The 72089-nt window shown below is 39.3% G+C and overlaps 1 protein-coding gene across 1 annotated transcript; it reads right to left on the bottom strand.

Moving 5' to 3' along the window:
* Nucleotides 1-30592: 30592 nt before the first annotated feature.
* On the bottom strand, nt 30593-52226 carry LOC139445606 (transcription factor GATA-3-like). Its single transcript, XM_071226768.1, has 6 exons — nt 52029-52226; nt 51467-51739; nt 48497-48991; nt 44959-45104; nt 39218-39343; nt 30593-32650 (listed from the first exon to the last, which is right to left on the bottom strand). The coding sequence occupies exons 2-6, from the start codon at nt 51666-51668 to the stop codon at nt 32246-32248; spliced, it is 1374 nt and encodes a 457-aa protein (XP_071082869.1). The 5' UTR covers nt 51669-51739; nt 52029-52226; the 3' UTR covers nt 30593-32245.
* Nucleotides 52227-72089: the final 19863 nt, after the last annotated feature.

The following is a 72089-nucleotide window of genomic DNA, read 5'->3' as shown; positions in this document are numbered from 1 at the left end:
ACTAGCTTGCTTCAGATCCGGATACAAACATATGTTGACGATGTTACCCGCTGCCACTGACATTTCAGTGTATTTCTTACCGGAAGGAAAATGTAAGTTATATTGACATGCACTCTACAATTTTAACAAGTTTAATGATTCAAACAATCACAATTTCTTGCGTCCAACAGGGCACGCAGTGTAAAATATTTGCGTCCATTCACAGTGTGTAATTGTATACGATGCTATATTTTGCGTCCGTTAAGACCATGCTCTGGGTTTAACATTATATCGGCAATATGTGTTACTTGTATTCTAAAACAAAACGTCTTCAGTGACGTTTATCAAATACATTACTAATTGTGTTGATATCGCATGCAGCTGATAAACCAATTATTAAATCGGGATAATTGTAGGATTACAACCCACTACCAACGGACACTTGAAGTTCATGGGCAATATTCAACACATCCCATGTACCAACCGTGCTTCGCATGTAACTATGAACTGAGTTTTCAAATGGGTTGTTCAGGAATGAAAATTGCTTTTGTTGGAAAATTACTGTCAAAATGTGTCACATTTTGGAGACACGGATCTGAATGCCCGTAAAGATATGTTTGTGGTATTCGTAGTTTAGTCATGTATTTCATAGATTTTATTTAATTAACACAACATTCTTATACAAAACACAGACCAAACTGTATAGACTACGCAATGCACTCTCGTACACCACATAGTTCTTTCTACAAACAGGATGAAAATGTCAATCAAATACACACGAGGAATCTGCATCCTCAACCAGCAACAACTACAGGAATGTCTGTTCTACAAACTGCATACCAAAATACATTTGCTGATATTCTTTTATTTTGAATGCCTGATTTGTATAGAACACTGTCATTTCAAAACAGGGTACTTTATGTTAACACGGAAATTACAGGCCAGGTTCCATGGTAACTTCAATTAAACCAATTTCAAAGACGAGCTGCCAACTGTTGACTGGAGCAGCTAATGGTGTTTTCTAGCACCGCGGGTACGAGACAAGACGGAGTGACCAGGAGACACACAGCCTAGTATTGTATAAACATTGTCTCCATGTTCCCCGCTGCTGCCTAAACAGGTCTGTAAGAGACCTTGCTCCTGATAATGACAGACAAGCATTATTACGGCTGAAGGTTCTGATCCGATTCCCCTCCTCCCGTCTTCCATGCTATGCCAAGAGATCGGGTTCCTTCGCGTCGCCACAGTGTCTGCAGAGCGATTGGGGAGGGGGTGCCGACCAATCTTACCAAGACGCCGTTTCAGCTCGGGTTTATGGTCCTGAAAACGTTTCAGAAGTGACAGTGTTTCCTCACGTATGTATTTACGAGAACGCAGCGAGACTGCATGAGCACGAGAATCTCGCCCGCACATATTGCACGTGGGTTGTTATGCCCCCTCTGCCGCAATCAAAACACTGTCAATCCTTCATGCGTTCCTAGCACCTGCTCTTTGGCCGCTGCCATGGCCGTAAATTTGGTAACAAACACGCCAGGCCTTTGGAATTATAAACGGACAGAGGCAATTCCAGCTTAAATTCTGCGGTAAAAGTCACTAGTGGCCGTCCAATTAGAGTCGGTGCCTATTTCAGGACCGTGATGGCATTCGGTATTTGTATACACCCGAGCGATTAGTAGGGGCCGTGAGACTACATTATGACAATCCCGTAAACTATAGAATGGCAGCTTCTAAAGGTCTTTGGAAGTGATCCTGGGAAGGGTTCTTTTGGCCAAAGTACACTTACTAATTATCCTAGGTCAAGGCGGTTTAATGGAGAAATAGCCACGATGACTTGATAAGGTTATGGTCGTTACGAGGATCGTCAGTGACTTGACCTTCTAAGATGAAAAGAAGATTTGTCTATTCTTGAGGGAAGTCAACATCATCTGAAGCAGAAAACAATAAAACATAACATTTGGGCAGTAGGTCCATTTGGGTAAATTATATCTCAACCAGATGAAGCTGTTCCGCCAGGACTTGATGTCTTTATAGAACTGTCTTTCTCTCTCGTTTGTATGTATTATATACGTTTCATTTTCTTACGTTTAAGATTTGAGCAAAAAAATCCACATCACGATATTCATAACAGCACAATTATTACTTATAATGATTTTCTTGATCACAAGCGTACGCCTTTTTTAATGAAAAATACTACACAGCTTTTGATAGGAATATTCCCATTATTCTATACTACTCAAAGTACGTTAAGGACCACCCGATTCTTCAATATTGCTAAAGTTAATCTGCCGTGTACGATATTTCCTGCAGTTAGTGTGTCATTTAATAACGCATTAAAAATAGAAGAGAATCGGATGGCCTTAACCTCTTTTGAGTAGTATATAAGAAGTCAAAATGATTACTCAATTGTGTCGCTTCATATATATATATATATATATATATATATATATATATATATAGCGACTTTGCTTGTCGTTAAAGGCGACTAACGGGATCGGGTGGTCAGGCTCGGTTGATACATGTCATCGATCCCAATTGCGTGGATCGATGATCATGATGTCAATCACTGGATTGTCTGGTCCAGGCTCGATTATTTACAGACCGCCGTCATATAGCTGGAATATTGCAGAGTGCGGCGTTAAACAACCAACCAACCTTGTCCACGAAACACTTCTAATTCGAGAATGCTACTGGTAAAGTACGCGATCCTTACAATAATTCAAATAAAGGTATCTTAAGACTCAAACTAACGGTGAATAATGAGACCTTATAGATGACACCATTGCAGTCTAATTGATGCTTCAGTGCACCTTGCATTATGTGAACAATCAAAACACGTAGCCATTGATAATTACGAAATTCGTTATCGAGCGTCATCGGGTCTTCCACCCGAGTCTGTGCAGCCATGTCTGTGACACTTGCGGTTGTGTATACGTCAATAAGTGAATGTGTGGTTGCTAATAGATATAAAACAGCCTGAGGTTCGCGTAATTGTTTGCAGAGAACATCCTGTCCCTGCTAATGATATGTTTTATTAATCAAAACTTGACTGTGGACATAGTACTGTCAGTTCAGGCCTAACGATGTAAACTTTTAGATGTCATGCCTTAAGCAAAATGGGGCCTATTTTTTTACCTTGTACTGTGTTTCGGGGGAAGGCTGAAATTCTCTTAATTGTTAATTATTTTTAAACATAATCCCATCCGAGGAACACGCACTACTACCAACGGTACAATGATGCCTGGATCCCATTGGTGTACAAGCGTCCCATTGGTGGAGTAAAATGTCCTCCACGGCAGATATGACGTCACGACCATTTGCATAATGCTTGCAGGCTCTTTTCTTCAAATTGGGAAGAGATAGAAATCTGACGATAGTAACTTTGGCGAATATGGAGGATGACAAATGAGTTCAAAGTCACACTCATGCATTGCAGCCATGGCGGTAATAGGCCTGTGCACGGGTGCATTGTCCTGTTGGAACATCACACCTTTTGTAAGTTACCCGTGAAGGTTAGAATCGATCTTAATTCAACAACCCATAGGCCCGTGAAGATCCGGGATAGAATAGGTCTTCAGCAGCCCATGTTTGCCGTAAAAGGCGACTATGCTTGTCGTAAGAGGCGACTAACGGGATCGGGTGGTCAGGCTCGCTGACTTGATTAATGCATGTCACCGATCCCAACTGCGTGGATCGATGATCATGATGTAAATCACTGGATTGTCTGGTCCAGACTCGATTATGTACAGACCACCGTCATATAGCTGGAATATTGCTGAGTGCGGGGGGTTAAACCACAATCCAACCAACCAAATCAACAACCCATACTCGATGTTAGAGGCGACAATCGGGAGGTCAGCCTCGCTGACTTGGTTGATACATGTCATCGTATTCCAATTACGTAGATCGATGCTCATTATGTCAGTCACATATGATTATTTGTAGATTAGAATATTTATAGCTGAGTGCGGTTTTCTGGAACAATATTTTTTTAAAAACACACAAAATTTAGTGTGTATTCCACTCAGTTGCCTGAGCAGATTAGCATATCATTGGCCATTTATTGGTCTGATATTTCGGGCCGTAGTCCACCAGAAGGATTTCTTTGGAATCCTCCAGAACGAAGCCATCACCATGCCGACTGATGGGGCAGCATTCTTCGGAGGATGGGACTGTTGCTTTGACTGCTGTTTAGTATGGCTGACTTTAGTGAACCCAGGACTGTTTCAAAACAACGTAAATTCTCACGAGAGATAATGGACGTGGAGTCCGAAGCGTTGGAACACCACTTGCTGAAACCTTAGTCTTGCCCTGTTCATTCCCCAAAATGAACGAGACGTGTAGTGAATCGTCGACCAACTTCATCTCATCACGTATTGTGTCAACATTTTCCTTGGTAGGGACAGTTAACAGTTGACAGTTAGCATCGGCCGCGTGGATGATCCCTCTCTGGTGGAGATACTTGATGACAACGCTGAGGCCATTTTTTTTCTTTTTAATCAACAGAAAATACCTAGTCAATTTGATGACTGCAAGTATATGTGACTAGTTGTGTGTGTTTGGCTCAAATGCATCCTGTAAACATGGAAAGTTGTTTATGTGCAAGCTGTTAAAGGTCTTCAATACATCATTCGTAGTTAGGTGCATAAACTTTCAGCGCCCCTCGTTTATGTGGACTAATGACAGTAGATGCCCTATCTGGAACCTCAGGGGACCAACCTTCAAGACTGGAGACATCTTGTTATTCGAAATACAAAAACAAACATGTAACCAATATTTTTTTCAATTGTTTATTCTTACCGTTCTCTCCGTTTTCACAGCACATAACCTCTGACCACCATTTTACATGTCACGTGATGCTATACATTTATCGAAAAGAGGAATTCACAGAAAAACGGAAAACGTCACTGATCGTAGATTCTTTTGAACACTTGCAAATTCTCTCCTATGTACAAAATTTGAAAATCCAGTGCCAAATTTTAAATGCTCGCGTCTGGAATTCGGGACGGGTAATGGATTTCCACAGTTTCGCTTCCATGCTATGGATTTAGAAGTTTGAGGTTGGGGAGTCCACTTCACCACTGATGGTTTTTTATTTGGTTTGTTGTTTAACGCCGCATTCGGCAATATTACAGTTATATAACGGCGGTCTCTAAATTATCGAGTCTGAATTGGGATCGATGACGTGTATCAACCAAGTCAGCGAGCCTGACCACCCGATCCCGTTAGTCGCCTCTTACGACAAGCACAGTCGCCTCACTGATGGTTCGTGATATAACAGACTTCTAACTTAAAAGGGGTAAGGTATATTTATACTTCTCAAAAGAAGTTGAGGACCACCCGATTCTTTCATATTACTTAATCAATGTCATGCCATAGTCCTTAACTTCATTTGAATAGTATTCATATCTTCAAACGTGTCTCGTTTACAGAGAATCAGGGCTAGCTTACTAACATTGTACCCGTGACACGGCTAGTTCCTGATCTATGGCGAATCACTTTGCATGTGCAGAGGTACATCCTTTGATCGCTGAGTCGAATCCGGTTTGTACGTAACATAGCTGCTTTCATTGAAGTGGGAAAGACGTTTGTTTGTTGAACGCCGCTCTCAGCAATATACCAGCTATAGGACGGCGGTCTGTAAATAATCTAGTCTGGACCAGACAATCCAGTGATTGACATCATGAGCATCGATCCACGCAATCCAATTCAGCGAGCCTGACCACCCTATCCCTATAGTCGCCTTTAAGCATAATCGCCTTTTACGGCAAGCATGGGTAGCGGAAGACCTATTCTTCCCCGGATCTTCACGGGCCTGGGAAAGACGTCTATGGCCTTGGCTACAAGTGAAATACGGTCAAAGCGTTGTTATCCCAACTTCAATTTGTTAACAAAGCCAAAGTTGTTATTTATACCTGCCATAACAAACAATGTATACGCAACGTAAATACTACTATATAGAAATGGTATGTGCACCTTAAAACGTTCTGTAAACATAATTACGGAAAATCGCTGTCGCGTCTACAAACCCCCGTCGTTACCTCTTTCGATAAACACACATTTAGTTCACTTATATTTATCTTGGAGTATATATGTTTACTCACCGTGTAGCGTGCTCGGAATTGTCAAACCGTTATGCACATCGAACCGGTGTAAACGTTCATTATTTAGTTCCCTCCCTAGGCGAGTGTCTCCCTAACTCTCAATAACAATAATTGATGATGGCCGATCGGCGTACTAAAGAATAGACGGAAATAAATCTGTGAGAGTGCATATTAATTAATAATGCGGTCATGGCGGAGAAAGCGTCGGGTCGTTATTCTCTTCTGCGGCCTCGTCGTACGTTGCGGTGAATGCGGAGTCGGTTACGTGTGTGAGAGACCCGTATTCTACGACTATTTGAACACGCCGTACTTAACCAACACATTCCAAGCGTGACGGAATCGCGGAGTGAGTAATTGGCTTCTGGGTTTGGATGAATTTATTTCGGTGATAAAATATGTACGACTTGCCGTGACGGCGAGCCATAAGCTAGGAAATGCCAGCTTCCTTTTCGGCTAAGAGAAGGGATTTTAACACTTCGGGTCTGTAATAATCGCCTTCGAGCTCATCATGTCATCCAATTATTGTAAATTGTGTCCTATACTTGCCATGATCTCGTGGTCCCACGCTGTACGATATATTCACGGAAGCGATCGTGACTGTAATATACCCAGCATGGGATGAATTAGTTCCTAATCGTCAGTTCGTATATAATTCTGTCGCTCTGAAGGAATTAATCAAGACGTACGGGAATGGGTCCATCCTCGCACATGAGGGGAAAAGGATCTGGTAGTGAAATGTGGGCGATATTTGGCGTATTTACATTTGCCGTGTGCTCGAGTGAGTGAGTGAGTTTGGGTTAACGCCGCTTTCGAGTAAGGTTTACGTTGAAGACAAGTCCATCGCGACGCAAGGTCGTAGGTATTTTCCACTTTTATAAAGACCACGTTGAACCTCGTTGTGTCGAACTCGAAAATTCGAGTTATCCGGGGTTCGAGACATCAGGGGAATTGTATGTTTTATTTGAATACTTGAAACTCCGAAATGAGTTCGACACAACCGGGAATTCGACATATCCAAGTTGGAGGTTCGACTGTGTGGGAAACATCACCGAAGTGTCATAGAAACAGAACAGTGAATGTTGAAGCAGTATTTCATGTACCGAGTGAGTGAGTGAGTGTGTTTAACGTTACATCGGCATTACCTCAGCCAAATTGTGACTATGTTAAAACAAAGGATCTACACGATGTTGTGTGTGTTTGTTTGTTTGTTTGTTTGTTGTTTAACGCCGCACCCAGCAAGATGTTGTGAGCATACGTCTTCAGATTCTTTCATTTCAATATGTTTGCAATACAGAAAACGTGACTTAATAAAAGAAAACACAACTCTCGGCGAGCAAACCGCTTTGATTCAGCATCGTTCACTGAGGCTCCAGTGAGAGATAGTTTTGAAAGCCAAACAGTAACATTTTTCCATGGTCACAAATTGAGAGGCGGTCGGGTAGCCTAGTGGTTAAAGCGTTCGCTCACGCCGAAGACCCGGGTTCGATTCCCGACATGGGTACAGTGTGTGAAGCCCATTTCTGGTGTTCCCCGCCGTGATATTGCTGGAATATTGCTAAAAGCGGCGTAAAACCATACTCACTCACTCACTCATAAATTGAACGCTAGAGGGCACTGTTTATCCGGCTATGAAACAATGCTGCTGCTGAAAACCTTAGAGCACGCAACATTAACCATGTACATTCTTTGCTGCAAATTATTCATTCTAGAGGCAATAATTGTAATATGCTAATATTTATTTTAGTTGTGAATATGAAGAATGGTTGGAATAGAAACAAGCGAGTGAGAACAGTATTTGAACATATTTTCAGCTTGCCTTTGCATGTGTTTCTAAAGGGTGCCACAGGTGGAGCAGGATACGCTTATCTTATTTGCTGTTTAATTCATAAACAGGTTTTTGTCGGAGTCGTACACAGGACTCTTGGATTAAGAAGAGATTTCTTAGGATTATGGAAAGAGCATAGTAGATTTTAGTTACATCAAACATAAAGGACCTGCATAGCTTTGAGCTTAAATTTCACACGAAGCGGACATGCGTTGAAAAAAATCAAGAACATTCCAAATGGGGTTCAACGTCGCGTCCAAGATTATTGCACTTATGCCTGCACCTGTGTGTGGGTGCTTGTACTAGTCCGGACTGATGCCGATTTTATAGTGCTAGCCCACTGAGATACCATGCCGCAGATTAACATGAATACCCCACTCAGACACAGTATACTGACTCCGAGCCGACCAGTCCTTGTTTTAGCCCCTTAATGCCGAGCGCCAGACAGGGTAACAACAAGTACCATGTTTTAACGTCTTTTGGTACGACTCGACCGGGGATCGAACCCCGGACCTTCCGTTCTCCGGGCGGACGCTCAACCACTAGACCACGGAGGCGGTTTTGTAATAAGGTAATGTTTAGAAACTTGGGTAAACAACAAACATAATAAGTCTATGAACTTGTTTTGTTTCTGGCGTATAATTTGACGATAAAATAATTTGTAAAATATGTTTAAAAACTAACTTTGATAATTAATAATTTAACCGTGACATGAATAATCAAACATGTCGCTTGTTAGTTAGAAAAAGTTCTTGATATAATCATGCAGATAGACATCTGGTGGTTGACTGAATGGGCCTGGTCGTATATGACGCTTTGCTCACCACCCCATCATTAAGCACGATTTTATAACCAGCTAACGCAAGTAACAGTACATCTTACATGTGTTCATGTCAAAATTGTACACAGCCAGCGGTGAAGGAAACAAAGTGTATACTTGCTTAATATTAAAAAGTGAGTGAGTTGGGTTTAACGCCGCTTTTAACAGTATTCCAGTTATATCACGGCGTGTCAGCTTAATGTGGGAGGAAAGCCCGAAGTGATGCAGGTCTCAGACGTTTACCACTTCGGTGCAACCCACGAGCACGGGTATGGTGCTGACAAACCTAGAAACATAATCGGGGCGAACCGGGATTCGAACCAACAATCATAGGTTTCTGGCGTGCCCAAAGGACGCAACTCTGCACCGCGATTAGCGGCGCCTTAGACGACTGGGCCACCCGTGCCCCCAATGTTAATAAGTGTCTACATCAAATGGCACATATTAAAGTCGAGCACTCAAGGTTCCGTTTCATAAATCGATCTTACTTCTACGACAGTCGTAAGTGTATGGAGTTACAATAGGCTTTGTGCTAAGATCGCTTTGTGTAAGGGGGCCCAGTTCCTAGTCTGTCCCCCAGACCCTATAGATTCAATTAAGAAATGAACCCTTGTGTCAAGTATGATTTGGCATCAAGCATTTTTTCTTGGCTCCATTTGTATTGTGTTTTATTTTTTGTAGATACATATTTATTTTTTAAACTCTATTTCTAGGACTAAATGTCTACTCACATCCACAAAGTAATCTTAGCGCTAAGGCTATCGTAAGTCTACATGTACATTAAAGAATAAGAATTACGATAGTTGAAGTGCTAAGATTTGGGACCAGGTTTGATACATGTAGTTATATTGATCTGGACATTGCGCTGTGATCAAAATGTGCTAAACATATTTTATCGACCCAAACAATATACATTTTATAACAGTTTCATAGTGATAATAATAAAAGCGACAAAACCATGTTCATATAAAGAAATCTCCTGTCCGTATCCTGCTCCACGGCTTGCACCCATCACAAATACTAGCAAAGGCAAGTCAATTGTTCATATGAGAAAATGTTTCTGTCTTATCATTAACACAGTGGCTACAATTTGGATCGACCACAGTAGGACGCGTCTTGCCTTTGTAGAGGTTGAGTGAGTGAGTAAATATGGTTTTACGCCGCTTTTAGCAATATTCCAGCAAATATCACGGCGGGGGACACCACTAATGGGCTTCACACATTGTACCCATGTCGGGAATCGAACCCGGGTCTACGGCGTGACGAGAGAACGCTTTAACCACGAGTCAATCGGACCGCCCCTCGAAGACGATTAAACACAACATCTCTACGCTGCCGTGTGCTTTCTGAAGCGCATTTGGCATACTGATATTAGAACCTTCAGCCATCCCAAATTGAAACAGGTGGATTTTATAATACCAATAAGGAAGACAGGTTTTTGCTAATTTTGTATAATTCATGTCGAGGATGAATTCCATTTGATTTTAGAAAGTCATGAATTGGTCATTTTAGCACGAAATATCTTCCATCATATTATGGTAAATATTGAAAACTTCATTTCACTTTCGTCATTCCCTCTTCTCTTAAGTTTTTGTGTTGTTTAACGCCGCACTCAACAACATTTCAGCTATATGATAGCGGTCTGTAAATAATCGTGTCTGGACCAGAAAATCCAGTGATTGACATCATGAGCATCGATCCACGCAACTGGAATCGATGACATGCATTAACCAAGTCAGCGAGCCTGACCACCCGATCCCGTTAGTTGCCTCTTACGACAAGCAAAGTCACCATACACGGCAAGCATGGGTTGCTGAAGATCTTCACGGGTCTCTTCTCTTTGGAGTAGCTAAGTATATTAAATGTGGATTTCGTATCCTCCACTCATTATTGTCTAATTAAAGTCACTGTCACTGTCTGTGAAGACATTCTCCCACAACATTTACTCTCAGTTATAACATATCATGTCATATGATCCACGTACTTTAAACTCAGGTATATCTATGTGTGTTCCACCTCCCTGAGGCAAGGAAATAAAATTGCTATAACTGTCCCGTTTCCATCCTTGCTGAACTAGGTTGGAAATTAGGAGCAATATTTTGACTGAACTAAATATTCTATGCATAGTGCCATCAAAATGGCGTAACGATGTACACATCCGGTTCGTAAACTACCGTGCAGATTTCTCTGGATTGAAGGATTTGTAAAGCTTGTGAACAGTCAACTAGGCGTCGACAGATATTTTCCAAATCGTTTCATGTTTTTATTCAGAGTGCTCTGGTAGTTTGGTGCACTTCGCGAAATAAGACCCGTTTTATTACAATATAGATCTTGATTATTGATCAGATCGTCGTGACTGGGCGCCGCCATTTTGTTTGAAACAAAGTAATATGATAGGTGGAATCTGATTGGTCAGTAAGAGGGACATAAAAGGGACGTAACTCGTAAGAGCCATTTGAGGCACGAAATTCCAGCCTAGTCCAGTTATAGTCAGTGAACTCCATTGCTATGGGGAGATGTGTGTGTCCTTGTTAATGCAGACTTGGGCGAAACATCTGTGTCGTTAAGATGTGCGTAGATTGCTATCCATGTCACAGCTAATGTATTTTTAATTGAGAAATGTATCAACTTATGTATTTCACGTTCAGTGCCCTCTCTTGAACCTACCATGTCATATCCAATTGTTTCTACGGCTGACATTGAGGCAGTTAAAATGTAAACTGGTTCCATTGCTGGTCCGTGAAGCAAGCTTTGCGCTTTTAGCCCCTACTCGTTCTCGTTTTGGTAGAGAGGAGCCCAGTCAGGTGATGAGCAACTACCATCCTTTTGTCCTACGTAGCGTACCGCTAGAAAATGATTATCGCAAACCCGGCTGACTATCTCTTAAAAATTTTAAGAGTGAGTGAGTATATTTAGCAATATTCCAGCAATATCACGGCCGGAATAACTTTAAGAACAGCATCCTATGATCTGTGCCACATACAGGTTGATATCAACATGATGTGTATGTTTTGTTTGTTTGTTTGTTGTTTAACGCCGCTCTCAGCAATATTCCATCTATACGGCTGTAAATAATTGAGTCTGGACCAGACAATCCAGTAATGGACAGCAAGAGCAACGATCTATTGGGGGGATACGATGACATGCATCAGCCAAGTCAGCGAGCTGACCACTCGATCCCGTTAGTCGCTTCTTACAAGCATAGTCGCCTTTTACGTTAAGCATGGGTTAGTGAAGACCAATTCTAACCCTTCACCGGTTGGTATGATGTTATGTTTTTAATAGGCAACGTGGTCAAAGGGACAAACGATCTAAATCAACGGGGACACGTATGGCCATGATATCTGTGACGCCGCAATTCGCTGAGTTGCGTCCCTTGGGTACGCCAGAAACCTATGATCATGGGTTCGAATCCCGGTTCGCCTGATTATGTTTCTAAGTGCCAACCTCACCCTTAAAGGACCTGGTTTTATTAACCATATGCGAAGTTTTTTAAATGTTTTCATTGTCCCCTCCCGAACAAGTTAAGAAACAAAAAATGATAATGAAATAAAATGCAAACGTTTGGTATTGCTGCACCATCGCCATGCATAGCCTCATTCACGCACCGCCCAACTGCCAACATGTCGCTTGTTATTCAGCATATATTATATCGTGTTCATCATATTCCCCCATTAAAATCGTTATCACAAGTGTTTCATATTTCAGTCACTGATGATATCTACAGCAGTAATGCAGACTGATGGCTTATATGATATTGATAATTACACGATACAAGTACATAGGGTTTAATCGTTAAAAGGGCATATTTTTTTATCATACGATTTTTTAAATACTTCATATTTGAAGTCGTCGTGATTGTTGATATAATAAAGACGATAGAAATAATATGAATAATGAATACGTTTTGTACATATTATCATCCAGATATGATTTTGAAATAAAATGAAATAGATTTCTGAATAAAGTTCTTTTGAACATATTTTAAACAACGACAACGATGCCGACGTGGGGCTGAAACAGCATCCTTCAGCGTTCCGATGACCGCCGTGTGATGAAGACGGTCAGGCGAGCCTTCTCAGCCTCCCCTCGCAACATGTCGCCTCCAGCCTGGCAAAAAAAGTTTTTCTTTAAGATAAAACGTATTACAACCAGCTAACGACAATACTACGAATTCTTTACGCTAAGAGGAGAAACAGTAATTTCTTGGGAATGCAGATATCAATCGCATTTTATTGCAAAAAAACTATGACCTAACCCCATTTATCAGCAATATATTTGACCAGGACAGTTATATGAAGTTTTGGAACACATTTTGGAACAATGTTTTCAGACTTTTATGGTAGCGTATTCGTGTCCGTCCCGTTATGTCCCCATAATGAATACACTTCACTGTCTAGGCTTCCGAAGTACTCCCATCAACAAAAAATATGTATATTTCCTGATAAAATTCTTGTCACAAGTTGCGTTATCTTGCCCGGAGCGCTAGTTTGCTAGCCCCCCGGGACTTGCAGTACTTGTGCTATGCGTTATCTGCAAAATATCATCATACATTTAATCATACTGATAGTCCAATATTGCACAATCGTCTGGCATAAACTTGCGGCATCTCGTGCAAAGATAAACCCCTCGGACACCGCTGGGGAGCACAAGCCTTTCTTTAAACGTTGAGCAACTGTCTGATCTCTTCCAGGGCCAAGGTTGAAGCAGGGTTGTCGGGAACGGAACGTTTATGAGTTACGCTTCTTGGCGCTGCGACTTTGTCTGCTGCAGGAGACGTGCTCACACCGTATCTTCGTTACATTAATTCGCGGTGGTACAAGATTTAGCCGTGAAGAAAGATCCTGAGTCTTTGGCTGAATTGTTATAGTTTTTCGGTTTTCAGTGTTGCGAGTGTTTACATTTGAAATGCATTGTGAAACCTGAAATGTATTAATTCCGGTTCCTGGAGCTGACTTTTGTATCATTTACGAATGGGTTTGGTTCTGCTTGTTTATCATTGATACACGATGTCAGAGAACTGCACCTGTATCATAGCAACGGTTGTGTTTGGGATTATAACCGCGCAGTGTAATAATTATGTTACAATTTTCTGTGATAATTGATTAAAAATAACCTTTTTTTATCATTATAAGAAAAAGAAGATATATTGTATATAAACACCCACATGGATGTGTGTGTGTGTGTGGGGGGGGGGGGGGGGGGGGGGGCGGAGGGCTGGGTACAAAGCTTTCTATTTCAGGGAATGCCTTTTGACCTTTGCTGGTCGGATGGGATGTTCACAATCGACCTAGCTTTGTCGGATGCTGTCAGTGAGTGAGTATGCTTTTATGCCGCTTTTAGCAATATTTAATCAATATCACGACGGGGGACACCAGAAATGAGCTCTGCACAATGTACCCATGTGGGGAATCGAACCCGGGTCTTCGGCGTGACGAGCGAACGCCTTAACCACAAGGCTACCCCACTGCCCCCTTACGTCAGTGAAGCACAAGCTGACAACGTCTGGGACGCAGATAACACTTGCAATGACCAATCGACCAATACAACAAACGCATAAGCTCAACATACTATAGTGTGTAGTGTGTCCTTGTACAAGATCAGCGACGGAAATCGGCAAGTATAGACCCTGTTGGGTTTGGTGATACCTACCATTGTTTTGTCGTCCGACTGGATTAACAAGTTGCCATTAACAGCAATAATACCGATTTGTTAACGCACAGTGTTGAACTTCTTGGAGAGGCAATTTCAAATAGAGTGCTGAATTTTACATCGTGAATAAACTCAGATATGACACAACTTCGAGATAAACGGATTCGATAAAGCGAGTGTCATATGTACAAACAAGCATAGTGTTGTAATAGATTTATAACATTGTCTCGAAGTATTATAGCCTATCGGCTATCCATCGAAATATCCGTTGTTCGATATAAGATATGTGCCACTATTCTACCATAGTGACTATAGGATTTAACTATGCAATAAAGCTACATCGCCTGCAACTAAATATATAATTAGATTTACAGTAGATTCATTGAATGCAATGCATTCATAATAGGTATAAGGTCAATATTAAAAAAAACGTTAAATATTAACATGTTTAAACAAAACACTTCGCTTAGTTCGAGCTACATATTAAGATCACTCCACTGAAAGTGTTTTTTTATACGACTCTCTGAAAACGGTTAAAAGGAAGTCCTTCAACTAACTGCAACTTACATATCGACATTGCTCCCATCATCCATAACATTGGTTATTTCGAAGGCATCCTTTTGTCTCGCGAAAAGGGTAAGCATGTTCCATGGCTTTTGGTTCGACCGACCCCGTCAGCACACAAACCAGTATCACGTTAACATACGTCTTCAACGCTGACCATTCATTCCGAATGTTTAATCCGTTACTCCTAACTGATTTACCTACGAACAGCTTAGCTTCAGATTCAAACAAGTCCACACTTAAGTTTAAGGTTAACGCTGTCGGCATGCGCTGCCGCAAGACAGAAGACCAGTCTAACGTTAGACGTGAAAACGTTAAACTATGCTCGAACCTGTCAGGCGGCGAAGCGAAGACATGCAATTTGAACTGATTCAGCGTCCAAATCCTTCATTTATTAGGCATGGTCTTATCAAGATATGAACGTAAACTGGTAAGTCTGTTCGTGTGTGCACCAACGGTAGTGTGGCTGATACTGGTAGACGATCTCGGCCGATCGTGACCACGTGCCTAATCCATAATGTATCAGAAGAGTTCAACGAATGACTGGTTCCTGCTGTCGAATACGCTTCGTGTATGGCTTATCTATAGACAGGAACTCAGTTTGCAATGGCCCGAGGATTCACCCTACAGTTTACTTGTACCAACGTGGTATGCACAACAAACGGTGCGTGTGTTAGTATTCTGGAGCCCAGATGCCCGAAAATGCAGCCCTCCCAAAGGAATACTACAATACACATACCATCACTATCTCATCAGAATCTTGGGCCATGTACACAAGTTATGCAATGTTTGGAAAGTCTGATAATGAACAGAGTTCGGAATTTTGATTCTCTTTGTACAAACAATCCGAAGCATCACTTTGATTTATTGGCGTTAAAACGTTCACATTCATATTTAATAGTATTTGCATTATGTAAAATGTACGTGCAAGTAAGGACGACGTTCAGACTAAAGAACTGGTGTCGAATTTTCTTCCGCGGAGGATATGTTTAAAGAAATAACAATCGTAAGCCTAATAAACATTTTCCTTCTAAACAAACTTACATTGCAAGACATTAATTAGGCATGTACGCACGGGGGTTGTTTTTGAAAAGGGACGGAACACCCAATTAGCATGAACACACAACAGGAAACGAATTTACGTATTCTTTGGTAATTCGCATGGTTGTAACCTGCAGCGTTTGGAAACGTAAAGACGGATTTTTTTTTTTAAAAATATGTGTTTAAATAAAAGGAACTGGGGGAAAGAGAAAAAACAAATTACTTATTAATGTTTTCTTGTTTGCAAGTTAACTGGCCAACCACAGTCCGATCTTGTAATTTCCTTATCAGGGTGGATTACGTTAAAGCGATAAGCTTCAAGTGGACAGATGTACCATCCTGATTAAAGCACAGACTCCTTCTAAAATCATCATTCTCAGTTTCTAATCCACCCTTTGTATACATAATCCCTACATACCCGTCAGCTCCTCCCCACCCCACCCTCCCCCACCACATAATCACCCCAGTCCATTCTCTATGAACATGCAGACCCCTAACCCCTCTCTCCTCTCCCCCAAATGATGATATCTCAGACGCCAGTGAAACGCCAGAGTTGGATCCGAATCATTTCCGGCTTATATGAACCGTGCAGGCATGACACAATATGATGCAACATCTAATTACAGCTTCTTATGTCTTGCGAAGCCCAAGACGCCAGTGTTGAGACAAGTAATACCACGATGACAGTAATCTCCCCCATTTTACTCTCGCCATGGTCATGGTATGTGGATACGGCAACGCAGTCTACAACCGAAATCTTGAGGTTTAATTAATATGGCGTGCATCAGTTGGTACTTTTGAAGATGATGAATAACTTTTCTCACCGGGTTTGTAGTCATGATTGATCGCAGTTGTCCTTTATTTTTTATAAAAATGATAAAAACACATCTTTCGTAAAAATTATAATGATAATCACGTTTGAGCATATCATGAACGAGTGTTTGCAAAGAACGAAAATGTTCTGAATCCAATGGACAAAACAATCTATTCTGAAGCTAACTGGATATATTTTGAAGTGTATCTTTCTGTGCTATGTTTACCAAAGAACATGTCCAATCACACATACATTATGTGTCAATGTAAACCCTGCCTGGCTTGAATTACTTGATGGTTCCTCAAAAGAATGCCACACCACAGCTGTATTTGACTTGGAAAACAACTTTATGTTCCTCTTTGCGAAAATAAACCCATATGTTTGTATACGTAGAAATAACCTATAAACAAAACACGTGGGTGTTCCCAACTGGACATGCATTTAACTCGAAGCCAACTGTCTGACCCCTGCTAAAAAAACAAAACCTCAGTCTTTTGAAAAAAATGATTGCTCTTTTTCTTCGGTCCATAACAAGGTAATGGCAACAGTTGACATTTTGAGATGAACTTAATAAATACCTTCACCCACCTGGAGATATTCCTGGTGATATCACAACGACCTAGTGTTCCTTTCCGAAGACTTATGATTTATGGCGCGGGGCTCTACAATGTCTCAAGATCATTCTGTTTGTCAAGCCCCCAGATTTAGTTTCATTGCCAGAATGATTGGAAGGGAAATGTTGCCTTTAGAATGCAGTTGGAGGAGAGGTGATAAATTAAATGTGAAACGTGAGCTTCTCAGGATGTCATAAAATGGGGTCTTGTCGTTTGAAGTCAAATTCTAAATTTCAAATTTGAGTTCAGGGTCCGCGAGGATTCAACAGGCAACATGCTGAAACCTCTGTTATAATTGGTAATGTAATTTTAACTATAGTTACATGAGAAACGATAGTAAAAAAATAAGTTTAAATATATCGTAGTGCAGTCGTTGAAACTTTTCAGCGTATTCTGATGACCAGTTGGTATCAGCACGTACTAGAAGATCTCTAATTTTCAACATGTGCCAACGAAAAGCTTGCTTTTGTGTTAAACAATGCTCCATTCGTAGAAAGAACTAAAGTTGGACCAGGACAGGGGACTGGATGGTCCACAGGATCTGCAAAATTTAAGAATTGGTGAAAAACAATTTAGAATGTTATGACAGATGTGTTCATATGAAACAGGGCTAAGTTGGGGTCACTTCAACAATGGCAAGTTTTTAACTTATTACAACACTAAATGCTTGGATAAAATATGTCAATAAGGCTGATTTTAGAAGTATTCACGAAACGTTTTGTTTATGTTTGAACATGAGCAAGTCTTTGACCCAAGCTTATTTACATAGGAGATAGGGAGAGGCATTCAGATAAGCAAAATTTGCTTGTTTGCCAATCCCTCCACTTTATGGAAATAAATATGTTTATGTCTCATAGGAGATACATAAAACATTACAAACATATGGGTAAAACATCTTCTTGGGTCAAGGACTTGCTGAGATCGTCTTCGAGAGATTACTTAGAGTGTCATTTGAAGATCTAAAATATGTCTTTTTCAATCATTTTACGCATATCTATGTACTTTGCCATGTCAGAAGTTCATAACGTGCACGTGTAAGAAGGACATATGGCCATTTGAACATGCTTTATCATTTACACGGCAAAGATTTTCGCAATTTTAAAATTTCGCGTGCACAAAAATAATGATTTCGGTCTAACACCATGATCCACATAAAACAATGATATCGGTCTATCACCATGATCCACATGAACAACGACATCAATCTAACACCATGATCCACATGAACAACGACATCAATCTAACACCATGATCTACATGAAACAATGATATCGGTCTAACACCATGATCCACATAAAACAATGATATCGGTCTAACACCATGATCCACATTAAACAATAAAAATCGACCTAACACCATGATCTACATGAAACAACGACATCAATCTAACACCACGATCTACATGAAACAACGACATCAATCTAACACCATGATCTACATGAAACAACGACATCGATCTAACACCATGATTAACATGAAACAACGACATCAATCTAACACCATGATCTACATAAAACAACGACATCGGCCTAACACCATGATCCACGTGAACAACGACATCAATCTAACACCACGATCTACATGAAACAACGACATCAATCTAACACCATGATCTACATGAAACAACGACACAGGTCTAACACCATGATCCACATAAAACAACGACATCGATCTAACACCATGATGCACATAAAACAACGACATCGGTCTAACACCATGATCCACATGAACAACGACATCAATCTAACACCATGATCTACATGAAACAATGATATCGGTCTAACACCATGATCTACATGAAACAACGACATCAATCTAACACCATGATCCACGTGAACAACGACATCAATCTAACACCATGATCTACATGAAACAACGACATCAATCTAACACCATGATCTACATGAAACAACGACATCGATCTAACACCATGATCCACGTGAACAACGACATCAATCTAACACCATGATCTACATGAAACAACGACATCAATCTAACACCATGATCTACATGAAACAACGACATCGATCTAACACCATGATCTACATGAAACAACGACATCAATCTAACACCATGATCAACATATAACAACGACATCGGCCTAACACCATGATCCACATGAACAACGACATCAATCTAACACCATGATCTACATGAAACAAAGACATCAATCTTACACCATGATCTACATGAAACAACAACATCAACCTAACACCATGATCTACATGAAACAACGACATCAATCTAACACCATGATCTACATGAAACAACGACATCAATCTAACACCATGATCTACATGAAACAACGACATCAATCTAACACCATGATCAACATAAAACAACGACATCGGTCCAATACCATTATGCACATAAAACAATGACATCGGTCTAATACCATTATGCACATAAAACAATGACATCGGTCTAACACCTTGATCAACATAAAACAACGACATCGATCTAACATTATCATCCACTTAAAACAACGACATCGGTCTAACACCATGATCTACATGAAACAAAGACAAAGGTCTAACACCATGATCCACAGAAAACAGCGACATCGATCTAACACTATCATAATTCACATAAAACAACGACAATCGGTCTAACACCATGATCTACATGAAACAACGACATCAATCTAACACAATGATCAACATAAAACAACGACATAGGTCTAACACCAAGATCCACAAAACAAATGACATCGATCTAACACCATGATCCGCATGAACCAACGACAACAGCCTTACACCATTTCCCTTTGATTCTCTTTGTTGCAATGTACATCTAGCATACAGGATAAACCACTACATTGTTTCCTCCCCATGACTAATATGGTACATATGTTCAATATTTAATCCCTGCTATCTAAATGGCTGCAAAGAGTTGATGCATAACAAGCTGTTCTTTAACACTGGCGTTGGCGTGTTGTGTGCCGCATGTTTCTCTAGTTAGGGCCTGAACCTAAATTGAGGTTAAAATGCCCCCCAAATAAACCAAAAACAGAAAGTCATCATATCGCGATCACAACATTTTCAAAAATAGAATCATAAGAATAAATTCCCATATTATTGGACATATCTTAAGAAGAAACAAAATGAAGTGTCTCTAAGAGGAAAACAGCTCTATTCATTAGACTATTAAGCTCGGCTCTTTACTTTTGAGCAATAAATATATTATAAGAATTATAATATTATTGGTAATTCCAACACGCAAATATACACAATGTTTAAGAAGGTATGACATTATATCAAATGTAAATCATTAACGAGGGCAAATAGTTTTTTTAAATATAACTAAAATTATAATTCAATCACCGTGAAGTACTAATTTTTCAAAATTGATATAGAAAAATGTAGGCCCAATAGAATTACTTAATATGTAATTCGTCCGAGACGAAACACGAGATAGATATATGTTTAAATGAGGTTTTAACTATTAGAAATCAGGTGCATACTTGTATTCATTTTGGTGTCGAGTATCTAAAGTGAATAGTTATATATTGCTCAGTTAATAATATATATATTACACAGGCTGAAAACATGTAATGTGATGTAATTTGGATTTCAGTTTTCAAGTTCCAAGTACATGCGTTTTGTGGTCAGAGCATACAATCTCATTGTACGGTATTGTAAGTGTCAAAGTGATATATCAATTGGTCTAATAGTTTCTGTATAATTGGCATAATTATCAACCCAGTAGGCAGTGAAAGTCCCTTAATTAAAGTCCCACTGATGCACTAGATGGATGTTTACATGTTAAATGATCGTGCAGACAGTCTAGACCAGCATCTTAATGGCGTCACGGCGTGACAAACATCTTTGTTACATGTTTTCTCGCCCATGGTGAAACTGTTCAACATCTAGTTGTGTTGTATAGCAGTGTAGCTCTGACCTAATCACGCTTGTTTATAGACTCTCCGTTACCCACCTTCTCTCAGTGTATCGAGCCCCGCAGGCTCTATTTATTGAGTGATGACAAAATCAAGTAGTGTTTACGAACCGTAAATATGCGTGAAATACTTACTACAGTGCGTAGCAATTCACCACAGGGGATGGGAGCTGCGTGGCATGCCTTACCCGGGGGGGGTGGGGGAGACCGGCTCCATCGTGACCCACCCCCAGGCGAGCCACGCTCTCTACTCCCCGGGGGGAATGTGATCACCGAGCCACCCGTTAACCCGCCTCGTTGGCGAACAGTGCCGTATGTTTATATTGGGGACAAAAGGTGTTTCGCTTAAGGCCGAAATCAAAACGATCCCCAAATCTATGTGCGATCTCAATCTCTATCTTCATCATATCGTAAATGTCAACAGGTTTGGCTTGATGGCCGCAAAGACAATGTGAAATGCGTTCCAGTGTCAAATCAACGCCACAGATGGTTGTTGATTGCGTTTTACAGACATATTACTAATTATCATTTCTTTTTGTCGAAATTTGGCGCTTTTAACTATGTTCTCGCTTCCATCGGGTGAAAACTACAGGTATTATCAAAACCAATCACGTGCCGATAAGGTCATGGGTTGGTATTTCACGTAATACCCTATTGAAATATATCACAATGGGACATGTGTCAGGAAATCCCGTCAATGTGAGTTGTGTGAATAGTACCTTTAGGAGAGTAAAACCCAAACTCTTTATGATCTATTCCAAAACCTCATTAAAACAAACAAATACATATGGCGGAACCTTGATAATGTAGACAGTTTTTTTCTCTTTTTCGAAATCGTTCGGATTAAATCGTTTCTGACTTTTGCCACGCGGGGAATTATTTATGTTTCTGACTGTACGAGTAGAAACAAGGCCAAATATGCTGCTCTGTATTCTCAGTGAAACTTTGGTTGTGTATGCGTACGTTTAATGTAATAGTTATTACTTTGAGATCAAAAAAGCTTTCTTTCCATGTGTAAGTTGTTACTGGTATAAGCGAATATGAATGCTGATACCGTTTACTGTTATCTAATTGTGTATTCGCTTGTCTTTGTATTTTGTTTATGGCAACAAAAAAACATTTTTAAACTATGACATAGAGGAACACCATTAGGATCAATGAAGATTCAAAGCGAACAATTTCAATAAAATTCATTAAATGTTCCGTTCCATGAAATTGACATGATGTTTTGCTGAGATAAAGAAGTTAATGTGAATGTACCAACAGAGTAGAAACATGCGTTTTACATGTTGCGTCATATCTCTTTTCAGAACGATGAATATTAACAAATGTCATTAAAGGATAACTTTTAATACTTCAATGAAGTATTGAAATTAATAACAAAATAAATTCTAACCGTGTCTCTCCTCTATAATTAGGACATAATTATGTAGATAGAAATCATATGGGTCATCAGCTTTAGCTGCAGGATGTAATTTATTCTGAAACAACATGAACAAAATTATGTCGGCTTTGAGTTTCGCTGTTTGTTTTTTAAAATATTTGTTTAAAGTGCTTTTTGAGCTGATGTCAAAATGAAAAATGACAAAACCTTTCAAGTTCAGATTTTTTTTCGGCTTCAACATGGATAGTTATTATAAGGAAAATTAATATGTAAATGACATGTATAAATATGCGTCGAGCGATGTGCAACTGATACGCTGCAAATAGTTTGTCCTATTTCACAACGTGTGTACAATTAAAAATCAAAAACTAAAATAGTTAGTACAAAATAGTAGTATGTCTCATCATAACGATACAGCAGGTATATAATCGGTTTTAAAAGAAAGGGCGTTCTGTTCACGCAAGTTCCGTACCAGCCTACACCCCTTCCCCACCCCCGCTCTTCCTTTCGACCCCCTTGCACCACCCATCCCAAAGCTGCGCAAGGCTCTGTTTCAAATCTATTCTGTTGGCGCAAGTCTACACGATAAATACTTAATTCGTTTGATGAAAATCAATGGAGACTCTTCCGTTTCTTTGCGAATATCGCAATACAAATGCTGATTGAATAATCATTTTCAGGTCATATTGAGGTTTATAAAAATCAATGCAACGACAAGACACATGGCCGAGCATGTCCAGGATAATTACAAAGCAGAGCCGTGCAAGGCTGCGCTGAAATATCATCACATGTGGAAGGGTTTGTTTAATAAAAACAGAAAAGCAGGCGGCATAATTAATTCATAGAGTTCAATGCAGTGTTCTTTTTTCAAAATTAGTGCAAATGCAGGTTTTCGGTTACACAAGGTCAATCTGTTTATAGGCCATTCTTAACCGTTTTCCTGAATTTGTAGGGGTGGGGGATATGTGTCGCTTTTTGAATTTAATGACAATTTGATGTGTCATTTTAGTAAATTAGCCCTTTCAGTGAACACATAACATTCAATATTTATACCTGAAAAAAATAAAGTAAAAACGAGGATACTGAAGTCCAGTCCGTTAATCATGTAATATAATTTACATCTGTGTGTGTGTGTGTGTGTGTGTGTGTGTGTGTGTGTGTGTGTGTGTGTGTGTGTGTGTGTGTGTGTGTGTGTGTGTGTGTGACTATATGTGCGAGAATATGTAAACTCATTTGTAAGAGAGCGAGATATTCATTTTCATATTTCTGTTTTGCCTGAAATGAAGAAAAGAAATAATGTTACATTTAAACACTAAAATACAGTATAACATTTCTTCAATAGCTTAGAGACAAAAAAACAACAGAGATACGTGCGTGTTGTTGTCTTTTTCTGTCGATCTCTATGACTAATTTATCGAAAACATAAGACCGTATTACAGAATTCAAATTAAGAGATTTTCATTTTCAAACAAGTTTTTTTTGTTTTGTTTTTTTTGTCACAAATGGTAAGTGTATATAGATTCATGAAAAGCCAGATGGAGATAAAGAAAGATAAATGGCAAGGGAAAATATATCAATATGTGTGTAACCGAACCATGAACTTAAAACCGTTTTGCTTTTAACAATTATCTCAATCCATCTAAATTAGCATTGTCCCTTGGTAAGCATAGCGGAAAGATAATTATCTTGTGCAGGGCATCCCGGTAAATGTTTTACGCTATATCACGTTTTGCATTCTTTTTTTTGTCGGATTTTAAAACGTACCATTTTAGTTACACTACATGTCGTGCACTATACGTTAATTTATGAATCACGCGCGCGCGAGGGGGGGGGGGACATTTACAATGTAACGAATGTCCGTTTGCCGTATCATCAATTATCAAAACATAACGGGCAAACTACACAGCTCTAGTTACTGTCTCTGTTTAAGCGACTTATACCTGAGTATGATACCAATTTGACGAAATTTAATAAAAAGTCATATTGAAGAATTTTAATTTACAGCCAATACCGTTGGAATCATTTACTGTGTAATACCTCGATTTTCAAATACCTTTCATTTAACAGATTTAGAGATTTATTAATGCACACATTGAAATCTGATTTGTTATTATTTTGATATTGTGTTGATTATGAATCACTATTTTTTCCAGGTGCCTTGTAAACACTATTGTTGGGCAGATTTATTCGTTCAAGCGGAACAATGCACAAACTCAAATGAAACATTCATACCAATTCTCACTTCACTACGTGCAAAATTTAACATCCATTTTGCGCGTCATTTCGTTAAGATTGGCTGATAAACAGGTGAGTACCATACCTTTGAGAACAAGTCGACTAGGCAGAGTGGAATACAGGAATAGGGCGGGAGTGGATGTGATATTGCGTGTGAATCAAGTGGGTATGTGTGTGCATGAAAGTGAAAAAGGCCCATGTGTTTGTATGGGGAAGTCGTACATGTCATGTTCTGGTATGATCGAGAAGTGAGGCAGCTTGAGTGTGTTTGAGAGGGAATACCCTTGTGATCGTTTCTATACATGCTTTTAGTTCCTGATGAATGGACGCTCCTTGAACATCGCTTACGAATGCTGGTAATATGTTTACTGAGGGTTAATATGTAATTTGTATACTCCCCAGAGAGCTGAGAATGCACTGTAAATGCACATGGATCTGCTGACAGCGGTAATGATGCCATGCGCTGTGCGCATGGAGTTCTTTGTTGTGGGTGTGTTATCTTACACTTTAAAAATGCGCTTTATTTATCATCATTATTATCATCATTATCATAATCATTATGTAGAGATTAAAATAAAAAATGCGTTAGGGTTATCCTGGCACAGTTAGGCTGGTTAGGCTCATCGTCAGCTCAGGGCCCTTGCCCCCTCTACACGCAGCCCAGACAGCGAATGGAACTTCTCCCAGGAAGCGCTGCCTTGTTAAACCCACCCAGAACGTTCCGGAGAATGTGAAGACTGCCCAACACTGCAGCCTTCTGCATTACCTAGATTGTCAGAAGGGCTGTATTCCTGGTAGCAAACCCGGGTACTCTCCCGATGTCAGTCAACGGGTTGGATTATACCAAACCTAAGGCACCGAGAACAATGGGAAGTCGGACAACTTGGTACTTGGGATGCAAGCGTGACATTTCGAATGCGAGGTCCGCATATTTGCCATGTTTTCCTAAATCTTGTCAATCAAATTAGTGTCAGAAGGGACAGAAAATTCAATAATATAAATGATTTCATTGGATTTATCAAAAAGGACAAGATCAGGTTTGTTGGTCTGGATACGTCTGAGGCTGTATACGGGCATATTCAAAAGAATTTTCTATTTATCGTTTTCCATGACGCCCTCTGCATATTCTGGGTCGTACCATTGATGGACCTCTGTGTCAAGACCACAAGCATGGCGAAGACGGTAATAAAATGTTGCCCAAGAGACAATGTGTTCGACAGTCTCATTAAATTCATCAAGTAATCTTCATTTCATATTTACATTTTAATGCAATATCACACATTGACGATTTCGAGTGGGAAGTGACTGGTCCTGAGCAGCAAACAGTGTACCTCATCCATGCGAAGGACTCTGCAGGGTTGCCTACCTTCTCAACAAACTGAAAATAAACTCGATGCAGTTGTCGTTCAGATAGCCTCAACTTGAGTCTGGTCCGATTTGATAAGGCACTTCACTTGGTTGACTCATTTCTGTACCGTCCAGCAGTACAGAACCATAAAAAAATCAACACTGACATTATTATTATTATTATTGTTGTTGTTGTTGTTGTTATTATTATTATTATTATTATTATTATTATTATTATTATTAATTTGTAGTAGAAGTCGTTGTAGTAGCAGTTGTAGTAGTTTCGACGCTCATGATGTCAATCACTGGATTGTCGGGTCCAGACTCGATGGTTTTACAGACCGCCGTCATACAGCTGTAATGTTGCTGAGTGCGGCGTTAAACAACAAAAAAACAAAACATTCCTTTGTCATATCGTCAACGACAAGACATCACAATGACAAGAATACCTCATTCTTCAGCAGTGACGGAGGGAGCTTGGTGAGATACAGTCTCAGCGATTTTCGGACAACCTTTCAACTTTGACCCCCAGTTCTCCATGTTGCAAGTTTCCCCAAATCACATCGCCATTTATTCCAACTATGCACCCAGTTTGCCTACACATTTTCTTTAATATTCCGTTTTTCTCGTCACCTCTGGGCCAACATTCCCTCAATTAGCTCTGCCCCCCCCCCCCCCCCCCCCCCCCTTAATTAACATATGCTTGCCCCTCCCTTGCCAAGCCGGTTGTTTACTTCACCCACCCCCTCTAATTACAACACAGGCCCTGCTCCCCTCGAACCACCTACCCTCTGATAGTAAGGACATTTACTAAGCATCGCTAGCGCAACCCATTGTGCCTCCATTCAGACCAGAATAGGTCTTGGTCGATGCGCTTTTGACTAGAAACCGAAGCTGCAGGGGGACTGGGGGGAGGGGGGCGGGACGGGTGCACCCCTTGCTGTGGTTCACAAAAGCTTGATTGATGTGGGCCGTATTGACGAAAGTATAATGCACGCTGTTTAAAACACACGCATAAAGCCCTGTTTCAACACATGCTTCGAAGAGTTTCCAAAATTTCAGACCAAAGTCGACTAATTTAAACGTTGGCGCCTTGCTCGCGTCTGCTCAATCAGTCAAAGACTGTTGGATTTCAAAATTCTGAGAAACCCTACAAAACGCACTTTCTAAGTAATAATTATTTCTGCAGTCTCGGTCGGTTGTTAAGAAAGGTACACATTGTATTGCAACTAACCGCTTGAGAAATCTTGCATTTAGGATCTTACATTTAGTTGGAGAAATGGGAGACGAAGATCGGAAATGTTTTTTTCCTTATAGATGGTTTTCACTGCCGTACTTCTTATCGCCTGTTCGAAATATAAAATGAACACACACATATAAGTCTATCTAGCAACTGTGTTCGAGGTACCTTCATTTACCATAATGATTTCAATTTCAGATAATTCAAGAACGAAAGGAACTTGCATATTCTTTGTGTGTGCGTTCCCACAGGCAGATAAGATATAAGCCTGTGATTACACGATCATTACGATAAGTTGGAGGGAAAACAATATTTTATTTTTAAAATCTTAAATCAACCTTATTAATCGTAAGACTAAACAAAACTTAATTACATTTATGAAAGTTTGTTTGGATGCCTTATCATCACATACGCAATAAAAAACAGTGACTCATTATCTAAAAATAAACAACTAACATCTGACCTGCCTGTTTTGTTAAGAAAAGAAAATTCTAGTAGTTATACTTGAATTCACTTGTAAACAGAGACTTTATCGTTTGATATATCTCTCAGTCTCTCGCCATGGCGAAGACAATATTTCCTACACTTACGATCTATAATTGGAAAACAGTTACTGTATAATATATGAAAGTATAACAATATTAAGTGTTCATTTCCTCATCGTCATAAGCGTTGAGGGTCAAATCCCCCCAACAATCTTCTGGCTGAAATAGTAAGAGTGCAACAATTATTGTGTTTTTTTAACGTGCAGTGATACCAACCACATTGTTGTAAAAATATTTTATAAAGTATAATTTCATATCGCAAAATATGAAACCATATAATTTAAATTTCGCGTGAATAGTTCAACGACCTAGATTTATCATAATCAAATAATACACTGTGTTTTGAGATAAATTATTACAATCGAATATTACACTACAAAACGGACGAAATTGAATCCTTATCTTTTATTAAAACTGTTAGTTTGAAGGCTAATAAAATTTGAAACAAGGTAATTAAACATTAATATGATGATAGATTTTAATAAGATTAAACCGAATTTATCGGACAAAAAGACATGTTTTTTAAACAAAGGGTTATCTTATCCTGCGTATTAATGATATTGTGTGAGGAGTGTATATGCGCAAATATTTTGGGGTTCACGTTACAAACATAATTTATTCCATTGGAGAGACGATGCCGTAATTAAAATAGAATTACAAGTAAGGTACAATATTCACCATATGCTTGTATTTTTGTGGTTTCATAGGAAAACTGCTAAGCTTATTACCCGGGGAATAGGCACAATATTACAAATGCATGTTATGTAACGTTATCAATGTGTGTGCGCATATTTCTCGCATGGCCGTTATTAATACGGCTGCTAATTCCACAAGATATATTACACATTAACAAATCATATTAAATTCAATAGTAACTGTCTTATTCTTCCACTAACACATCCCTGCACTATGTCACAAAACGGTATGTGTGCAATCACTTCTTTTTTTAAATTTAATTAGAAAATAATTTAATTTATATAAACTATTTCTTAAATTTGAGAGCCAGGTGCGAAAATACAATCAAAACTGAAAATACCAACGTAAAACGACTTCCTAGTACAGTTAATATACGTTAATGTTTCTGTCAAGATTACGTTATTTCCTGATCTTGATAAAATTCAACTTATGAATATATTCGAATGATATATACACAGTACTGTTCAAACGACTGCAAATAAAATATTCATAATATTTTTTTCGGAAATAGGAGAGTGCGTTAATCCATGGTAATTTTAAAAATAGAATGCAAACGCCATTTTCTGTGCATATTTAAGCGCATTTGGTGTTAAAAAATGTCAAGAGTGCATTTAAATCCATAATAGTGATTGACTGTATAAGTAACACTGAAACGATTACATGGTAATTGTACATTAATATAACCACGTTATGTTTGAAATTGAAATGCTATGGTATTGCACAGTGTCCGTATGAAATAACATGTTTACAGTGCAAAATCACTCTTTTGACAAAACCAAATATCTTTGCTAGATCGAATAAGGAAATAACGTCAGTATCTCCAATGGTTACGGGGTTGTTACCTATAATTTAGTCTAAATTACTTCCTTGCGTAACAAGTAACGTATTTTAACCACATTAAGACCTTGGATTGTTAAAGCTAAAACACCTGTGTCAGCAGAAATGGGTAGGATTATAATTTTAGATTTTTTTCAAAATAATAAAAAAAATATTTCCTATTGCTTACAATTATTAAACACATTTATTCCAGTAGTGTGTCCAATTCAGATGATATAGAATAACATCAAAAGTCATAAATAGTATCATCAGGTTATCATGAACAGTATCAAAAGTCATTATCATGAATATTATCAGCTTACTTTCAACAGTATCTGTTTATGACCGACAGCCTGCGTTCAGCTTTATGCTACACATTTTTTATTTTATCACACTAACGTATGAAATTCTTCGTGTTGTGTATACTTTGTTCTAGAGACATATACAGTCGTCGGACGCACGTCTTTATGATAAAACCGATTGGCTCAGTAGGCAGGATCATTTCCATCTGTTCATGTGATTTCGTGTAATTACTTCTAAATTTTAAAAAATACAACAAAATTCTCTAACACACATTGAAACGGTGACACAAATTAACATTAAAGTCACATCGGCAGTATTTCAGCCATATTGAAACTTCAGTACCCCTAGTTCCAGATCTGTATCATCTGATTCTATAGCCTTGGTTCAAAATATCTACTTTTAGAACCAGGAGATAGACTTGCCTAATCTTCCATAGATGACCAAGTACATACTGGTGCCATTGATCATGTATACAGTCAAGGGAGACATCGAGTTGTCACATTTTTGTGTCTGTTAATCGATTAACTCACAACTGCCTATGTAACAAACACAAACCGAGTGTTCGTGTTTGGTCGATCAGGTAATCGAAATTTTCCGAAACGATGTAGAAAAAATTCGATTCTAAAGTGACATGCACGTGACACGACCTTGGCCCTTGGGCGAGTCCATTCGCCAGTAGGTATACAAAAGAAGACAAAAGAAGAAATTCGTTTCACTTTTTTAGTTCTGATGAATTAGAAGTGGTGTTTACACTGTATTGAGCAGACGAGTATGTACAAATAAACATTGTATAGTTAGCCCATACACAAAAATGTGAGATTCATATATGAAGAAAAAACAACTGCAAACAGTACGGTAGAGATTTGTGGAATGATCCCTCTCTACGTGGTCATTTTGGTTCACGCTAGCAGACCGACATGCCGCTAGATGGCGCTAGCGATTCGAATTCGTCGCTAGGTGGCGCTAGCGGTTCAAATTCGTCGCTAGGTGGCGCTAGCGGTTCAAATTCGTCGCTAGGTGGCGCTAGCGGTTCAAATGCGTCGCTAGCAAACCAAATTTGAAGCTAGATGGCGCTAACTCACTGAACGGTCGTCAGGTGGTGTGAGACCCGTTTGTCACTAGGTGGCGCTAGCGGGCTGTCGTCTGGTCGTTCCAAATTTACACGAGTTAGTTTACCCAATTGCACCTTATCGTAGAAGAATACCTTTATATAGTTCTACACCAGCACTGCTGGGAAACCGCAGTCGTCTATGCTCGACGATAGTCAGGGCAACACACACATGGAGATGAACATTGTCACGTTGATGGAACGGATATGTATGTTGAAGACTGAAGACTAGATAATTGTGTTCCGTCCTAAGCAGGTTACCTCTGCCAAGTCATAGAAATGCTTCTCTTAAACAATATACTATAATACACTTGCATAAATTATAACAACATTACAGCGCCCTCCTTGGGAGGGTAACGAATATATATAATATCAACAAAATGTCTTCCACGTAACGTTGGGCCATTCTTGATATATTATGCTGGATTAAAAGACCCGCAAAGGACGTCGACAAATGATCGTCTTTTAATGCTGCGTTTAATATGTCGACCGAGTCAGTAATTCACATTGGAACTTCGTCAGTGTTCGCTCAGGGCAAATGTAATACTCAAACTGAAGCCATCATTGTCTTGTGTCCAACCCGGTATATGAGTCAAGTGACCGCTATACAACTCTTGTGCTCAGTTTTCACGGGCAGCGCGGTGTGTGTTCTCACAGACTTATCGGCGCTGAAATACACCCGATATGGCGGCGCTCTACAGTGTTGAGAGCGCTCGAGTCACCAAGGACTGTGGCTGTAGAACTGAGGGCAGGTTGCGAGTCGACCCCACCCCATAGACGAAGCTTCACTCCCAGAACTCACGCATACCCTTCCCCTGCGCCATCTCCCTGCCTCGATAAGTTGCGAATCACACCGCCGGGAGCGCCTCAGTGTTTATATCCCTGAAACGTGACACCCCGGGTACATTGTTACTGTCCACGATAGGTTTAACATGTCTTTCTCAAGTCCATTGTAATACAAACACCGCTCTTGGACCAAGAAGACATTAGCACGAATGAGCACTTGCTGGATTGAAATGCACCCTGATGTACCTCTTTGAAGAATCGTTCTTGTGATGGTAGGCCAGAGACAAGGTTTGGTTGCCTCAAGTGGGTTTTTGGCTCTTTTGCGACACAAGGAGGCGTTGGGCACGCAGTAGACGATGTCCTAGACGTTGCTGGTAGCACTGATAGGAACTCAGGCTCTCCCACTGCCCTTGACGTCCGGTTCTACAGAACACGTACATGAACATATGGACTTAAATAATGGCATTGTCCGTCTCCACTAGGCCATTGCGGCGCCTACCATGTTGGACGCCGTCGAAAGGTTGAGCCCGGCCGATGTCATACTTGGCATTGAGGAAAATGAAGAAGGGAACGTCGACTGCAGTGACGGCGGGAAGTTGTTGCCGAATCCAGAAGAGAGGCTGCCAAGACCACTATGCTGAGCGTGATGGTGTCCGGAGTGCGACATAAACCCTCCTGTCAGAGAACTACCTCCGGTCATGTACGGGTGCATCTGGGTATGCATGCTGGGATTCATGTTGGCGCCGAATCCAAGACCCTTGTCCAATGGCTTGAAGAAGTCGTTCATTCCGCCCATCCCTTTCTTGTTTTTCTTACTCTTTGTCGACATCTTTCTGTTCCTCGTCTGAATGCCGTCTTTCTTCATTGTTAGTGGGCGGTTTACCTGTAAGAAGAATATATTCATGAAGTCAAAGGTCTTCAAAAGGCGTGCTTTCTATGATCGGCTCGTGGCCAGTGTTAGGGCCCTATCACCCTAGAATTGAGCGGTAATGGGGTATGTCCCCTTTTGGGAACCCCCTGCAGTTCAACATCTGCTCATGAAGCGGAGGGCGACCGCGCTCGCCCCAACACACGCATGGGCTCATAAATAACAATCCTACATAAAGACAGATTACTTTTTAAGGGAGTAAAGAATATAGTAATAATGTCCAGAAGTCGATACAAATATAACTAATTTGGTTCATTGAATTGTGATCAAATGGCCTATTTATACACGGATTCCTCACCTGGTAACATCCGGGTATTTTTTAGGGTTTTTTGTTGATAAAGAAACAAAGAGGTCATCGTCGGTCATGTTTGAAAAGTAACTTTTATTTGACACATTATTAATTGTCTGATTCACACAGAAATATGTGCATGCAGTAAATCAGTTAGAAATTATTATTTTGCAGGGACAAAGTAAAACAATAATTATCTCTATTGACCCCAGTGTTCTGAGTGGGTGACATTTTAACCTTTACCGGCGTTCTTCGGGGTGACATAAAATAGTAATATAAGACTGATGAATATGAACACGTGACCACTGAACGAACTTAAAATAAAGCATTCGTTCTGAGTTGGCTTCAGATCATTAAATATTTAACATCACAGTGCTCTTCAACACAAATTCGATAAGGATAAATCGTTTGAAATCAATAGAAATTTTACAAGCATGAAGGTGTACATTTCACCAACGTGTTGGCGTCGCTGAATGATATATACTTTGAGAGGTACTGCTGGCAACTTCACACCATTTGCGAAAACTTAAACGACCAAAATCCCTCAGGAATACTAAAGTTCTTTCGAAGCTAGATACATTAACATAAAATTAAGATAAAAAAAAGCTTATGTTTGCTTAAAGAAGACTGTATGTAATTTTAATTTTGAGATAAAATGACCAACTAAAGTTCCTATACACAATTTGTTCGGTGAGATTAAACGTACTCTAATTTTCTAACAGTGCCATTGGTACTTTTGAAATTTAAACAATACTTTAATGTACATATTCAGAAGAAAAATAGGTTAATGTATCTGGGAGTGAAATCAAAGTATGCGCCGGCTGCCGAGGTTTGCGGATGGACTCGCTTTGGCTCCTTGTCAAGTTGGGTTCTCCAAGAGCCGAGCTATTAGTGTGATATCGATCCTATTATCTTTAACCATAAGGTTGGCCCGCCCTCTGAATTAACCTTGCAATTACAGAGTCAAATGAAAGATTTTCTGCGAGACGCTCGCTAGCTATTTGTTGGCAGACACAAGTGTCATAGATATGTCGACCAATTTAAATGCTGTGTTTCTGACGGTCTATTTACCGTTGAGGGGTTCACACTAAGAATTGGGGAAATTCCAAAGATTCTGCCCACCGCAAACTCTCACGGGATTGCACGAGATTCGTAATTTGGTTTGGAATTGTTTGGAGAAAATGAGAAAAAAGGGAATTATCCATCAGCTAAACGTCGTTCGTTATTTCTGATTCAATTTATACGCTTGTTGTTACGTGTGGTTTGAAACGGAAAACAAGATTTACTTCTAACTGACGCTCCAGCGTTGACGTTTGTACAGAAATAGAGGATGTGGCCTTGAATTAAACTTTCCGTTTTCTAAGCTGAATTTGTTGTTTTTTTCGATACACATTTAATCCAAGCAGGCACTAATTATTGCATTGTTTGCGACAACAAAAAGACTGTCTCCCCACTCCGAGCCCCTGAGACCGAACGACGGCAGCGTCTGGGTGGTAAATCAGCATTTTCTAGTCGTCTTCCCCTATTTGAAAACATCTTCCTTTCACTAAGCCAAATTCTGTTCGTCAGCGTACGCCAGGCTTTGTAGAAACCCAACGAAGTGGCTGAAGCATGGCCAGTTTCTATAAGCTAGCCCTGCATGTCTCTTTTTAACACAATGCGGTTACGAGCTCGCTTACTGGGCCCGCGTACATCCATTGTCCAGAGCCAGCAGAATCTTGAGCACACATTGACATCCTCCCCTCCCCTAATTATCTTAAGTGTTCATCTCAACACAATCCAACCTGGCTTAATTCGCTTCGCCAAGGTAGGGAGAGCGGACACATGCAGCGCTAATGAACTTGCCCGTCAACAACTGTTTATGTTCGAGTATAGACGTCAAGTCTCGGAGACATTAGATCATTAACTAATGAGAGCCTGTCCCCTCCCACAACAAACCCCAAATGAGCATCGAGGGGTGGTGACAGGATTTAAAAGGGGACATGGCTTAAGTGGGAGCCGTGCCGCCGACTCGCTGGCTATCTCTGACCGCGGGCAATCGCCATTATTTGGGAATTTGAATTTGAGAGTAAAGTGGTATGCAAGCGCTCTGTGATCCAACAGGCTGTCCTACTTATCTTTTATCTATATGGAAACATCTATTATTGATTAAACATGTACTTGGAGTAAATATGTGGACACTCAACGCTCCCTATAGTTCCAGATTAAGTAGAGCGATGAGCGGAAGGCTTATATTTATCAAACTTTTCAATGCATACACACTTCACTTAATCTAAAAACCTCTCATTCTGGCATGAAAGTACCTGAATTAGAACGAAGCCAAATGAAATTAAAAACTTCTAAAAAAATCGTTTTCAGCCAAAAATAATATAAATACCCTCGACAACGCAGATGGATATTTAAATTAAGTCAAATGTATAAAGCTCAATTGTACGAATTATTCGGCTTAAAAGTTTCAAATGGAAATAATGTTCCATTCCGCTGTACCATGCCTAAAGGAGACCTGTTCCCCCCTAATTTCTCGCTTCACACACTAATTGGTGTCTTTCTTCTCTGAAGGGCTCTGTCTTCAGTCAAACAAAAACAGCCAGACAGGTTTCCTCAATTTCTACAATTATCCGACGCCACTGAGGGTAGATGCTCTTTTAACGGATCCTGCCAACTGACACCTTCTGTATGGCGTGAGCCGCGGGGGTGGGGACAACTGGCTGGGGTCAGCTCACAGGGGTGGCTGCGTCCCATACCAGTGAGTGGCCTGTTGAGTTTATTAACTACACATTATTCTGTTGAGCAACTGTTATCGCGGTCTCGCTTCAGTATCTCTGATGTTAAATAAAGCGTGGAAATATTCATATTCCCGAACGAACCTGGCGAGGATTCGTTAATCAGCCGTGGATGTTTAATTCATGATGCATACAGAAATAGGGGCACAGATTTCACCGTCATAAATATGTTTGATCAACGCTAATGCCGGCATAATGAAATCGGAAGTACATAGTACCATTGTAGTTTTTTTGCATATAAAACTGATCATATACAAGACTACCGGATTATATGTAGTTAAATCAAAGTATTATTCCTTCCTAACATTTCATACATTAGACACAACCGTTTCACTGATGAATTTATTTATACCGAAACATCTGGATCTGATTTCAAAGCTATGCAATGCTACAACTCGACAACATCACCTAAGTCCGACTTTTCTATTACTTATAAGATAAGATAAGATAAGATAATATTTATTGCAGAATCGTTCCATTACGGGACAGATGCAACGTGAATATGTGAATGTACTTATTAAAAAATGATAAGGTCATTTTAAAATGTTTAGTATTCAGAAGCCAAACTTATGATATTTACTTTAAATGAGGTGGTGATGCTGGTCTCTCAGCATCTCACATCAAACACAAAGTAACCTGTTCAAATTAAAATTATATCCAACAGAATTATCATAGATGAAACAAGCAATTCGAACAAAGTTACAGTTCAGTCTGCAGTCGGATGGAGTTTTCATTGGGAGTCAGATGGGAGGGCTATATGAAATTCAATCGTGCGTACCGAGGCTCTCCAACTGACTCCATTCCGTCTGACGACAGTGTTTGCGAGCAGACCTAATCGTTGTGGCTTTGATCTCGGCAATTTCTATATTACGACGGGAGCAACTCGACCCTAGAAGAAGATAGTGTGGCACAGGAGTGTGGCCGCCTCAGTGGCGCGGGAGGGCGGGGAGGGATGTAGCCGACAAGAGAAAATACTGGAAAACGGGATACGGTGTGTGCACACGGATGGAATACTGACATTTTACCAACAGGTGGAGGAGAGAGGGGACTCCGAGTACAACACTCGCAGGGCATATATGTCTTGTCTTGGAACGCTGTACAGTTGACATGATTATAATATTCCCTTTTTTTATAAACCCTCCAGGTTCCTCTTTATGCATAGAGGGGTGTGGTAAAATATGAGTTGTTTTAACCCAGCTGTAATATTTATTTCGTTATTCCAATTTTTAGATATTTATTTATGAAATGTTTATGATTTATATATTCACACAATCATAAACTAACACCTGGGTTAGGCTAGATTATATTGTTGATATAGACTAGATGTTGTTGATATGCATCGCCTAAGTGTCTAAAGCTATCTGCAATACAATAGCCTATGTTTTAAACTATTGTAGGTTGCAGTAAAATGAGGCGTCAGAGTATGGTAATGGAATCATCGAACAGCTGACTGAATGTCCCCGCAGTCAAATGAATTATCATTTTGGTGTTATCATAAACGATTCCCTAAACATGAATAAAAACAATTCATTTGATCACAAGGAGTACCATCTCAGCTCCATATCATGTTACTTCGGGTATTGTTTATCAAACGTTACAAAAATATGCTGAAGTAAATATTTGATAAATATCAAACTGTGCATTTCTACAAGTACAAAAGATCATTTTAGATAGTTTAAATATTTTCTAGTCTCGGCTGGCAGCCATACCCTCTTAACACGCCAAGATAATTCTCAGCTTAGACCGGTAAAGCGGTCACGTTGCCGAAAACGCATGAAATTCACCCAAATAAGTCAATTCAAGAGTAAGTTACCTTCACCACAAATCATTATATGCGCCAAGCTCTTATCATAAAGCTTAATTTCCATATAATTTACAGTAAAACGCTGCTCATAATTCTCCTACACAGCTTAATGTTTTTCAGTAGCGGCAGAGTGCGTTCCGTGTAATCTTGCTCTTTAGCATCGTCTATACATAAAAAGCGATCATGTTTCGTTATCGGAATTTGATAAGGATTGTCAAAATCGATGAAAACTTAATTTTTCATAACTGAACACGTTAATGTGTGTGATATCAGTTTCATAGGGTGATTATAATCTGCCGTGTTTTCCTGATAAGTTTTCATAACCCTCATGCTAAACTTATAACACAACTCCAGGCAAAAAGTTGGTTCATTTAGCGGAAGGAATCTATTCATGTGCTGTTATTATTCTACATGTTCATATTACTGAAAAGTCTTTATAGGAAGCTAGAAAACGCAGAACTACCATTTAAACTAATATCACAGTGTCATATAAACTTAATAATTGAAAATATGAACTATATTACAGTATTTTTCCATCGTAAATTGTCTATGGATTAGGAATATAAAATCATAATTCGTTTTTATTCAAATATCCATGTAACATTCATATTGTTGGTGATTCAAAGTTCAAATGTTAAAACAAGCCGATTCTTCCTTAATCTTTTAAAAACAAAGTAACTTATCTGTGCAGCAATAAATATATTCTCTATCTAACCCGTTTTGCGCAAGGCTTACGGAACACTGATATTACGCAAAAAAGAGCCATTACGCAAACATATTCAATGTCAGCGCAAATGAAACTGCGTCATTAAGTCAGAAGACCAGACAATACCACAACCTTGTATTGACTGGGCAATGATAATGAAGGTTTCTTTCTACGATGCGTCATAAATGGCGCATCCTGGCCAAGCCGCACTTACTTGAAAATGCCATACACTTAACAAACTAACAAGACTTCAACTAAATTGGCCATATTACGAACGTAACATCCACTGGACATGGGACCTTGTACCGTAATATGCGTTGTAGGAACATTAGGGGTATACAAGAGGATGAAAACGGCGTCAGAGTGCTTTTAGATCCTGTCACCGCACCAGGCACTAATGTAAATATTTCGCCAACCCCTCTCACGGGTCAATGCTTCGATCAAGTCGTAGCAATTTCCACATGAAATGTAAAAATGATAAAGGTATTCGCTGTTGCTTGAAGTGCCCTGAAAAGCTTTTACCTTAGTCGAAGTTTACGGATACAGGCAATTTGTTCGAGTAGATTTGTTTTCTTGTAACGTGTCGAAATTTCAATTTTTCCTATCCTGTATTCGACGTTGTTTTGTAACGTAACCAGCTTCGCCCTATTGTACTGTTAAAACTACCGAACCGATAGTTGTTGGGACGCGTTTAGCTACGCTTGATGTGATGTAATAATATTCCCTAGTATTTCGAAAACATTTCATATGGTTTAATAATTCTGTATACGGTGACCTGATGATATATATGTTTTAAAAACTTCCTATAATACTGTAGATGAATATAGAAAAAAAAGATTTGCATGGGAGTGACTTGAGGTCTGTCTACAAAGTCAAAGTGCAATCAAAAAAAGGAATGAAAAACACATTACGATCATAAATAAAAACAAACAGTACTTACATTGTGGAGTTTGTAATAGAGACCACAAGCGTTGCAAACGGGATCGCCATTTGGGTTACGTCGCCACAACGTCGTGGTCGTCGTGCCGCAGTTAGCGCAACTGGTCCCCGCTCGCCGTGCAGCAGACTGTAAAACAGAAAGAATTAAAGAAACTTAAATTATTGTAACGTTTATTTCATCGATTTATCAGCTCTTCAATTTCCCCTTCCTTAAATTTCAACTGAGCGGTCGACAGGACATAAATTAACTGAGAATTTGAATGAGCGAAGAGGACAATTCGTGCGCTGAGTTCGTTCCTCACGCCAACGTTCACACGCTACGCTTAGACGTGATGACTTCCTATATTGCTACTTAAGGTAGTATTTTGGCCGTGAACCTATCCCTAACAATAAAGGTTACTTCGGCTACAGCAATTACGTGCTCGGGTAACCAGTATCTTCTCTGCTGTCGCTGGTCGTGGACTTAGGCCTTTGTTTGAATCTCCTTCTAACCAATGGAGCTATAGCGAATCCGTCTAGCAAGGCTCGTGCGCCGTGTTTAGAGAAACGCGACACCCCCAAACCTTGTCAGTCAGCTCAAAACCCAGACCTTATTTGATTTATATCCTCTGAAATTGAGAGAGGGGGTTGATACCCCGGAAAGGTCAGTTGGGGTAGACGTTACTTGGCCTAGGAATTAAGAAAAACAGCCCTCCCTATAACCTCTACAAGTCCCATAACAAACACCACACACGTGTGCCATACGGTGACGTGGATTCTGTTTGCATATTAAGTTATCATTATATTTGTAATGAAATTCAATGATGTCATGAAGTATGTTTTAAAGTAGAAGTCTCCACATTAATATCTGATTGTGTGTTTGCGCTGCAGATTTGAACCGCCAGTATTGCACACTGCAACTTCATCGTTGACATTTATGTTCCGAAAGCTCTGTACACAGTGATGGCCGGCTGTCGGTCTTGGTGTGAACCCAGCGAGCGCTGGCAACATATGTCTGTGTAAATCTGAATCTCTGGTGTCGCAGCGACAAACGGAAGTGTCTTCATGTGAAAACGAGAAATTAAAATGGGCAAAATGAGTGAAGTGTGACCAACGAATGTCATCTGCCGGCCCGCTGTCGTTGGTAGTTTTCAGAATGGTGCGAGTTTCACCTGGACTGTTTGCCTCGCACTGCACTGACAATTGTGCGAATGTCGTGTTGGCGACTTTGCTGCACAACCTGTTGTGTTGTCAATCTGCTGCGGGGGCCAAATGACGACAGGTTTTATACGCCAACGTTGGTGTGTGGCGTGTCAAAGCTATATCTCTCCTAGTCATTTGAACTGGCACAATAACAACTTATTATCATCATCATCATCATCATCATCATCATCATCATTATTGTTGTAGTTGTTTATTATTATTATTATTATTATTATTATTATTATTGAGGGAGTGTGAAATATACAACCCTCCCAATCAATCCAGTTACATATGGAAAGTAACCAATGTTTATTTTCACGGAAATCCAGTAATGATTATGCACAATCAATGTTAGCCCCATTTGGCTGAACAGACAGCGACCGTATCGACCAATGCGACCAGGGCGACCCGTAGTTCCGAAGCCGCGCAGTCAGACTGGGATACCTTGCACAACTTAACCAAACGATGCTTGAATTTCATTTTTCTTAATTGCTCCTGTTTTGCTTGCATTTCCTGGCCTGGCGTCACCGTTTAAGGATCGATAATTGTAGACAATGTCACAGACAGGGGGGAGGGGCTAGGGGGATACGCGATTAACTAGGCAATCGATACGGAACCGTATGTCTGGGAAAGCAGCAGTTGACACCGACGAGTGCCTTTAACAATAAAATAAACAAGGCAATATTTACCTTTACGATATTTGCATTCTGACGCATTCAACCACAGCTACGATCATATATAATCCGATATTTCGTTTTTCGCATTTTTTCAAAACTTAAGTGTGTCAAAATATTTTTTTAATGTTCAAATATTTGAAAATTCGGTACTTATCAGCAGAGCGTTCAGAATGGTTGGAAATTGACTAGGCTATATTGAACGCTAAATCCAAGGTAAAACACCTTGATAAAGTTTTTATGAAACTGTATTGACTGAATAGCGAATAAACTCGGATATATTGTCTGATTATGCAGATAATTTTAGCAAACTATAGAAGCATCTATCGCCAAGTGGTTGAAGGTTGCACGTAAGAGCTCTGAGGTTTCAAATTACCTTCCACACATGTCGGTTTTCGTTATGAATACAAATTATGAAGAGAGTAAGTGCATGAATACTGCCATATCCCGCAACCGACAGTTTCAAGGGGAGTCAATGGCGGGCTCTCGACTCTGTCTCTCCTACAAGCCTGGATTAAAAGAATACCTTGTTTTTCACATATGGTTTGAAAAATAGCGTGGTATATTCGTGTTAAACTAAGAGCCCCATAACTTAAACAAAATGTCCTGAAATTTCTTGTTTGATAGTTGTCATAAAACTTCAAAATAATTTCATCGATGATGCTTTTAAAACTAAAATTTGGATCCAATTTACCTTGGATGTATATATTGTCGAATTACACAGTGTGATCCGTATTTGAAGGACGATCGTGAATACTTTCTTCTAAACAAAAGGAAGGGGTCTCGTCGTTTTTAAAACAACTATGTTCATCACCCCTAAATGTTATATAATCTTATAAAATGTCATTTCTGACAAGGACAGTAGGTACAAGATGCGAATATGCAAACGTTTATTTAAACCGAGACGATTACATATTTTTCGAAATTCCAGCCTTTAAAAGGTTCAGTTGGTTTTAGTGTTCAACGGAATAAGTCTCCCGTTCAGGTGTCTTTTTCAAATTGCATTGGACGCGAGCGTGAAGATGTATGGTTTTGTCACGTCACAAAAGATATTAGGTTTGGTTTACATAAATCTCTAGTACCAGTGTCTGGATACTTAGACGAGTGTGGTCCCCAAAACTAAAACCACTCTCTGGAGCTTTTCAGTTCCCAATCACAATCCGGTGTCAAATGAAAAACTCTTCCTTCCGCCGCGCCATGTCTTAAAGCCCGTTTTGACCCTGTTTACACAACTTCCTATTCATCACAACCGCAGCAAACAAAGTCTTCATACTTTTATGTAGTTCATCGAAAGAAGTCTCCGTCTCCATAAATGCTCACCAAACATGACTTTGACAATAGCTCCCCGGCTAACAGCGTTCTCCGATTTTTAAATCCATACTTTGTCAAATACCGAGTTTTCACCTCTTTTGCTTTCATAAGGGGTGACTCCGCCCAGTCAATCAGCGTTCGAGAGGCAGGGGGGATGGTTCGGGTGGGAGAGATCCACTACCCCGACAGACCATCTGTCTACGGCGGGATATTTAAGGGTTTTGAGAGACCGTGTGTAGCTTCTGTTTATTCTGCTATTTAATTGCATTTTCACCTGCTGAGATCCTGATTCGAGTGACTTTTAATCCCATCTCGATATCGCGCTCCGATTTCCAATAAGTAATACTAAAAGCTTGAAGATCGACCATATGAGCGGTGGAGAAAGACGCCTTTATCCTAAAGTCACGGGACTGTACATGGCGAGCGGTATTTCGCAACGAGTCGACATGATAGCATATAACCCTAGCCGACTGTGCCGGTGGTGTATTTTTGCAGGTTCGTGGACGATTTATAAATCCGCGTTATCCACAGAACGGCATGATAAGATCGAAAACCGCGCGAGAGGACTTGAAACTACTAGATCGCATTGATATACGTCCGAATGGCGAAAACAGCCTTCGATCATCGATACGAATATTTGAGATCGTCAGTGGATTCGTGTAATTGCGGCACTTATTACATATTTAAGAGATATTATATATTTTTCAGGAGATTCGATAGGTTCCCCAAACTTGTTCAAATCGAGATAGGCAGGCGAGCCTTCTTTAGAAGACCTGTCTTTGCGGGGTTGGCACGCGAGCATGGCTCAACAAGCTCTACGAGTTGAAACAGTGAAGGGACAAAGCGATCGTTGGTTTGGTTTGGTTGTTCTATCTGATCAGATGGAGGACTGATTGGCAACGTTTGTCACGAAGTAGTGGCTTCTTGCAGTAATACGCACGCTTAGTAATGCTCGATTGAAGCGTTCAAAGATAACGACGAAATGCGCATGTCTTATCATGCCTTGGTGAACGGAAGATGCAACGATTCACAGACTAGCTATGTGAACTTGGCTATATCTATGATACAAGTAACTTATGGGTAACGACTATATCGCTATCATCTCTCGCATGCACTAAGTATAACACCATACCATCATCAACGTGTTAATCACCATCCTCATCAATGGAACCTCAACAGAAATCTCTTAAACACCTCTGTGCAATTTGAATCATTTGAAAGTCTCCATAAACAAATCAAACTTTTACACGAAAAAAATAAAATCGATTAAGTAAACAATAGCAGAATGAATGTCTTTGTAAGTGACAGAATGAATGTCTTTGTAAGTGAGTTTGAAGAATTAAGATTCATAGAAAAAAACTTTTTTGAGGGACGTTGTTTCAGGAATACAAAAAACAAGTTATCTCAAAATACGTTTTTTATAGACTAAAACTTATCCAAACGTTTACATTTTAATTCACAAAGAGGTAAATGTTTCAGATTACCACGTTTCTATTTTCTACAAAAAATGCCGATTTAACTGCCATGTCATTGCCTTTACACGCCCATTGTCCGCCCCGGAACTTAGCGCGTGTTTTATCAGTATTTGGACAAGATTCGTCCTCCTAACCTCAACGAAACTATACGAATAATTTTTTCAGGAAATTTGCTAAGCTTGCCTGACATAATTGAAGCGGTGTAGCGCCCGGATGCTTTGATGGATAGGTTATTTTGTTAGTAATTTAAGATGCATACCTCAGCTAGTGGAAGGGAGATTTTATTTCTCTACAAGCTCGATTAACATAATAGAATTAGGAAAAACAGACTTCTCTGTTTCTTTATTTGTTCCCCGGAACGCACTGAATTTTAACATTTAACCAAATTTTGCACTTTGCCGTTTTGTTTCGAAATCTCCATTAAAAAAGTAATATCTTCAAAGTAACGTTTAATTTCTTTCTAGTTGTTACATTATTTATAAATGTGCTGAAAACATTCCAATTCAATCGTTGTCCAATGCTTTGAAGACAACGTTATAACTCGTCTCTTCACTGATACGGACGTGAGGTTGCAATCTAGATAATTACAGTCCGTTTTATTCAGTCACCAAACTAGAAAAGCTGTCGCTTTTTCTAGGGGCAGCGAGAGCCTACTAAATATTGTATGGGGCGAGCGAGTCCCAGACTCTCACGCAGGTTGAAAGTCCCCTACTTCAAAGCGATACGGAGCCAAGCGACGGCTCCCTACTCTGTGTGCAGTTATACGCACTTTCCATGTGAAACAATGCTGGAACTGTGAACATGAATTGAAACTAGGGTGTGAATTGTAGCCCATTGGAATATGTATTTTGCATGTGATCTTAAATTAAGGCTCAGAGAGGCCGTAGCGAGGTATTCGACGAGACTGTTTAACGTGGTACGAGCACGTCATTGGGGGACACAACTGCCTATTCCCAGGGTGTCTTGTGATTAAATATCATGACACGATGATCTGTAACCGTTGGAATATATTGATCTTTGTCCTTGTTTTACTATTTTGAAAACGTTTTTTGAACTTTAACAACTAATCATAATAACCATGTCATAGTTTGTGGACTTACCAATCTTCGTTTTGGTTTAATGAGGGGTCGATTGGAACCGTTCATTTTGTGGTAGAGTCCACAGGCATTGCACAGGTAATGGCCGGTACCATCTCGACGCCATAGGGGGGTAGAGGTTGCTCCGCAGTTTACACACTCTCTGCCCTCTGAAATAAAATAATACGATCAGATATTTCACGCTAATACACAAGCATAAACGATTAAATAAGCAATACTGATCTGAAAAAGAGTGTTATGCTTCAATGTACAAGAATCAAGAAGAATATACTCAAATACATTACGTGTGTTTTAGAAATAGAACATATCGGGTCATTTTAAATAAAACTGTTAAGGTAATACGAGCCTGTTGCGGAAAAAGGGCGGGGGAACTGACGACGGGCGGGGGTGGGGGGTAGAAAGAGGGGGGGAGGGGTAGTTAACACCAACGAAAACAAGTACGTGCTATGTTTCATCACAAGTAATTAGACAGCAGTCAGCATAAGAGGTGCCCACTGTCATTTGTCAGTACCCCCGCAGCAGCCATGAGTTTAACAGTTTACACACAACCACTCTAATGATGTAATTGCTTGGGCTGTTAGCGCAATTCCTGAAAGATGTTTGAAACACAGAACCGCTCTAACTTGGCCCTGTCTGCAACATGGCCAGCAATCATTTCTAAATAACGGGCGAGGGGTCCCCGTTTCTTATTTTGGATAGGGGGCATATAAGAGATGTGTGGGCTAATTAAGAAATGTCTCGGGCCGCCATAACATGCTCGAAGTGAAGCTAGTGCCCGCCTGTCGGCATCTTTAGTGGACTGGACTCTCATCCTCCTTAAAGTCGGGCTTGAGTAAAGTGCCTCAACACTCGTAAGTTTCTAGCGTTCAGTAATTCGATTCGTATTTGACTTTATCAAACGCTAGCAGATCCCCTCGCTACTTGTTGATAAATACGACAGTCGGTGCAATGTGCTTTGTGTCAGGCTAACTCTTATATAATGCCAATTCATGTGAAATAAGGACCCACTTATAAAAAGAGGCATATTTTGAAGTCGTCGATCGTTAAAAGCGCATGAAAATTCAAGCAGATAAAAAAACAGTCAAATGAGCGTCTGTGGGCTGTATGTGGCAATGTGTTGTGAGTAGGATTAAACGATTTGTGTGATTGTTTACAAAAATGTTTATAACGATACATAACATGTGTTTTCGTTGCTGCTTGAAATATACACAAACTGTCACTCTCATTATGAAATCGACATTGTATGGCAGCCAGGTGTGTCGGGATTTTTGGTGATCAAACTCCGTAAATATTGTCTCTGCCCTATATACGAACCTTCTTGCATAACACTAAGATAACACATTATTCTGCCCCGGGCACATGCAATTATATTTGACGTCAGGATAAGCCACAAGCTACGGGAGAGACCTGTGTTGCATACCAAACGCCATTAACACCGAGTGTTGGTACACGCCAATATGGCCTGCTATAAGTTTATTGTGAGGGTTATTTTGTCACTGATGGTTACAACCCATCGTTCCATCTGTATACAAGCTGTTACCAACCCTGACACGACATTACCCCCACCCCCAACGTACAGTCCCTTCTGGGTGAGGGACGAACAAGCAGGTGAAATGGCACATTTAGTGGACTGACCACTGGCGATCATATGTCCAGTTGGTCGTGTCAGACTGACCAGCGTCTGGTCGGACACTCCCGAGCTGATTAGCCCAGCATCCTAACGCATCAGGCACGGTAGACCCGTGACACGAGCATGAAATGCTACACCCCCTGGACGATTCCCGCAGTTAGCATGACCCCCTCATCCCCTTCCCTGGACTCTATGTCAAACGCTCAAGACAAAAGCAGCTCGATTTCCGGCTAAAGCGGATATACCAAGTGTTTACTAATTGCATATATTGTTTCTGTCGAGACACCAAGACTCGACGTTCAACCATGGCTCCCGTACGTTCTAAATGACCATTTGCAACAGGATCACATTACACGTACAACCCGTGCCATAATTTACATCATAGGTTAAATGTGCATCCAAATAACAGATACGTATCACGGGTTCACACACGTTAATGAACCCGTTTTAAATATAATATAAAATGTGTTATATGTGGCAGTAATGGCTGACAGACGTTGGGTGGCGAGTAAAGACGACTGCAGCTACTACTACGTTAGGGCTCTTCCGTCCGGATTCCGTTCCGTCATCCTACTGGTGCGAGCAATCACCTAACCGGGCTAACACGAACAAGTGTCTCAAGTACTTGGGGTAGGGAAAGGGAGGGGGAAGGGATGTGTAAATCGTAGTATCTCCTGCATATACAAACACCACGTACATGAAAACAGTGCACAACCATGCACATTGTCTAGAAATATTTCCGTGACAACAGCATCTCTGAAGTCAGTGATTATGATGCATATACAATCTCATTTCCCAAACAGAGAGAAAAAAACAGACCGAAAAGCTAAAAGATTTATCATTTAGCATCAAATCTACAAGCTAGGGAAGTATGTATCGAAAATAGATTGAAATCAATACTGGTCTTATTTTTTTTTGTACACGTCAGATTTTGATCTTATCCTTTAAAGGAGTGTTATATTTATTATATTTTTAAAAAGCTATGAAATTACTATCCTGTAACATGTAATGTTCGGTTAATTTCAGTTCATCGAAAGCTCGAGATAGATTTTGTTATTGACCGTAAACGAAACACAGCCATGTCGTACAACTAGGGCATTTCAGGACATAATTTCACATAGAAACGCTGGGAAAACTATCAGAGAATAGCACTAACTGTATGGGGAATGGGTTTCGTCACGTTATTTCAGAAATAACAAGCTTTCTTTTCACACTCCAACAAAACCATTGTGCCTGTAGTAAACAATGAATATAAAAAATCTCTTTCTAGACAAAGGCGCAAATTTATGGTTTGTGGTGGTGTTTTTAGAAAATGTATTTTATCTAAAGTGCTCATATGTTGGCCATCAACGTATGAAAAATGCACCGTTCTGGCTCATTTTCTTTATATAAAATATATTTTTTTAATGGACAGAATAAAAAAACATTGTCATGTGTTCTAGTGGTGGATTATTTATGAAAGAAAAAACAGTTACACGTGTAAATAACAACAAGGAAGATGAATACATCATCAGTGACATGTCTACACACAAATGTTCAATGTAAACAAGCAGATGGGATAACGACGTTCTAGAGAATCATATTATATTTCGAATAAAGGCGCTAAGCGCCAAATGATAAAGCCCGCTAAAAAATAAGAAGGTGAGAATGAGAGAGACCAGAGTCTCCAAAAAAGCGTTGCTGGGCAACATGAAAATGTCCAATAAAGATATGTTTATTTGAAGTGTGTATTAGAGTTGGAAATTCAAGATCATGACGTAATTGTTTTTCGTTTCGATTACGAAAGAAAACTGTAGAATGTGGTGCGATTTTGACATTCATGTACATGAATGAGGTGGTTTTTGGATCAGATTTTGTTAAACATAATATGTTAAATATTCATAAAAAAAAATTAAATAAGAAACAATTTACCTGTGCTTGATCGGGACTTGGTCCTTGTTCTTCCGTGACCAGAGGCGAGGGAGGGTGTGGCTTTGAAGACGGACGCCGTGGGGTGGAAACCGATATGTGCGCTTGTGTAGTCGGTCGGCATGTAGTGGGGGTAGGTGGGTACGGGGTGGGCAGTACTGCACGTGACGCTGCTGTGAGATGGGAAACTGGCCAAACCGGACAGTCCGTTTTCTGACCCGTCGTTTTTGGGTTTGTTGTCGGGGGTGTATTCACTTGTGCATGTGTTATTTTCGGGGGTAGTGTCTTTCGGGGGAGTGGGAGGGAAATTAAACGAGCTTGATGTGGCGATTGATGTTGCTGGGTGGACCGAGAGGGGGGCGGTGGGGGAGGGGTGTGTGAGAGATTTGCTGTATATACTCCACCCCCCTGTGTGCGGGACCATGGACTTGGGTTCTGTGATCCAGGGTAAGGGATGGGTATGGAAGTGGGTCCGGTGAAGCTGACTGCCACTTGACACTGCAAATAAACAAAATATTGTTTTAATAAAATTATCAAAATCATCGAAAAAATGGTCATAATGTTAAAGTGATTCAGTTTCGTATTCGTAATGTTGATAGTTATTACTCTACAACAGGAACATGTAACGAACAAAGCCAAACCAATATGTGAACAATGTCTAACGTCATCTAACAACCGCATCTGGAAAATTGTTTTGTGGATGTGAAGGGGACATTAAAACTCGAATTACACTACGGGGGATTATTTTTCAAACTAAGAATTGTCAGGGTGCTTTAGCAATTTCATGCGACATTGTAATAGAAACTTGTGTAGCATAGAAACACAAAACACATCCGAGAAGAAGAATTTGAAATACGTTAAAGAATGAAGTTCACAAAACCAATAAACACATTATCTTTCATGGTGACTAGATTTGCAACATTTCGTATGATGGTGGGAGAGACATGATATAACTATCACAAATAAATATAGTTCATATAGTGTGACGGTATTACAAATGGAATTGGGAAATTGGGTCTTAAAATGTAAAAATTGCGCGCAAATCTTGGGACAGTTCATCACATTTGGGCTAAAAGAGTGTTTCCACTCTCTTGTCATTTATTATAGACACTGCATTCTAAATCACAGGAATTGCGCGTACTTTATACTCACAGAAGCCAGGCCTGAGAGGAAAATGAGATTAACTTTGTTAAGAAAAGGGACGCTCGCTAAACATTGGTCGTTAACAGGCAAGAAAAATGCTTCCGAAATCATGAGCAAATTGTTTTCACAGCAAATTAATCAAGTGTTAATGAGACTGGCGGGAGGGACTTTAAGGGGAACGGACTGAGTATCCGCCTCTACCCCCTGTGGGCGCGGGACCCACATCATCTGGGATGATTTTAATAGAATAAATTAGATAAAGTTGTTTTTTTTAAAACAAGGACTTGTAAGAAGCCTTGGACGAAAGTGCTGCTTCATTTGATTAGATGATACATGCTTATTGCTACAATATTTGATTACTCGTGCCGTAGCAATCAGTTGTACGTTTCTATGTTCGGCTAACTGATGGAGGAAAATACCAACTACATTATCATAGCTTGAAACTTGGATAAGAAACTTGATCTGAGGTCCGGGGCTGATTTCATTTATTTATGGAGGTTTTATATGAAAAGCTCATTTATTCTGTTACGGTGTTCTGGTTTTAACATACATATTGTATAAAGACTATTTCTATATTTTCATGGCAATATTGTTTGACATTTCAACGACGATTATTTACTAAACCGGGGAATATATTATGAATGAGTTAACTGTTAAATAAACTAATTGTAATTCTATAACTTAAGTGTCCTCTTCGAGAGCCGAAGACCCCAGTGGTTTAGTTCAGATTTATCATTTAAAATCCTTAAAAAAAACAGTAAAAACATGACCAGGAAATTGACATGGAAACGCTGATCCGAAGTTTGTCAATCAAACAATACCCGCTCAGTTTGCGGTACGACAAGTTAAGCGAGATGCGACCCATGGAACCTTCCATATGGTTTTTAAGTTTTCTCAACTTAAAACATCAACATCATCGTTCGTTAACAAACGTCAATGGGGTGAAAGAGGAATGATTTGAAATACTTCGTGTGTCGGATGAAATACCTCGGTTCACGCGACGGCGTTGGGAGGGCATGTTTATAGTTGGGGTATATTTGCAGAAAACGGAGATGTGGTATAGGAGAAGTAGATTGCTGTTTATGGCCTCGTCTAGACTAACAAGACCCGTCTAAATTGATCTGGAAAATTGGATATGTCTCTACACAACGACTGAAATTAAATCGCGATCCTTAGGCGCTTGTGGCGTCAAAGTACCGCATGGTCACAAGCTCTTAAAACGGCCTGGGAATTACGAAGACTGAAACAGGGAGATGCTAGGAACACTACCCATTTCCTTTTAATACGAGGGCGGATGCATCTGTGCGATGAGGGTGAGAGGTGGGTGTTTGTGACATTCTGGGGATGTTGTTGACATTGTCATTTGTTATGTCAAAACACTTATGCCATTGGAAAACCAGCGAATCCGGCTATTTCGAAGTTTATTTCCTCCCGGCATAACTGAACAAATACCGCAAATGCGATGCGGACAGATGGAGTTGTAGTCAAAGTCCACAGCGTTACTAAACATCCTTACTAATTCCACTACAACCGGATTAGAATGAGCCAATGAAACAAAAGCTTACCCTCTCGTATCTTTACGGAAATGGGACTAGTGAAATATCCAGGCCCGGGATAGCGAAATCAAATCAGTGTACACATAACTTAATAATAGGATTCTCCGTTAAACAAATCGATATTGTTTGATGAATTTCATCAAAAAGTAATCTAGTCGTTTTGAGAGTGCAAACAAATAACGAGATGCATGTCAACAAAATACAAACACGCTTGAATAAAAAAAAGATGAATACAATAATGACAAAACGACAATGTCGTTTTAAAACGACTTACCATGTTGACGATATCCCATGCTAGCACGGCCGGTTCCGGGGTAGTACCCGGGGTTCATATGTCCTGAGTTTCCATCGAAGGAAGAAAACAACATCTCACTGATGTCTTCTGGGGGTAGGATACCGGGGGTGGCTGCAGCTTCGAACGTATTCCTGTGGGCATCGGGACGCAGCCAGGCGCTGGGATGCTGTTGATCTTCCATGATGGTATTGTCGAGAATTGCGGGAGTCAAGTTGAAATCAGGCAAAGTGCCTGAGTTTCTGTCAAGCTGACCTGTAGTGACAAAATGAATTAGATAAAAATAGAGTCCAAAGCCGTGCGATATATGCCAAATGGTGAAGAATGTCACGAAATACAACGTTATCACCAGAGCATGTCCTAGGGACATTACCATATTATGATATCGGTGATTTTGGTACAGTTTAGGGGGCCAGTTAAGCAAGTCAAGCTCAAATCATGATTAGCTGTTGATAAATCTGTTCAGATAAGCAATCATTGCAATACTGCAGGTGACACAGGCAGCACGTTCAGCCACGTGCATAAATTTGCGAAGAAAACAAACCTTTTGTAGGTGGAAATATCCGACTGTAATTCACACTTCACTGATTAAAGGCGATACGGGAATAACACAACAAGTTATTTGAACAAGCTAGTTCCGTTCACTGTCAACAACAAGCGGTCCCTGTGGTAGTACGTCCAAAGACCGACTGAAGGTAATGTTAAGCTCGCCTGGGTTTCATTCCACGATCTACGGCGCCAGTCCGCTACAAGATACAGACAGTCATGGCGAGACGAATGTATTAATGACCAATCATAGGGCGTATTACATTGTAGATACTGACATAATAGCGCCAGAGCCCTTCATATCTCCACTCTCATTGGTTTACAATTGCCGGCTGGATGATTCAATCTGTCAATCAACAAAACTCGCTAAGGGTTATAGAGAGCGCCCCGACAATTAGGGGCGGAGCTACAATACAACAGCTGGGCTATGATTGGCGAACGCTATTTCTAAGCCAGGATGAACGGTGATTTTAGGCTCCGCCCCCAAGCATTTGTCGACAGATCGTCTAAGCCCCGCCCCCGCCATCTTCTCTCGGCGTTACGGTTGATATAGCAGCCCTTTTCTTCACAGTGAACCATGCGCGATCTGGCTATTGTAATACGCTCAAGGGTCAAGTCAAAAGAGGTGCTTCGTGGAAGAAAATACCTCAACGGGCCCAATGCTTTTCGGGTGGCTAAACATTGTTTATTTTACACCGCCATGTTATTCTTCGTATTTGACTTAAGATATAAAGAGGTACTATTATAAATGTATCATTGAAAGATCATTTATATATACACATTCCGAACAATGAAAGCTAAACAAGCCTGCTCTATTTGGACTCATCGCAAATAGTTTTCGGGCCGTTGGGTTTTCGACTATTACTCTTTGGCTATGACCAAAGTATGCACATATAAAATCTGCGTATGAAAATGTGACGAGTGAGATTATGAAAGTAGGCCGCGCATTTCCCACCACACTTGGAAAAGATTAAACGGCAACGCAGGGCCACGTGCCATTTAATGAGATGGTCTGTGTAAACGTTGATTACTATCACGACGACTATTTATTCACGCTTTGTAAGTCGTTTACACATCTCATGAAAACACAGAACTCACATGAGTCAAGCGAATTCAGATTGTTGAATGCTATAGTTTCTTCGTTAGGTCTCCGAGGCTGCACCGTCCTTTCGGTCGTTTTGATCCTAAGCGAGACTGCGCCCGAGGTTGCAGCGAAGGGAGCGCTGTATAAACTAATACAAAACCGTGCCTCACGACGGCCGAGCTGCAGTAATAACAATATCACGATATTAATTAAGGGGGAAACTAGACTGTTAAATGCGTGGAGTCAGCGTGTCGGGGGATGGGCGCGGGGGGACAGGATGGGGGTCGAGGGACGAGCGAGTTTAGGATAACAGTCTAAACACGTCAGCCCCGACAAGTGCAGCGCTAACGGAGAACTTCAGAAAATTATGCCTGGCGAGAATGTATCCCGGATAAATATACCAGAACAGTTTTCGTATATTTTTCTTAGTAATTCAATATTGCGAATCCGACTGGCTAAAAAACCCTGAGTGAACCGTCAAGACTGGCTGTGGTATAGAATTGTGGGGGAGGGGAAGGAACGCGCTGGGGGGGATAATTGAGGGGTGCACCAGAGAGGGGATATTTCCCCCGCTGTTCCCGTGGGCTCCCCTAGACGTTATTATTGTTTATAAACAGAGGCAAAATAATATTTTGGTAGAACTAACTGCCGTCCGCAGTATATATCAGCCTATTACTCAATATCGTTTCGATAAGAATAAATGACTTGTTTATATAAAGCCCCAATTTTCGGTTGAGATATGGTAGACACGGAGCACACATATATGGATTTATTCTCCGTAGTTTCCGTCTCCAACCTTAACCGTATTAGATTGTTTAAATGACTGGAGACACGCAGTGAACAATACAACGCCACTGGTACCCGAGGTTGCAAGCGATTGGTCAACTGAGCTGAAATGTCAATTAATATATGTTATTCACCTTAATTTCTTTTACAACTACGAAATCAAGTATGTATTATATTTACTTGCTTCTTATCATTATCAACTGTCACCCGAGAACGTTGCGGGTTTTTTAGCTTTGGAAATTAGGTTAATTAAACCTTTTGATTTCATTTTGATTTTATCAATAATATCTTTTATCAATAATATCTTACAGGTCTGGGAAGACACACGTTTCGCTTTTTATTTAAGGTAATAATATTGTTAAAGAATATCCCAATTTTTGGTAAAAGAGAACGATTTTAAAAACGGTTTTCATCACAGGCATATAACTTAAATATATGTACTCTTGAGTTTGTTATATATGTCTTTCGTTTTATGACATGTTCATCTTAACCAAACACAACGATATAAATGTCAATAAATCCCAAGGCATTCTCTGCCTAAATTCATCTATGCCCTCAGATATATTGCCTGGAACCATTATTGGTGATGTGGATGCAAGTTTCTAAAGAAAACAATCGTCAACGATAAGGACGCGTCACAATATGAAAACAGAACTTGTTCGGCCGCATGTGATGCCTTGGGCTCCAAGTCTGATAAGACACGGTATTATTCTCCGATGTCATCACAAACCTATACGAAGCTCAAATTGTCTCAATAGTACAATAAAAAAACGTTTTATGGCATGTATTGATATATACAATTGTCCATAGATGTACATTTCAGTGTAAAGTTTTCGTCACAGGTGGTATATGATCTTATCATGACTTCACAGAGAGGAAAATATCTGTACTATTCTCAGTAGTAAGACCTTAAACTTCGAAAAGTGTCATTTTATAGATATTATGTAGAGATGTAGATATATCATATGTGACGAAAAGGTTAGAATATTTGACAATTTATTTTACACCTTTAAGTAGGAAATATTAAGATAGGTGATGCTTATGGGACTCGTGTGGATGAAAGATATATATTAAGATATATCTTTAAATACCATATACACCCAGTTAGTATACCTCACATTTATAATCATATATGATGCTATAATATATCCTAAGCTAAGCAATATTGTAAAATATTTCCGAAAGTATCATTTCTAAAAAAAGACTTTTTCGTTAAATAGAGTGTAATATTCGAAGTTAACAAAGAACATTATCATCTTAATAATGTTTCTCTGCGGAACAAAGGAAACGAAAAGGACATGTCCCCGTATCAATAGTCTAATTGTCTTTTGAATAGATTCTCAATTTATAAGCTATCACCTCGAATTTGGACCTTGTGTGAAATATTGAAAAGTTGATTGCAAATCTGTTTTATGATATTTCATTTCTTAGTCGTTTCGTATCTTTAAAACCATTCGTATCTGCAATTCAAACGGCCTTGACTCTCTATCGTAAAGCCATTTTTATATATTATTCATAAATATTCATCCGAGTAGCCTTTCTCACTTTTATCTTACCACAGTGTGTGTTTTACATCACGTTCATGAATAGTCATTGACCTTTCAGTAAAGGCTGCCCTCTAAACATTAAAATACATATGTATATACGGTAAGATATTTATTAGTAAATGATCATTTATTTGTCTTTTTCTCTATAGTAATATTTTGAGCACAAACGGATACCTTAGTGATAGTTTTGATTTGGTCTTTAAAAACATAATCTTCATTTCAAATGATGAAAGTGAGAGATTAAAAAACTCATAGCCCAATGTCTTTTTGATACAGTCAGTCACTAATCAATTGTTGATAGTGGAAAGTATATTGTGATAAAAAAGCCATATAGTAACGGAGGCACTAAGTGATTGTGAACTGCCTTAAAAGCTTGATATGAAAATTCATATCTATCAAACTATAAAGTGATTGCCGTCCTAACGAAATGCGTATGTTAGTTCTAATATAGATAGAACGAAGATCGAACTAAAACACATTTAGGATGTCAAATTATACATTACGTAGACATTTGATCATCTTCTTTTGTTCGATGACACATAAAAAGTGTTTTATTCAAGAAAAGAAACGTTTTTTAAAATTATTTTTATCGTCCAAAAAACGTCCAACTCATCACAAAAAGCTAGGCAAATATCAAAGTAGAAAACACGACGACGAAAGGACAACACTTCATTACAATACGAATTGTTTGCTTTGAATAAACATCTTCAACGTTAATTACATTTAAGTTGAATCATGAACACTCGCATATAAACAAACACGATTACACAAGAAGACAATCGGAGCTTTCAAGTCTCCGATTGATTGTAATACCCGATTAAACTAAGCAATGATAAGCTTTATTATTTTCTTTTTGCGGTACGGATTAAGTGTTTTATTTGAAGATAAGTTCATTTCCATCCGTTGATTATAATCCTAGATCTTAGTCTTTGTTTTCCAAAGTCTTCTCTCATTTTCACACCTCCTCATTTGATGGGCGTAATTCCCCAATGCAGCCAAGGTTAGCTAATCCCCCCAAGCTTGTGTAAGTATATTGGTAATAAAACATCTCCGATTTCTTCTCCCAAGAGATTGTAGCGGGTATGTTTACACAGCAAAAGAGCACCCGGCCGCGAAAGCTCTTTCGGAAGGTGTGAGTACACCACCCTCTTCACTTGATGTCTATTTCACCGTTAATTAGCCTTGTTAATTGCTGCAACATCAAAGAGCACCGCCGATCATCATTATCTAGTCAATTGCAATCATCGCCTCTAGACAAACGAAAGCACTTTATTCGACGGTTAATCACGGTTATGTTTTAATGCGGCAATTAAATCCCAGCTGATGAAGAACTGAAATAGATACTTGTTATTATTCGGTGATTTGAATGAATTGAGGAATAATCAGTAGCGATGTGATGGAGCTCTGATGAGGACTAGGTGACGTCAGAGAGGATGCGCTGACCTGGTTGATAAACACGGTGTCCTGAAATATATGAGTTGTTTGAATACTCTTTTATCAATATTTATGTTTTATATCACCCCTCGCTTCGTGAATAAACACATATTGTTTGGGTTTTTTTTACGCCGCAGTAATCAATATTCAAGCATGGCGGTTAATTTTATTTAAAAATTATACATATTCAGGTCAATATCAGCGACACATTGTAGTCAGTACACCGTTTCCCCCAAATGTTATATAAAACTGTGTAATTTTAATGGATATATTTTAAATTTCAAAGTGGCATCTATTAGTTAAGTATGTGTAAAACCCGTTGGATTGTGTTGCATTTACGACAGTTAGTCCGAAAATATTTCGTTTCGGTGTTCACAGCAATGATGAAATAAAACAAGCGAAACATACGATATTTGCAATCTTTGCTAATCAGCTAATGCATCGAAAAACTAAGAACATCAAATTGTATTTAAGACTATTTATTCACCATTTTTTAAATCAAATAGAATTTCTATTTATTATACACTGAAGTGAATAAAGCGGTATTTATATATTTACAGTAATGAAATCAAACTGCATTCGTGAAGCATTTCCTATGCTTGTATGAGTAAAAGTTTGAAATTCCGAGATTGCACTGCAGCAATCGAACACTGACAACAGCTGTGTGGCTACGGTATTGTGTACATGCCTATGCATATTATAAAATACGACACATTGCCTGTGAAGTGTGAAATCAGCTTGTACAACCCCCATGTCAATGTATTATTTCTCATAAATCAGGGGGGTGGGGGTGGGGGGGAGGGGGTGGTGTAGTTCCCATTGTATGGTTCGAGGCAGTGGAAATGCTAGTAACGAATCGTTGATGTGCGATATGCTGTTACTATCTCGCAGACAATGTAGTACTTGGCCTTGTTCGTGAAGCGACTGTTCCATGACGCCATTAATATAGGTATCTTAAGTGTTTATAGCTTAATGCAGAGGAGGCAGTGTTTTACCAAGCTGAGAATATGAAGTCCCATATAACAGACATAACATTGCTATGCCTATAAGTACAATATAAACACAAAATAGACACAGTACAGACACAATCTGAAGGCAATATAGACACAATATAGACACAACATAGAGGTAATATAGACATAATATCAACGCAACATAGACACAATATAGACACAGTATAGAGGTAATATAGACATAATATAAACACAACATAGAGCCAATATAGACATAGTATAGAGGTAATATAGACATAGTATAGACACAACATAGAGGTAATATAGACATAATATCAACACAACATAGAGCCAATATAGACATAGTATAGAGGTAATATAGACATAATATAAACACAACACAGAGCCAATATAGACATAGTATAGAGGTAATATAGACATAGAATAGACACAACATAGAGGTAATATAGACATAATATCAACACAACATAGAGCCAATATAGACATAGTATAGAGGTAATATAGACATAATATAAACACAACATAGAGCCAATATAGACATAGTATAGAGGTAATATAGACATAATATAAACACAACATAGAGCCAATATAGACATAGTATAGAGGTAATATAGACATAGAATAGACACAACATAGAGGTAATATAGACATAATATAAACACAACATAGAGCCGATATAGACACAATATAGACATAACATATAGATACTATAGACGTAATATAAACACAACACAGAGCCAATATAGAGCCAATAAAGAGGAAATATAGATAATAGAGACTCAATAAAGAAGCAATGTAGACTCAGTATAGACACAGTATAGACTCAATATAAACTTGATACAGACACACTACAGATGCAATATAGACACGATATGGGCTCAATATATAGCAACCATATACATTCAAAATAGACGCAAAATTGATGATAGATACAATATAGACACGATATAGATACAATATAGAAACAATGTAAGCTCAATATAGACTCAATATGGAAAATATATAGGCCTCTCATACATATAATGTAGACTCAATACAGGTACAATATACATACACTATAGACACAATATACACACCATATAGATACAATATAGACTTAATATAGAAACACTATGGACAAAGCATAGCTTTGATATAGACACGACATAGCCCCAATATAGACACGATATAGGCGTGAAATAGGGACGATGTTGATATACTATAGCTTTCACTTACATAATATTCAACGGTAGGTATAATATACACACAATATGTACACAACACAGTATCATGTAAACTTGACATTCACAATGTAAAATAATACGGTGGAATGTGTAGAGAGGAGAGGCATTCACATCGTTTGAATTTGCGTAAAAGTTTCATTTGTATATAGTTGTTAATGAAATAATCTTTAATCACGTTGTATAGCATAAAGAATTAACAATGGTAACATACTTTAGCTATATTACGTATATATATTAGTGATATATATTTTATTCGTATATACAAACACTATATATCAACAGAATATAGGCATTTTGGGGAGACAGCGCAGATATAAGTTTTTAAAATAACACAATATCGACACCATATAGACACCTCGTAGTACCTAAATGTAGTGGGTTTAATGTTTGTTTGTTTGCTTGTTTGCTATTTAACGGCGCACTCAGCAATATTCCAGCTATATGTACAATGTTGTACACATATAAAACGTAGGTAATAGAGCAGTTTAGACAAAATAAATAAGTAATGTTCACTATGAATAGTGTGTACCAAGTGTGCATCTTGGCCTCTCGCAAGCGTTTATATACACAGGGACTAAATCACCCGTTGCACGAATACCTCGTGTTATCGGTGTAATATTGTAACAGTACGTCGGAGTATCTCCTTCAATAGCTGTGAAAATTGGACACCTGTGAAAGTGAATCTCTGAAATCAGTGATGGCACTAGGTATTCGCGAAATGGGTGAGCATGTGCTGTCCTACCGGTAATTACATATTGAAAGCTTCATGTAACCATTAGTAAAAATATTGTAAGCATTATGTTGTTGTTTGTCGTTTAACGTCGCACTCAGCAATATTCCAGCCATATGACGTCGGTCTGTAAATACTCGAGTCTGGACCAGACAATCCAGTGATTGACATCATGAGCATCAATCCACGCCATTGGGATACGATGACGTGCATCAACCAAGTCAGCGATCCTGACCACCCGATCCCGTTAGTCGCCTCTTACAATAAGCATAGTCGCCTTTTACGGCAAGCGTGGGTTGCTGAAGACCTATTCTACCCCGGATCTTCACGGGTCGGATCCGGCAGTAGATACCAATACTTCCCCAATGTCATACGATCATTATTTTCACACAGAGAGACTTAATGTCTGGTGTTTCATCATATTACAATATAAGACATTGGATCCCGTCTAGATAAAAAAAAATCGGATTCTGGAATTTATAGCTTTCCTTACTTTTTCATCAGGTGAAAAAATAAAACAATATAAAAAAGGTATTTGAAAAGTATTCACAAAAAAAGATAATTATTCCTTCTCATGACTATGTTGATTTTTTTGTTTTCAAACGTTGAAAAGGTTCCCTCTTCGACGGACTTTGTGATGAAGTAATTCATATTTGATAAGGTTAACGAAATAAACATTTTTCACTTGAATGATACATCTTTCTCTAGTTCCCGAGAACATATCGATACTTACTGTGCCCGAATTAACGGTAAGTTTCAACCTTTTAGGTCCGCTTCAAGTGTTTGCTTATATTGGACTTTATTTGGGAACAAAGCCACGAGTATTGATTTTTGGCTGCTGTATTTCCCCCAGCCCATCACTTTATTGCCTAGAAGCGTTAAAAACTAGGAATAGTTACCAAATAATGTTATTAGGCTTTGAAAGATTTATTTTTCTTCAAACATTGTCACAATGCGACTCGGAATTAAATCGGACTACATTAACACGATACTATTCTTGTGATCATTGAACTGCGTTTTTAAATTAATTTTTTGTCATTATGTAAAAAATATGATTATGATACTTCGTCCGGATGTAGAATGCAGACTATCAAAATCATTTCTATTGATGTAATAACAGTAATATTATATTCAGGTTATTAACATATCCATACGTATTTGATTGACAGTTTCAATATGAATCTGTGATAAGGCCTACTGTAGTTATCTTTGATCTTTTCGATTTTGAATATATTCATCACATGTATTAAGGTACGATACGTGAGTCATTTTAACCCGAGATTTTGAGATTAAATTACCTCTGATTGTTTTTGTTTTTTTGTCGCTGTCATATAGCTGGGATATTGCCGAGTGCAAAAGAAAAAACTTATATGTACATGCGTGTACTTAAAACACCAATTGACATGTTACACTATTGATCCCGTATTCTCCTCCATCTGTTCCCTGTCTTCACATGGTACACATCCAAATACATACGGAATTACTGTTATTTGGGTGTGTTTGAGTGGTCTTAGTAAGCTGCTGTGAGTGAAGGGTTTGATGTTGGAATAGATGTGTTTGGGGGTATTATGTAGGATGCTTGCACGGGGAATATTATGAATGTTTTTTTCATAATTATTATTAAATGTGATGTGTTTATTTATAAAACATACTTTCTATGAGTCTTTAAGTGTCCCGTAGGCCAGTGCAGTTTTTTATATTCTCGAATCATGTGAAACACGACGAAACATTTACTTGAATCATGTGAAACACGACGAAAAATTTACTTGAATCATGTGAAACACTATTGAAAACACACTGGTATTGTATGAGTATATGATTGTACTTTTTAATACGATATATTACATACTTTTTGCTTGAATAAGGCGATGCACGAAAGACCATTTGTCTGATTCATACAGAGTGCCAGAATCACGTGAGATACGACCTACCCTCTTTAACCATACATTTGCCACAATACTAGAACACACAGAAACGTACAGTGATGACAATAATCACGTGATACACGACGTTACATTTACTTAAAATATACAGTGCAGCAAAGAACATTAACCAGACACAAGACGGAACACGTATCCGAATCATATGCTGATGTTCAGAAAATGTACCAGAATCATATGACACACGTCATCTGATCTACTTGCACCGTATGGTGTAGAGACGAAAACTGGCCGCGATCGAAAGACACACTACAAAACATTTACTTGAATCCTATGATACACCAAGCAACATTTACCTGAATCATACGATGCAATACAAACATTTACCTGAATTCTATATTTACCCGAATTATACGATACACCATGCAAAATTTACCCGAATCGTACGATACACAAAAAAACATTCACCCGAATCATACGATGCACCAAACATTTACCTGAATCCTACGATACAGCAAATAAAATTTACCCGAATCCTACGACACACCACAGGACATTTACCCGAATCATACGATACACAAAATAACATTCACCCGAATCATACGATACACAAAATAACATTCACCCGAATCATACGATGCACCAAACATTTACCAAAATCCTACGATGCACTACAAGCTTTTTCGAAATCGTATAACCCGCTTTACACAAAAAAGTTTATTATATCCGAATAGAAAATATGCTATAGCTTTGTTGAAAATTATACTGCATGTACTATCAACGGACCCCATGCTTTCCCTTGGATGTATGTTTTAGTGATGATATCATTTTTTATGATAATTGGATATTTTACAATGTCTGTTAAACAGTAGGGAGTGATGTAGAATACTTGGCAATGTCAATCGACGGTCAGGATGGAGACGTGAGACTGGGTATCATATTGAAATAAACAGGGGGTAAAAAATATGATTATGATACTTCGTCCGGATGTAGAATGCAGACTATCAAAATCATTTCTATTGATGTAATAACAGTAATATTATATTCAGGTTATTAACATATCCATACGTATTTGATTGACAGTTTCAATATGAATCTGTGATAAGGCCTACTGTAGTTATCTTTGATCTTTTCGATTTTGAATATATTCATCACATGTATTAAGGTACGATACGTGAGTCATTTTAACCCGAGATTTTGAGATTAAATTACCTCTGATTGTTTTTGTTTTTTTGTCGCTGTCATATAGCTGGGATATTGCCGAGTGCAAAAGAAAAAACTTATATGTACATGCGTGTACTTAAAACACCAATTGACATGTTACACTATTGATCCCGTATTCTCCTCCATCTGTTCCCTGTCTTCACATGGTACACATCCAAATACATACGGAATTACTGTTATTTGGGTGTGTTTGAGTGGTCTTAGTAAGCTGCTGTGAGTGAAGGGTTTGATGTTGGAATAGATGTGTTTGGGGGTATTATGTAGGATGCTTGCACGGGGAATATTATGAATGTTTTTTTCATAATTATTATTAAATGTGATGTGTTTATTTATAAAACATACTTTCTATGAGTCTTTAAGTGTCCCGTAGGCCAGTGCAGTTTTTTATATTCTCGAATCATGTGAAACACGACGAAACATTTACTTGAATCATGTGAAACACGACGAAAAATTTACTTGAATCATGTGAAACACTATTGAAAACACACTGGTATTGTATGAGTATATGATTGTACTTTTTAATACGATATATTACATACTTTTTGCTTGAATAAGGCGATGCACGAAAGACCATTTGTCTGATTCATACAGAGTGCCAGAATCACGTGAGATACGACCTACCCTCTTTAACCATACATTTGCCACAATACTAGAACACACAGAAACGTACAGTGATGACAATAATCACGTGATACACGACGTTACATTTACTTAAAATATACAGTGCAGCAAAGAACATTAACCAGACACAAGACGGAACACGTATCCGAATCATATGCTGATGTTCAGAAAATGTACCAGAATCATATGACACACGTCATCTGATCTACTTGCACCGTATGGTGTAGAGACGAAAACTGGCCGCGATCGAAAGACACACTACAAAACATTTACTTGAATCCTATGATACACCAAGCAACATTTACCTGAATCATACGATGCAATACAAACATTTACCTGAATTCTATATTTACCCGAATTATACGATACACCATGCAAAATTTACCCGAATCGTACGATACACAAAAAAACATTCACCCGAATCATACGATGCACCAAACATTTACCTGAATCCTACGATACAGCAAATAAAATTTACCCGAATCCTACGACACACCACAGGACATTTACCCGAATCATACGATACACAAAATAACATTCACCCGAATCATACGATACACAAAATAACATTCACCCGAATCATACGATGCACCAAACATTTACCAAAATCCTACGATGCACTACAAGCTTTTTCGAAATCGTATAACCCGCTTTACACAAAAAAGTTTATTATATCCGAATAGAAAATATGCTATAGCTTTGTTGAAAATTATACTGCATGTACTATCAACGGACCCCATGCTTTCCCTTGGATGTATGTTTTAGTGATGATATCATTTTTTATGATAATTGGATATTTTACAATGTCTGTTAAACAGTAGGGAGTGATGTAGAATACTTGGCAATGTCAATCGACGGTCAGGATGGAGACGTGAGACTGGGTATCATATTGAAATAAACAGGGGGTTTATTGAAACTGAAATGTTTCAATGTTACTAATGCCTACTGTAGTGAACACAAATCGCTATCTCGTGACAGACGAGTTGCACAGATGTGCGAGTGTATGTCCAAAATCTGTGTTCTCGATGTCAGCGCTGACCCAGCTGTGCTTCCATACGTTCATCTGTGGGCGTGACAGTACCACATGTGACAGACAACACGATTTCCTGATAAACAACTTGTTCAATACCAGAACCAAACTATCCTGTCTGCTTTTGTTGTGTGCTTCCAAGCACTAACGGACATTTTGTAATCGCCATAATAAGAAAGTAGAGCAAATGAATAATATACTCACCGCCAAAAGAAACGCGAAACATAGAAACATATAGGGAAGTATGTACGTAAGAAGAGATGTTTCCAGTGTGTACTACTTAATAAAAAAAACTAACAATCAGTCAAGTGTTACCCAGGGTGTCTTTATTCTTATCACAATATGCTGTACGTGATTTCCAAACTTTTTTTATCCTGCACGAGACAATTGGTGCTCGAGGCATGGATCTATGACGTCACATGTGATGCGTTCATGAACGTCGGTTCAAACAACATAACAGTATGCTCATTTGTGCATCGAACCAATCTCATATCTCTTGACTATGAATAATTCTTCACATATTAACCAACATGTATAGTATTCGCGTTTCTTTTGTCGTTGAGTATATATGGTACACTGACAAACCTTGCTCAAATATCCTCAAGGGTTTCAGATTAAAGTGGTACGTCACTGTCTGTGTTTCATAGTACCCGATGTATCATTGCTCATGTTATCAACCACTACGATCATTTACAGGTTGCTACCCGTGAAAATTCAGGTCAGAACTGGTCTTCAGCAACCCATGCTTGTCTTAACATGGCTATACTTGTCGTAAGAGGTGACTAACGGGATCGGGTGGTCATACTCGCCGACTTGGTTGACGCATGTCATCGATCCCAGTTGCGTAGATCGATGCTCATGATGTCAATCACTGGACTGTCTGGTGCAGACTCGATTATTTACAGACGGCTGTCATATAGCTGTAATATTGCTGAGAGCCGCGTTTAAACAAACAAACATATATGACAGCAGTCTGTAAATAATCGAGACTGGACCAAACAATCCAGTGATTAACATAATGAGCATCGATCCACGCAATTGGGATCAATGACATGCTTCAAACCAAGTCAGTGATTCTGACCACCCGATCCCGTTAGTCGCCTTTTACGTCAAGCATAGTCGCCTTTTACGGAAAGAATGGGTTGCTGAAGACCTATTCTACCCCGGATCTTCACGGGTCAGGGATTGAACGAGGTGAGTGGGCATGTGAGACCGAAGGAAATGAATTTATTATTACGTCTTGATAGAGATATATTTTCGGTGAAATATATTGTGACAATATCAATTCTACCTTACATGAACGTGTCATAAGAAACACTGACGTCATGGTGTTTGGACATACTTGTATGGGTCTAGCCAATCAGATAGCTGGATTTTATTGATACTATATGTAAAATGACCTTAACCAGAGTATATGACCGGAGGCATGGCATACATATCCCAATAGCGCTGATCGATGCTCATGATGTCAATCACTGGATTATATGGTCCATACTCGATTATTGACAGACCGCCGTCATATAGCTGGAATATTGCTGATTGCGGCGTAAAACAACAAACCATTATGCAAAGTGAATGATATGAGAATGATATTGCTTATATGCCACAAAATGTGTTTGAATCGATAGGCATACATAGTACATTGAAAGAATGGTAGCGTGAGGGAGAAAACTATTTGTTTTTCAGATGTGGAGTGTGGTGGGAGATTTGTTTCACGGTCAACATTTTTTGAAAATGTTTTGGGGCTCAACTATTTTGTGTAAAATCAATTCAAATGATGAAATGTATTTTTGGACACTTGTCTGCTAGGAAAGACACATTATTATTTTCCTACACTACGAAGCATCTACAATTTTAAATGCATGAATCTACCCCCCACCCCCCCCACCCCCCCCCACCCCCACCCCCCCACCCCACCCTTTCTCTGAAAATCAAATCGATGCTCCTTAAAGGTTTGTCTCCAGCTGAGCCAGGTGTGCATCCAGGTGATACCACCTTTTAAATTTCGTATCTTTACTATACGATATGTTTTATACCAGTTTAAATGCCACGCTATTAAAAAAACTTCACCCCAACCATACCCTTAAAAAACGTGGGCGTGCCCATGCACGGCCCTGATCCCTAGGGCAATAAACACGGAGACTTTCAGTAGAGATTTTTATTTTTAATGGGGTTTTTAATCTAATATCTTGGTAGATCTTTGCATTGTTTACTTCTTCAAGAGAATGTTATTCACTCTGGTCGACGATAAAGACAAAATGAGACACCCTGGTATCGAGAATAATATTTTAGTCATTGAGGCTGTTTTACCTTATATTTATTCTGAAAATATGTTTGCATATTTTCCATTCATATCTGGAAAAAAATCTACCACTGGCGATTCGGGGTTAAATTATGTCTAACAATCAATACTTGTTGCAAGAGGTGACATTGGATCGGTGGTCAGGCACCAAGTCTTGGCATGGCATCATTTGCCGATGGGACGGTGCCAATAATATCAATGAATGGTTTGTCTGGTCCAGACACGATCATTTACAGGTCGCCCTGGAATATTACTGACTGCAGCGTCAAACAACAACAAAAATAATGTCTAGGTAGATTTGAGAGCACGAGCTACAGATGGCGGCACGTGACAGATGTTCAGGTTGTAAGTCTAAGGGAGATAACCCCAGATCTGTCTGTCTTGTCATTTAAAGCTCCGAGGTCTGTTACTTTCATCTTCTATAACTACTGCAGTTTTTAACTTTGGTTTGGTTCCACATTAAATGTTTAAAATGAAGCAAGCCTGATATAGATTTCTTTTCATCCTCGTGCGATGTGATAATATTTTGAGGTCTAAATGATGAGTTTTTCAAATATTGCACGAAAGTAAAAAACCCTTATGTAGAAATAAACATTATTGATCACAAATAGATGCTACTCACGTTTTTTATTTGGCAAGGGCTCTCAACATATAATAAAAAACCGCTTGAGCATGACGTTCCAGACACGGGTGTTTTGAAGATTTGTGAATTTTCGAGCCTGAATTAAACATTTGCTTGAGATGCCATTGGAAAGACTGGATTGTCTGTGAAGTGATATTGACAAGATTTGTTTATATTAACAAGTCAAATAAGTTGGAGTGGCGTGTCAGAAAATCCGTCCCAACTGTTGCTGATTTTGAAGTTTGACTGTCGATTCTCACACTATGACTTTCAAAGCCATTCAACACTTAGACATTATAGAAAACTGAAGGTAAATTAATTGCTTCATCGTAAGTGTAATTAGCCCTTTCAATGGCGACAATCCTCACATTCACGATTAGGAGAATTTCTCTCCAACCTCACGCGCCTATAACAACACCGTCGCCCGTGCAGCACGTGACCAACGCATGACTTTCACGCAGGTGCATACTGGCAGCGCGCACATCCTTGGCGCGAGCACGGAGATCACGTGCAGGCAGAAAGGCGGCTTCGATTATGACGCAATTTTGTTATGTGTGATTTTTTTACTGCCTTCACAACGCGCTAACATTTGGCTTGTCATTGTTGCATAACATGTCAATGTATTTGGAGTAATGGCCATCAATACCATGGCATTTTTAATACATCATCACATGGCTATCCAAATATTACGGGAAACTGTACCATATTGTCACTTTTCCATTGTTCGATGTTAAAAGTTTGATAAAACGTTCTGAAAGTGCTATATTAACACATGCAAGTCAAAACTGACATGGGTTGTGCATACGCATTTTTTTATTAATTATTAAAACTGAATTGTCGTTATTAAACCACACGTAACGCTATACGGAATTGACATTTTTATCACGTGAGCCAACTCAAATTTGCAAATAGGAAAATATAACATCACTCAAATATGACAAATATAATTAGAACACATGTATCAAATGGCATACCTTTAATTATCATCCTACAGACAAGCTCGGATATAAGGTCTTCCTAAAGCCTTTGTCCAGGAATACAACTGTACATTTCAAAGAATTGCGCGCTGCACGTGCATTTCATGCAAAATGAGATTTTTGGCTGGAAAACTCACGACGGTACATTATCGGGACAAGAAGGTCCCGTATTTTCACACTCGCCCTCGGTCTGCAACGTATAATTGTTAAACTGTTATGGTATACGGGCTCTTGTGTGTGTGAGTGAGTGAGTTTGGTTAACGCGGCTTTGAACAGCATTTCAGTTATAACACGGCGTGGCAGTTTAATATGAATGGGATACGGTAAGAGACATTCTCGCGATCTCTACCTTTGGAAACGAGCTAACTATGCCCAAAACACGAGAATGCGAACACGCGAGATTTTGGCCAAATCTCGAGATTTCGTGTTTTTGTCGTGTCCAAGATTATTGCACTTATAAAAGCGACGTGCATGTACGTGTGTGTGTTTGTGTGGCTGCTTGTACTAGTCAGGACTGATGCCGATTTATAGTGCTAGCTCACTGAGATACAGTGCCGCAGTTTAACATGAATACCCCACTCAGACACAGTATACTGACTCCGAGCCGACCAGTCCTTGTTTTAGCCCCTTAATGCCGAGCGCCAGACAGGGTAACAACAAGTACCATCTTTTAACGTCTTTTGGTATGACGCAGTCGGGGATCGAACCCCGGACCTTCCGCTCTCCGGGCGGACGCTCTACCACTAGACCACGGAGGCTGTCACACACCTGAAGGAGTCGGCGAAGGATGTGCTTCATATGAAAGGGTTCAAATCCCCGATTAGTACTTTAATATTCTTTGATTTGTTTATGAATTGGTTTCGTAACAGGGGAAAGCGTGTGTGGCCGTCATCATTTTTGGATTTCACTTTATAACTGGTCTTTTTTTATAAAGGCCGTTAGATCACACATCACTCATTCTGTTAGGCGGTGGGGTAGCCTTGTGGTTAAAGTGTTCGCTCGTCATGCCGAGGTTCGATTCACCACACGGGTACAATGTATGAAACCCATCTCTGGTTTCCCCCGCAGTGATATTGCTGAGATATTGCTAAAAGCGGCGTAAAGCCATTCTCACTCACTCACACCGAAACTACTATCCGAAGACGGACCTTTGAAGCGGTTATTCATCTAAAGAGTGGGTGAGTAAGTATGGTTTTACGCCGCTTTTAGCAATATAACGGCGGGGGACACCAGAAATGGGCTTCACACATTGTCCCATGTCGGGAATCGAACCCGGGTCTTCGGCGTGACGAGCGAACGCTTTAGCGATGGGGGGTTTCAATTGAGTGAATATAACAGTGTGTGAATAATGTTTTACGCCGCGTTTAGCAATATCACAGCTGGGGACACCAGACATAACAAAGAGTGCGACAGGAACCTGAAGACGGTAAGTTCTTGACATTGCGCTTCAGCCTATGTTTTTTTTAAAAAATCAGAATGCAAGATCTTTATGCGTCAGTGATAAAACAGGCGCTACATCTACAATCCCACTCTTTTCAAATATTACCGGGGCAGTCGGGTAGTCTAGTGGTTAAAGCGTTCGCTCGTCACGTCGAAGACCCGGGTTCGATTCCCGACATGGGTACAATGTGTGAAGCCCATTTCTGGTGTCCCCCGCCGTGATATTGCTGGAATATTGCTTAAAGCGGCGTAAAACCACACTCACTCACTTACTTACTTTAAATATTACCAAATGTTGAACAGTTTGGTTCTTTTCAAAATCAAAGGTAAGATGTCGCCGCAGTCACCTTCCCAACACCATTCCTGTGTCAACAGTATTGTAGTTTATGGATATGGCTGTGGAAATACTGTCTTTGCCATAATCGGTTGTACAGCTTCACGTAGTAAAAACAAACAAATATTATGAACTCATCAAGTTATTTCGTATGTCTACAATTCACACCACCTGGAAGTGTAGTGTTCAAGTTCGTTCGAAATAGCACGTACTTGTGTAAATGACCTTCACCTTCATATGACTTCTAAAGCAAGGGGGTGGTCGGGTAGCCTAGTGGCTAAAGCGTTCGCTCGTCACGCCAAAGACCCGGGTTCGAATCCCGACATGGGTTCAATGTGTGAAGCCCATTTCTGGTGTACCCCGCCGTGATATTGCTGGAATATTGCTTAAAAGCGGCGTAAAACCATACTCACTCACTCTAAAGCAAGGATCTTTGAAAAAGTTGATAAAATACACATTAATGTTCAAAGATAGTTTTATATCATTACCGCATGCTAAAATTGTAGACTTGGTAGAGGAATGTGCCATTGTAAATTATTAATTTTAGTGTTAAAGTATAGAGCTGTGTTTCAGTTTATTTGTATTTTGTAACGCCGCACTCAGCAATAGTCCAGCTATATGACGACGATCTGTAAATAATGGAGTCTGGACCAGACAATCCAGTGATTGATATGAAGAGCATTGATCCACGCAATTGGCATACGGTGACATGCATCAACCAAGTCAGCCCGCCTGACCACCCGATCCCGTCAGTCGCCTCTTACACAAGCATGTGCTGCTGAAGACCATTTCTAACCCAGTCCCGAATTCTGACCACCTTGTCCACATGACATTATCGTAGTTAGATTATCATTATCATCATACATGCATTCTAAATGTGTCAGATGATATCGCTATTAACCGATACTTGTAATTTAAATTTAACTCCTTTTAATATTTCTCATTGTAAAACTTGGAAAAATTGGAGACTCAACATCACCGAAAATAGACAAATGGTTACAATATAAACAAAACAGGAAGCCATTTGAATTCATATATAGTTTTATACACATACATAGGAATCTGCAATATTTGGAGTTAGTGATTAAACTATAGGCCTATCATTTACACACTATACGGGTTTCTGTCAACGCTCAGTCATTTCGTTCAGTCATTTCGTTTGGTCACACAGTTATCAAAGTGACCGTTTCAGCTGTTTTAGCCGGTTCTCTGTATTGAGTTAATGTTTGCGGAACATTAACAATTATATTTAACGAAATGAATATTTACAACCTGGTTACCGTTTTAATTTAGAAGGTTAGTCAGCATTTTACAGACTGGTATACATCCGATTGTCGCAGTTGCAGCATATCGTGGCCCATGTACTAAGACAAATGATGATCATATCAGCACCAGAGAATTCCATTTCATATTTTCGGATAAATAGCGCCTCACAAGGCCAGTACGAGGGGTCATATATCAGGTCAACGATGGGTCAGAGAGGTCATCAAGACCGGCACAACAGGTCAACAATCACATATTATACCTTTATCTGCTTATCAGTATATTTGATTGCCATAATGTAAGTGAATCACAAATATCAAAGTATGGCTTCAAGAACGAGTAAAAAATGACGTACAAATATATATTAAGAGTTATGAAATGTTATATCATTTCAGGACACAAAAAATAAAGAAAATAAATACGTTTAAATGTGAAAAATAAAATATCTGTTAAGTGGTTATATATAAGTTTAAACGTTTGGAAAAGAAATCTTAAAAATATATATTTCGTTCTTAGACAATGACAATGACAAATTGTTTATTTTTGTCTCATCGGAGATACAGGTTATAGTCACATACATTATTATAA

This window comes from Haliotis cracherodii, unplaced genomic scaffold (assembly GCF_022045235.1).
Source record: "Haliotis cracherodii isolate W230 unplaced genomic scaffold, xgHalCrac1.p SCAF_6, whole genome shotgun sequence".
Classification (NCBI taxonomy): domain Eukaryota; kingdom Metazoa; phylum Mollusca; class Gastropoda; order Lepetellida; family Haliotidae; genus Haliotis; species Haliotis cracherodii.
The sequence above is the reverse complement of the archived record's forward strand: the minus strand, read 5'-3'. Positions and strand labels throughout refer to the sequence as shown.

What these genes read in the sequence shown, in the direction of transcription:
- LOC139445606 (XM_071226768.1), bottom strand. Translation starts at nt 51,668, where the DNA reads ATGGAAGATCAACAGCATCCCAGCGCCTGGCTGCGTCCCGATGCCCAC. An exon ending in CAAGTCCCGATCAAGCACAG is followed by an intron (nt 45,105 to 48,496) that starts GTAAATTGTTTC and finishes ATTTTATTTCAG; the next exon opens with AGGGCAGAGAGTGTGTAAAC. An exon ending in TTAAACCAAAACGAAGATTG is followed by an intron (nt 39,344 to 44,958) that starts GTAAGTCCACAA and finishes TCTGTTTTACAG; the next exon opens with TCTGCTGCACGGCGAGCGGG.